Raw genomic sequence first — 72,089 nt, 5'->3', positions numbered from 1 at the left:
ATCTCCACATTTTGCTTAAAAATGTATGAAGCAGTAGGTCGCTGCAATTACTGTGAGTTTTCCAACTGAGAATAAGGAAATGTGTGAATCTACCTGGTGACAAGTGACAGGGTTAGAATGACAAAGCCACTATTTTTCAGAAGAAATCATACATATGTGGCATGCCATTGTATGGCTATTCTGACAGATTTTTCTAAATTGGCATGTCATTTGGGACCATCCCTCAAGGAGATTTATGCTCCTAAATCCAAACAGACATAATTTTGCATCCCACTTCTTTCCCACAAAAGTAAGTTTGGGTGAAGTGCCAACCTTTAGTGAAACAGCCATCTTTTCAAAAGTCATCACAGGAGTCAGTTAAATTTACAGCTGGCCCTGACTTACTCCTGACATTGTTAGCATGTCATTAAAATGGGGAGACATATACATATGGAGATTTACTCCAGCAGGTGAAAGCAAATTACACAATCGACTATGCATTTGACAACTGGCAGTGCCTTGGGATAAATGTCACAATGTCTATGGAGACAGCCAGTGGGACAACCATCTGTGATGGCTGAGTACGAGGGAGAGCACAGCAGCACCCAGTCCCCCAGGTTACCCCAGGCCAGCAGAGGGGAGCAGCACTGCACACCCAGTGGTGCTGGTGGGACACAGCATGGCCTCAGACCTCGTGCCTGCTCCAGAGGCAATGCTCACGTGCACTCCTGACTCTGCAGAGGGCAGAGACGCTGCCTGCTCATAGCTGCCTGGTTCCATGGGCTGTTGTCATGGTTTGAGCCTGGTGCAATGACAGTGCCCTCATGAAAATATGTTCTCCCTGGTGTCTGCTGTGAGATGTGACCAGAAATGCAGCAAAACAGGCCCCAGCTTAGGAATAAAGGAAAGAACTTTATTAACTTACAATATGAAATAAGGAACACACACAGAACTCAGAATGAAAACCTTCCAAAACTATTCCTCCTCCTCCCCCCAATTTCCACCACCACACGTAATAGGACCATAGACTCTCAATCCAGTTACTACCCCTCAGATAATAGACTCTCAGTTCATCAAGGAGAGAGTGTTATGAGTAAAATAAGAGTTACCCATTTTTTTTTAAAAGGGTTGCAGAGTTACAAGTTGAGTTGGGAGCTGATTGCTTGCCGAGGAGAGTTCTTTGTTAGCTGCATGTTGTAATCACCTGTTAAGAGTCGGTCGTTAACTCTCTATTGTTGAGAATTCCCCTCTTTGTCAGTACTACCTTGTCTGCGGCCAGGTGGGTGGATGGCTCTTCTCGGATGGCAAGGGGGGGGGGGGGGGGGGGGGAGACATCGGAGGACATGCAAAAGTAACCTTGGGCCTAGAATGCAACGAGACAGGACCCCCACCAAACCCAAGAAGGAACCCCTAAAACCACGAGGCAGTATGGAATTAAGAGATCAAAGTGGTCTCTGGACATCAGGGGCAGGTCTGGAGCTGGCAGAGACGCTGAAAACCTTTGTTGTCCCTCACCATAACCTGGAGGATGTCGGTCGAAGCCAGGAGCCTGGACGGCAAACCAAAAGAGTGGAAGCAGGGTATGTCCCCACTGCTCTCGTGAGGATGGGACCCTCAGCTCTGCCTACTAGGGGACAGAGCTGCACTTTCCTCGTCTTCCTTGTCACTCCTGGGAGTGGCGGCAGGGGGACTGCGGACCTGTCAGGCCTTCCCTTCCCACCTGAGCTGATCACTTTTAATAAAGGCATTAAAAAGGAGAAAGATCTCCTGCCCTGTTTATTTCAGCAGGAGCCCCTCTTGCACCATAGGCTTCTCCTGGAAACACAGTTGAAACCTCTTCTGTTTCCGTGTCGCACGTGGCACCACCAGGAGAACATTTGCCATCGTGCCCTCTTCCTTCCATGCCCAGTGCTCTCACCACGCACATAGACCAGAGGTGCTTCTAGGGTTCTCCTTTTTAAGGATGCTTTTCTGAGTTCCAAAAAAGCACAGTCTTTCATTTTTGGGATACCTGTCCCCCTCTAATGCACCCCCTGAGGCCGAAGGGTCTTGAGAACAGAGATCTTCTTCTTCCCTGAAGATGGAGGGCACCACCACCACCCTCCTTACCCATCGTCTCTGTTCCCGCCACTCCTTCACATCACTGCACTCTCTTGGCTCCAGGCCATTGCCTCCCCCTAAATGCAGTCTCGGTGTCACAGGAAAAATGGTTCTGTCCATGGCTATGACACAAGAAAAGTCCAGCCAAAGGCCACTCCATCATCTCCTCCCACCTAGGATTCTTCTCAACTCTTCTGACATCTTTCACTTGCTCAAACCTTCTGTAATATATGTTATAAAATAATTCACGCTTAAGAGAAGAATGTATAAAATAAAAATTGTAAAATCCAATGAGCCTCTCACCACAAGCAGCCTGGAGACAGATGACTACTTTGTAATTTTGAAATTCCTGAAGGCAGCAGGAGAACAATGCCTCGTTTAATGAATAAAAGATGTGGCCAGCGCAATGATGGGCTTCCTCCAGGGCCATCAGGAGATACCCAAGGGTGATCACCGCTTGGTAGATACCATCAATCAAGATAACCGAGTCACCAAGAAAGATACATCTGAATACCTGACTGCCCCTGACATGATCAGCACCTGCCACTACTCAGGAAACAGCGATTGTCCAGCCCTGCACAGTGAAAGGAGCCTTCAAACATATGCCAGGTTACAAAAGAAATTAGAGCACCTCTGCCTCAGGCATAAAAATCTGTATAAAACAGCCCCGCTGGAAACGGCATTTGTGAGCAGAGGGAGATCCAGTGCGATAGAGGTTGGATCTAGGTTCACCCAGTGCCGATCCCGGGCTCGACGCTGTCTCATTGACTGTGGGTTTTGAGGACTGTATTTTGGTTGCGGAAATAAAATATTTTGCATTTATTAATTTGGATTTCTGGCTGATCATTTATAACACATTCCATTGCCCATTTCCTTCCATTTTATGTTTGTCTCTCTACTAGGTGAGTTTAATGTCTCGCGAAGTTTTCATTGTACAAGAAAAGGGTTAAAATCTCAGGCTCTGCCTGCCCAGAACACTCCCAAGGCTGGGGGGGGGGGGGGTGGGGGGTGGCGCTGCCCAATGTCTCTCAGTGCTCCTCCACCCTTCCATCCTGCAGAGGCCTTCACCTCCCTTCTCTGTTCAAGGTCCGACTTACCTCCTCCGCATGGCTTCCCCTTTCCCGCCCAGCCCGGATCTGGGCAGGCGAGGTCTGACCTCTTTCATCCATCTGAGCCAAGAGAGCTTCCCCCTGGGAGTTCTCTGCTTTTAACCCCTTCTGATCTTAGAGGCATATCCATGTCTTCAGTGGTCACACCAGGTGCCAATATTCAAATCTGAGCACTGATTGGTTTGACCACAAACTCCCAAAAAACTCACTTTCTTATCAAACCACGACAGCTGTTGGGGCTCCCTTAGGGTGCTATGGACAGGCACAGCCCGACCAGCACAACCCAGCAGCTACAAAAATAGGGGGATAGGCAGAGCACAGTGCACCTGCTTGCCTGAGCTGGGAGTACCCTGAGAAATAAGCCCTTATATGACTAATGCTATAAGATTTAAAATCCTGTACTACTTTGGGTTGTTGCAGTTCATCAGAATGTGCACATCTTCCCACACTTACACCACAGAACACCTCCAAAACCCAGAGAAGAAGGTGACTGTGAAAAACACCAATCACTTGTTTTTTAAAATGTTAAAGGTTTAATAGTAATAAAATAGTTATAAAAATAGTAATACAATTAGAGTAATAATAATTTAGACAATTTGAATTAAGACAATATGAGACAATAAAAACAAAGAGTTGCGAACGTCCGGTCCGGGTACCTTTTTCTGGGCAGCACAAGCCCGAAAATTGACACCTGTTAACAAAGGATTAACCCTTAAAAACAACAGCTTGTTGCATATTCATACACTTCATACATGATGCATAAATTCTATTCAAACAAAGGATTTGGCCTGGTCATCGTCAACTACTTCCTCCTAATCCTAACAGCACCTTCGAGGCGGGAAGAATTTAGTTTCTTCTGATAAGAGGGCCATAAATGATTTTTTTCTTAAAGATTTAGGTGTCCTGTGGCTGCTATCTTGCTGCAAGTCCTTTCTTTCAAAAAAGTATACTACATAGCATAGTTTCTATTTTAACAATTTTTATAACCTAAAACAATATTTAACACACCACTGAAGAGAATTAATACAGAATTAACACAACACACATAATATTCATTTTATTATTTGCAAAAGCCAATCATAAAATATGCATTTTTCACAGTGATCTAGTCCTGGGGTAGGCACAGCTCTGCACAAATGCCTAATACGACATGAAACTAATGCCAAATTATGCCTAACAAATTCAGCTGATGTTCAGCTGATAGTGTAAACATATTAAATTTAGATAGTTTAGTTCTTTATGTTTCTACCACCTGGAGTATCACTAATGACACTGCCTAGGCCTGGTGAAAGTGGGTTTAATTCTGACAGACTTCTTGGGGCAGGCTGCAATCCATGCAGAAGTGCGTTAAACGCTTTGACTGTCCAAGAGCAGAGCGCAGCATTCCTGCTGCTTGGCTGCTGCGGAGCCTCAGAGTCACCGGGCCTGGCCCACCCCGCCCAGGACGGCACCGAGTCCCTCAGCTGCAGGAGGGGATCTGCACAGTCCACACAACCTGCTCATGGAGAACTACATGGTGAGTGCACTGCCCAGAAGTACAGAGTACTTCACCACAGGCAGCTCACAGAGACTTCAGTGCCGCCCCAGCTGAATGCTGACAAGAGAAGTCCTTGCTTTTCTGTCCTACAGCCTGGGAACAGATCCGCAATTGCGCAAGTGTAAGATCTGCTCCGCTCACAGTGTAACTTTCTTGTCACTCTTAAATACTGTGAGGGCATCACAAAGCTTCTGCACACACCATGCAGTACTGTGCTGAAGCTGCAGAAATGCTCGCTGGCAAATCAAATGATACACACCCTTAAACACTGTTGTGGTTTGTGATTTTGTCTTTTTTGCTTTGGCCACCTCCCTGCCCTTGCTCTTTCTGACCATACAATCGCAGACAGTGTCAATAACAGCAGTGAGTGTTTTACACTGGTTCCACCCATTCCACACTGACTGAGCTTCAGCATGTCCCAGGATAACAGTGCTACTATTATAAGGGTTTCTGTCTTCCTTCCTAACTCCAGAGAGTTAACTATGATTTTAGAGCAGGAAAGCTCCCTGTACAAAAGACTGTATTTAGGATTGGCACTGAAAACTGTAAATAGACATATTACAGAGGCTATTTATTAGGTAATAAATATTAGAAGTATAAAAAACCAATATAAAACCCTGAAGAAAAATCAGATTTTGACAGTTGTTTAACCTATAAAAGTGTTTTCATAGACAAGACTCTCACTGTCTACCCACTGAAACATAAATTACTCCTTTTTTTAATATCTTGACAAAAGTTGAATATAAAGATCATTATTTACATTAGGAGGCCTGATGCCTTATGCTTCATTAAATTTGAAGAACTGAATTGCCCACTTGAATGATCTCTAGTTAAAAAAATCACTGTAAAACCTTCTAGTAGATTAATAATGCTAAAAACTGTTAATTTTCCAGTATTATTCAAGAAAAATATATTGGGTTCAAATCAGAAATTGCAAAAGCAGATCCTGACACATGAAAGGGTGAGGGGAAGAAATGTAGGCCTGCAGAATTCAAATACACCATCACAAGACTCATTTTGCTCCTTTCAACAAAGGTGACAAGGACAGAGAAGTTTCAGAAATTTCCTATGCAAAAACAGGTGCCTTGAAAACCACAAGCTATCAATCCTTCAACTTGTGTGAGCTGCTGAAGATACAATCCATGTAATACTCCTACTCACTGTCATGTTTCTGCAAAGCCATGAAAAAAAATATTAAAGTCTAAACATCTTCAACAAACCACACAATAAAACCCAATAAAATTAATCTCAAGTTTAATGGTGGACTTTAAACATTATGTTAAGCCAAGAAGTTATCACCCTGTAGTACCACGCTAGCAGTCACAAGTCTCATGTATTTGGCAGACTCCATTAAACACAAGGAATTCATCTATAGAATACTGACCTTATATTATGCAAGTAAACCAAAAGATAACAACTATTTTAAATTTAAATAAATTTGAGCCAGGAAATACAGATTTGAAATATAGATATGACAAGCACTGGTCATATTCTAGAAACATACTTTTTTATTACTTGGAGGTTCCCACACACACTCATTCTTATTTTCCTGGATAATGGTTTTAAATTGGGTTACCTCCTCAAATAGCTGAGCTATAGTAACAGGTGGTGCCAACGCTACCACCTGTGTATGGAGAACAGGAAGGGCTCAGACACCAACACCTGAGAATGGTCCCCCCTGAGGACCCCAGGAATTTAGCCAGGTTCCTGCCTTGCTGCAGACAAGCACCAGCCTTACCCAGAGCAGAGGGGCTGTTCAGGTCCCAGGCATCAGCTTGGTGCTGGTCCAATGCAATGATCTGAGACCCCAGAGAGCCTAAGAAACAGATTAGAATGCAGCCATCCCAAGCATTCCCATTTCATTATTTTGTTTGGTTTCCTAAGGCCTGATACTGGCTTTATTCCAAAAAAGCCCAGTTGGAAGCATACGAGAAGCAGCACCTTAAAGCCAGCAAAAATAGCGTGATGGGCTGGAGAGCAATGACTTCTTTCCCCAGATGAGAACAGTTTATTGAAAAGACACTGCTGCATGTTCACAAACTTCCCTTTTCTAGACCATTTCCCTTCCCCCTGAAAGTCATATTTAAACAAAAGAAGATTTTACTGGGATTTTTATGGTCTATGTTCCCATTATCATCAAATTTATTAGATTTTCTAGAATACCTTTTATTGCCACTGTGAGAAGGCAACTCAGCTCACATTACTAGGCATCTTATAGTGGGAAATATACTGGGCATTTTATATTCTCTTTTGGGAAAACACAAGGTTTCAGACAAAACTACTGTACTTATTTATGCAGAAACTTGATATTTCAGGTGTGGCCCTTTTATCATGGTAACACATAGAAGCCTTGGAAAGTTAAATTTATATAAAAAGCTATTTTATAATTTTGAAAAAATCTGGCTTTGTTGATGCAGCTGTATATCACTGTTGTTCACAAACTAATGAAAATCACTAATTGCCCTTAATAATAGATTTCTATGAATCACCCTATTTAGATGATGTACTGAGACCATTTCTAAGTTGCTACTATTTTTAAACATTGATCTAAAAGTTTCAATAATAAGCTGAGAGATTGGTATAAACAAGCCAGAGAAAATGTACAACAGAACAAATATCAATCAGAATTCTAGAGTATTTTGAAACTTAAAAGAATTGAAAACACAAAGTATCCAGAAATTGGTTTTCTATGCTTTGATTCCTTTTAGATGGTTTTCTATAGTCTCTTAATTTTTTTTCTACTATTCTCTAAAAATGAAATCCATTCCAAAAATAATAGTTGTATTTAGCAGCTTCATTTTCTAGAAGAGCTACAAGTTAAGGACTAAAGTTCATTATGAATTGAATGCTAAGGTGTAATTGTCATCCTTTCATTCAAATATTCTACAGTTCTGTGAAATTATACAGCCAACTGCTGCAGCCCAAATCCGTGAGACATCCCCTTCCCTAGTTCACAGGAAATGCTGGCAGCAAGGCCAGAACTCTTGAAAGCAACACCCCAGCTGGATTTTTACTTCCTTTTCTTGGCTCTCAATTCCCCCAGGCTTCACGATCCTCTCCCTGATAACCCATGTGGGCAATTAGAACAATACTAATTCAACGTAGATAAAACATTTCCTGCCCTACCAGTCACTCAAGCATAAACGTTTAATATACTTTGGATATATGGAGAACAATTCCAATCCAGTACTATAACCTCTGAACAGAATCTCCAATGCGAAGTACCTCAGGATTCTAAAAAGGCCTGATCAGATTGGCTGACCTCCAGTCACCTCAATTAACTGTAAAAGTGAAGTATGCATAGTGCAATACTCAGGGAATAAATATACTGCAAGAAACCAGAGAGCAAGAGCTGTTTCAAGAAACCTGAAAGAATTGAAAAGGCCAAGTTCAGTTAACACCGGTCAAAAGCCAACATTGAGCAACCTGTTGTTTCCAAATATGGGTTTTTTTGGGTGCTGTCTACAGCACCTGGTCAAATGTTTTTATATAAAGACCAAACTTTAATCAGCAGCACACAGATAACTCAGATACAGTTATTATTAGTCAGCTTTATTGTAAATGCAAATGCTTGACACAAATCCTTGACACCTGCAAGGAAGTGCAGCCACGATCTGGGAGGATTTCTGCACCCCTTGCAGCAGGCTGTCAGTTACTGAGGTAACGTGCTTGTGCTTGCCATGTAAATTGGCATCACAGAGCTTGCAGTACCTCGGAATACATGTGGCAATCCCAGAACATCTCTGCTCATGAATGGAATGCTATTTGGGATTTTACACCTATTAAAGGTTGCAAGAGAAAATGTGAGCAGGGAGGAAATTATAGCTGATGATATGCCAAGGTACACTGTCTACATAAAGATTGTCGAGAGCCACAATAAATCACGAAAGCACAGTCACAAGAGAAAATCTCTTTCCAAGAGCTAAATGCTGTAAAATCCCATACCATGACCATACTCCTGTGATATTTGTGATGCAAGTGATGTCTTTGTTACATTAGCTACAGCATTTTCAAAGCCCACCCATGAGCAAGCTTTCAAATACAGGATGCCTAAAATGCCTAAGGAGGCAAGTTGGATGATTCTTAAAATCACAGAATGACCTCAAGTTTTCTACAGAGAAGCTATGAGGAAACCAGGAGACAGCACATAAACCTCACAGCCAGTGAAGGCTTCGCAAAGCTAAGTCCATTGTATCATAAAGGGGTCCTGTGCTCAATCAGATCATGCGCTTGGGGCATGGGGTGACAAATGTCGGTAGCTATTTTTTTACAGTTTTCAAGCATACTTGAAAGGCAGAAATAATGCTTTGGTCTTCCTCTAAGCACAGTGCAAGCCCATGGACAGAAAGGTACCACTGTGCCACTGTGGAAAACTCCCTGCCCTTCTGAGCTCAGGTCCCCATGCTCTGAATCACTTAAGATGATACTGAAGAGCTCTACTCAATCAAGGGTACAGGTCTGAGAGCCAGGAATTCTCATCTACTAATTTCTGAGTGATTGTCTCACAGAAATCCATTGGGCTAGATCTGCAGGAGGTACTCCATGAGCATTGCAAGCTCAGCACTTTCAACATCCAACAGTCTTGCTCTACAGAGTAGCCCAATACTTGTAGTGTAAGAGCTTCTAATTATGAAAAATGACAAAGCTGCCCAGCTCGAGGAGTTTGCCTTCTCTTTGTAACTGACCTGAGTTAAAAACATTCTGAGACACAAAAAAAGCTGTGGCACAGCTTCTGTCCCAGGGGACAAGGGAAAGCAGATGGCAGAATTCATCTCTATGGTGCACAATCCACAAGCAGGCTGGTACAGCTCTACAAATTCCAGGTGCTGTGTGCACTGCCTCCATACTGGCCTGCAGCCTGTTGCACTGATGAATTAGGCATATAATACTCAATATACTTACTATACCTGATATTTAACAGATACACATAGAAATCTATATAAAATATTAAAATCTTGTTGTGCTTTTATCAATTTTAAATTTCACAAATGATTGCTTTTTAAGAAATGTAGGGAGGATGAGATGATACCAAATGTGGAGAACAGTTCAATTACTGCGGTACTCATTGATGTGTTCACTTCAAAAAGAATAAACAGATGCCTAATTTCTTACCTCTAGCCTCAATGTAAATAAATATTACAACATACAATTTGAAATGTATTTTCAAAATGTATTTGGGGACACAGAAATGACCCACCTGTTGATGACATAGATTCAATCCATCTCATCAAGTAATCAAATAATAGTGTGGTGAACCAGTTCTGTACCAGAAAAGCTCTCACATTTTGATTTGTTAACATAAAATGATTTCATGATCAAGATTGCTCTCAATCAACAAAGAAGTAACTACTTGAATGATTATTCTACTAATTGCTCAGCTACTCAATAGAAAGGGAAGTAATTACTAAAGTAATTCAACCATCACCAAAGGACATGCAGAGGTTGGAAATACAAAGCATAATTTGTAGAATTATATGCTTAATTAAAGAATGAATATTTAAGATATGTTTCAAATTCCATGCTATTTAGTTCCATCTAGAATGACTGTTCTCAAAAATGCAACACTAACTCCATTAAAAAGGAAAATCCAATATGCACAATTTAGGAGTGGGCACTGATATTTATTTCCACTGTAGGAAGTACCAGCAAGAAACCAGAAGTACCACCTAGAAACCAGAATGAATTTTTATGATGGAAATTTAGACAGATAAAGCACACTGCTGAGGCCCTCTGCAGATCAGTCTGTAACAGTGAATCTAGAGAGATACACATAGCCAAGGAAAAAAGTAATACCAAGGTTAAAAAGAAATCAACAAACCCCCACATAAATAAAAGAAACCCTGGGTGTGATCAGTTCAATTTCTTTTTTCTTGATGAATACAAGACAGACTAAAAGAATGAAGAATAGAATTCACAGTGATGTTCCACAGGGAACTGCTGTAGCAACTGATTTGCAGTAGTTTAAGGACTGGTTTTGTTTGGGGTTTTTTTGGTCAAGTTTTTAAATTAGTGTGTCCTCAGCATTGAAACTACGGATTTTGGGTGAAGTAGACAAATTTCAGGACACCGTATCAAGTGTGAAAAGAATGTGCACAGTTTCTAAAGGCAATATGGTACAAAGCCCTAGGGCTGCAGAGCTGCCCGGCTGATTTCTTCCCTGAGGGGCAGAGGACAGCAGCGCTTAGGCAGAGGTCTCTGCAGGGCTGGGTGCCCTCTCTGTGTAGGCAATCCACCCATCCCCAGGGTCCAGGATTAGTGAAACGTGGCCATCACAGCCAAACCTCACCAAACTGGAGCTCTCTCCAAAAGCCCAGCTTGTACTGCAGACACTGCTAGAACTGCACCTGAAGAGGTCCCGCACAAGGAGACAGGGAGCTCTAACTTGGTAACGCCCCTAAGTAGGAATATCAGAACAATCAAAGAATGGCTTCAGTTTTGGTGAGCTGCAGAAGTCAGCAAACCAAGCTTCTCTGTTCTTCATCAACTCAAGCTACCACCAATCAAAAGAAGAGGCTAATGAGGCATTAAAATGCTCCCTAATTACTTACTGGACAAAGGATGATCCTTTACATCCTCAATTTCCCCTATTATCATTTAATATATTAAAATGGGGAATGTTTCCATTTTACATCATATTTAATGCCTTTTTTTTTTCACTAACTACATGCTAGGTTTCAGTTTGAGTGCAGACACTTTTTAAAGCAATTTTTTACTCTTTTTTCTAGGACTTCTACATACACATTAGAAAACAGGAAGAGATGAGTAGCTTTTCCTAAGGATCCCCTTGTTTACTTCAGCACAATGTTTGCATAAAAAATCTTCAAGGAAGGTAGAGAAAGAATATTTGGAGAGCTGGTCTGGGACAATGATTTTAAAGAGTTCCCTTCCTCCTCTTGACTTTTCACTCTCTCTAAGAAGTTAGGTCAGATGTAGAGTCCTCAGTCGGATTTGTACAGCTGCTCCCCACTGTTAGGCCTTCCATGGATTTCTCTGCTGTGGAACTGCCTGGTTTTGAAGGGGCAACCTGGTCATCAAGGGAAAGATTTCCTTCTAAGAGCTCCTCCAAACTCAGAGGCCAATTGATTTCTTCCTCTGTGATGTCCTGAAGGGCATCAGCAGAGAGTACTCACAAGGCATTAGTGTCTGAAGAAAGCATACTGACTAAAGGCTGAATTCTATTGTGCCATCAGCTGCAAATCCTTGGCCTCTCCCTCACATTTTCCTGAAAAAACAGAAAAGCCACTAAATCTAGAGTTACATCTAACCATGAATTGGTGAGATAAATCTTTGTTCACATGGGCAAATCAAGAAATTGAAATGAATTACATAAAATGAGCAACTCAAACCAGTTCTTCATCAATTATTTTTGGCAAGTTCTACCAGAACAAAATAAATTACAGCACTTCTCTACAGCTAACAGAGGCAGTCACACAACTATTATGCAGGAGATTTTATTTTCTAGTATGCAATTGTAAATGTAGATTTAAAGCAAGATCTGAAGGTTACATGAGATTCTCTTGATTTCCCATATTTGGGAAAAGATACTGTAAAAACTAGGATACTCTCAAGCTTCCACATTTTTCGCTCTTAAAATTTTTCTTTGATAATAATTTCTCATTCCAGACAGGTGCTGTCCTTTGTCCCTCCCTTCTTTCTCTCTTCAAACCCATCTCTAAAGCCTCATTTAGCTGCAGTACCTCTGGGAGCAATTAATGAACTTCCATCCACTGGCAGCTTCCCATCCTTCTGTCCATCCTTCTGCATCTCCTTGAGAACAACAAGATACACCCCCCTGTCAGAGTGGCAAATCCTCAGCTCCTGCCTTTCTGTGCCAGGCTGTCCTCCAGCTCCTTTACACATCTGACAACAGGACCAGCCTTCCTGTGATTACAGTGGCAAAACCCATGCTACAGGTAACCCCACATGGAAATACAGGAGTATGGAATGGCATCATAGTCTCCAACAAATAAAGGTTTTCAACACAAGCAAGGAGCCACTTTATTTATAGACACAGCTACTGCTCTGAAAACTGTAAACTTGTTTCCTAAGATGGCAAATTTGGACTACATGGCACTTCAGCAATCCTACACTTCACAGCAGCACATGATTCATTAATGGGCGCATCTCCATCTGTAAAATTCTAAGGCAACTAAATAGGAATTGGTGTTTCTCCAGAGAAGCTTCTCCAGCTAAAACTGAAATAGAAGTGCGACAGTGACTGGCATTATTTATACCAACAATTCCACTGCAATGATAATACAGCAGCTTTCACATGCAAATATGCCTACATTTAAATGATTTAGGGTGGATTAAAATAAGGAGCTTAATAGATTTCTTTGCTTGTGGTCAATCTTTTCATTTGATTAAGAATCTTACGAAAGCTGCCTCTCAAAGCAATTCTTTTGGACTGTGAAATGTCATTATACTACACTAAAAATATTCTTGCCACGTATGAAAGAAACTTCAAGTGGTTACAAAGACACATAAATAGCTTGTTATTAAAAAGTTTACTCAAATCAGCATTCAACAACACACTAAATCTAAAGGAATAACCAAGATGTTTGTTTGAATGTGTAAATGTCATGAAGATACTAAAACTTCCAAAAGATACATCATTTCCACAAGATGTATTCTTTAAATACTGACCTCATGAAAAAATAGGAATTTACAGTAATATGGTTCTTAGCACACTTCAAATAACAAAGCACCATCAAAATGGGCTGGGTCCCACTGCTGGTATCTCAACCCATGCAGTAGTGGTTCCTGTCCAGGGTTAGACAAACAAAAACAAGGTCATGTCTGGAAACTTCTATTTGTGTTTTCTGTGTAGCATTCATACATGGGAGGAATACTGAAAAAAAGTTCATTTACACTGAATTTTCATAAGCGTATTTTGTCCACCAATTTTAACCCCCTTTAGTAACTGTAACAGTGCTACAGAGAAACACTAAATCAGAGTTCAGATACCAATAGTTAATTACTTGAAGAACAATATCTTGTTTGCAAATTTCCACAATATAGAGATTTTCATATCATGAGATATGACAACAGAAATAGCACATATTTCTCTGAAGAGCCATGAAGAGCCTCTGAAACATGAGGTTTCCCTCCTAGTTTATGCTAAATTCTTTACCTTCACTTCCGTCAGCATTACCAGTAACTAAACAACTGCACACAGCTCAAATTTTTCTCTTAATATTTCTGATCCTCATATCCCTATGTTCAATACTGAATTAGCACAGACACGGAAAGGAGATTTCCATTCCAAAAGGCTAGAAAGGAAAACCAGAGCCAACTTTAATACGTCTACACAGACATGAAACACAAAGAGATGTTAGTTAATAAAAGAGAAAACCCTCATGCTTCCAGCCAGTAATAATTTTTAACACTTCAGACCAGCAAGTTTAATCCAAAGTATGATTTTTAGTTTTATCTGTAGAGTTAACACATTATTAATTAGCATTCTTTTTGAGGTCAAAATTTTGCCTGTTGTTACACAGTCTCCATATGTTTCAGGGGACTTATTTTTATGAAATCCAATGTTGCCTACAGTGTGCAGGGGACAGCATTTGTGTAATCAAATGTAGAAACATTTTTTTCTTCATTTTAAGATCCCAAATTTAATGACTTCCATTTTGAAGTTTATAGAAAAAAATTTTAACAAACAGTTTTCCAAGTAAATAGAATTTAAGTGTCCTGTGAGATTTCTTAGTTATATTTTAAAAGGCTTACACAGAAGCAGATTTCTTCACTGAGCAAAAATATCTTCAAAACTATGACTTCTTCCTGAGCTGTTTATCAGATTCTCCCTTTGTACTCATGAACAATGTCTCTCCCTATATTTAATCTCTAACCAGCATTACAAGAGCACTTCTGTAAAATCACTGGCAGTATTTTTCAGGCTTTCCTAGGAGGGTCAGTAGTTCCACCACTGACCCTGCTATTAAACAATGGCTGGCCAAAGTTTCCACCTGCTGGAGCACAGAGAGGCTGAAGCTTTGCAGTGGAGCCACTGAGGCACTGAAGGCTGACTGGCTCTTCAGGAAGCCCCAGAAGCCAAGGAGTGGTTCTCCAAAACTCACTGCTGGCTGCCACAGCACACTTCCTTCAGTACTCTGAGGCACATATGCCACCAATAAAAAAAGACAATTTTCAGAGCAGCAAGAAAAAGGGGCTCTTCTGATCCCTACAAAAGCTATGGAAGAGACAAAGAACGAGGGCTGGATCAAGTACTTCATGAGCAAAGATACTCTGCTTTTAACTCCAGCATATAATGACACAAGAATTGGCAAATAATGCCAAGCTATCCACTCTGCCTTGCTGGAATTGTCCCTCATTGTCCTAGGTTGACTATACGATGCTTTGATCCCCATTCGTCTTGTTCTGTTTATGCTGAATAATAAGTTTTGCACCTTTAAGACTTGTTCCAGGGAGTGAAGGGGGAGAGAAGAAGCGTGCAGTTTGTTTTCAGACACTGCACTCACTCCTCCACATTCCTGCTCCTGGACTGTGTGGTCTGCAGATGGACACACAGCGGGAATGAGCTCTCCTTTGCTTTTAGTTCGTTTTAGCTAGCTGAGGCAAAGAAGTTCTCTGGACTGTGGGGGTTTTTTTCCCTTTTTTCCCTTTTCTTTGGACCTCTTTAAACCTGCCCTAGACTGAACACCCATAAAAGCACCGTCAGCTAGCACCTGTAGCCACCAGGCCGGGCCTGGGCAGCGGCATTTCCAGCACCGGAGGGACTGATAAGGGACTGAGTGAGCTGAACTTCAACCCGGGGAGGGGACTTTCTGGGTTTGTCATCTCTTTTGGAGCAGCAAGGGGTTTTATTGTTTAAGTAACAGGTTTTTTCCACTTTTCTCCAAGGAGGTCTTTTCTCCCGGACTGGCTGGGGGGAGGGGCCGATTGAATCTGCTTTTCCTAAAGGAGCCCTTTTAGGGGGTTCTCTCCAAAATTTGCCCTGAACCAGGACACTCATACGTGAGGATAAAATGTGGGGACAAGAGTCAGAATCCACATCTGTTCTTTGTAAGGAAATGCAAACAGCTATGGAATTCAATTTGCATGTTACCATATCAAAAAGATAAGCAAGATGCATTAAAGACATGAACGTGACCCCTTATTGTATTTGTGGGGTGCCCTGATGAAGGAAGGAATGATGAATCTGACTCCATGTTCTCAGAAGGCTAATTTATTACTTTATGATACTACACTGTATTAAAGTATGCTATACTAAACTGTACTAAAGAATACAGAATAGATACTTACTGAATGCTAAGAAGATATGAATGAAAACTCGTGACTCTTTCCAGAGTCCAACACAGCATGGCACTGATTGGCCAAAGAGTGAAAACAACTCACAGCAGAATCCAATGAAACAATCACCTGTGGGTAAACAATCTCCAAACACATTCCACGTGAGCACAACACAGGAGAAGCAAATGAGATAATAATTGTTTCCCTTTTTATCTGAGGCTTCTCAGCTTCCCAGGAGACAAATCCTGGGTGAAGGAATTTTTCAGAAAATGTGAATGCCACAACCCCTCCTATTTTCTTTCTCAGTTCACTCCCACATACTCTGTATATAGATTAGAATTCCCTTTTTATGTCCAAATGCACCTGATGCCCCCAAACCTAGAAAAAAGTGCTGAATTGCATGGCAGCACAAAAAGAGGTAAACTTCAAGCAGGTTTTCAAAAAGCTCTCCAAATAGTTGATGGCATTTCCCTAATTTACAGACATTTTACACTGAAAGAGCACCAGGATTTTGCTTCACTGGCAATGAAGACATGTGACCTGGATTAGCTCTGAAGTGCTTATTGCCACCAATGATGGCAGCCCAAGGATATGACTGTGCCTCTAAACCCAAAGTCACAGACAACACTTTGCCCTGATCATTCCAGGTGTTTCATTTGAGATCTTTATTAAAAACCTGCTAAGTCCAATCAGATATGTTTTACTACTTTCCAAAAATACTACCATAGCAGATATTGAAAAATTGACAGAATTTCATAAATCACTATCTAAATGTGGATGTACTTTAACTAATTGATTTCATTTGCTTCAAGAGTACCTTATTACGTTTGCTTTACTTTAAGTAATAAATGCAATCTCAAGTGATAAATTGCAAGTGTTCCAGGGAGGCTAGTGTGAGTCTTTCTCACTTTTTCACCTATATTGAAATTGTTAATATTGTGCCCTTGGCCAGAAGAGTCTATGATGCTTCGTGGAATTTTTTCCCTTGTGGAAAGACAAGAGTAATGGTGTTGGTTCAGACCTATATTTTATTTGGTTTACTCACCCACCTCCTACCAGTGTTTTAATTTTTCGCATTCCCTCCACAGAGAGTGTGAACTTCACCCTATCTCAGATACTTTTACTTACTGAATTATTTCTTGCTGTATTATTACATAATAAGAAGTTATGCTCAGCTTGGTCATAAAACCTGAAAAACAACATTTGTCTTGGACATGGTACTGTCCAGGACTACTGCTTAATTTGTGTCAAAATAGATTTTTGACAAAATGTACTGGGTTTCTGTCTTCTGCATCTGTATACTTTTTTTCAAGATATATATTTTTTTAAATAAAAAATTAAAATCAGCTCTCTAATGAAATGGATCTTTTCCCTAGAAAGAGTGAAAAAAAATTTCAACTTCTCAATTATTTTTTATTTCATGCTTGAAATAACTTTAAAAATTGCACTCACACAGGGGTGTAAGGGGTGGAGGGGTCCCCATTTGGCTATAAATATGAGTTAAGAAAGAAACAAAACAAACCCATAGTTTGTTTTCCAAAAAAAGAGAACAGTGCAGAGCAACTCTGAAACCCAGATGTTCTGGGAGACAGATTAGCAGCCAAGGCAGCTCTATCAGCCACTGTCACTGAGAAAGGAGACAGTAGCTGCACACATGAAGGACAGGAAGGATGGTTTGGATATAAGAATAAATTGACTCTAGAAATTAGTAAATCTGTATAAGCTCTACAATAGTTTACATTTCATAAATGCAGAAACCCTGAGTGGTGAGCCAGACCAGATGCCATCCATAGGTCCTTCTCAAACGATGCTATTTTCTAAATTCTACAGAAGTTTCAGAACAGCCTATTACCCAGACATTCTCCTCCATACCTTCTAAAAGTTAGTCCATGTTTTGATTTCAAAATCTCATATACATTCTGATTTTAAACACTGGCAAGAAACAAACAAAAAACTTACCCCAACAGAAATGCTTTTACTTTAGGTCAAAAATATCCATATTGTTTTTTTTCTGCAGTTCTCCAAACTGATAGGTGCATTATCACACAACTATTAATAAAACTGGTTTACTGATCAGATTTCAAACTTCTGAATGAAAAGAGAAACCAAATTATTCTCATTACCAAAAATAAGATTTCTCCAAGGGAGCAAAGAGATAGTCAAGGGGCAACACATGCAACAGACTTTTTATTTTCACTTGGGTCAGTACAGCAATCTTTACAAGCACATGAAATAAATGGTATAGAACTTGGTATCTAATAAAAATACTTGCTAACAAAATTTTAAGAAGTCAGTGGAGGCATTTATGGGAATTTTTTGCTGGTAACAGATTCCGACAACTTGCAGGTGTATACTTCTCTCATTTCCTGCTCAGAGAAAAACCTGTTGGGCTTTCTAGGATGATGGAAGTGTTCATTGCTGTCTGCATCTAGTTTTAACTATTTCAGTTAACCCTCTTCCCAAACTTACAAGGCTTCCAGCAGACAGTTGCATTTTATGAAGAACTGAAACATCAGCTGTGAGTAACTTTGAATTCTGCTACTGCTCGGTGCCCTCAAGAAATTGCATCTACAAGACTCAGGTGGCCAGATTTGCAATATAAATGGACTAAGGTGTCAAGCCACTCTTTTCAGTAAAGAGGGATTCATTTCTCCTCAAAAGAACTGGAAAATTTGGATAGATACAAACCCAAATTCAGTGCCAAGATCACAGACTCCCAGCTGTTGGAGTTCAGGAGAGGGCTGGTATCTTCAAAACCTGTAACAGTGCATCTTGAGTTTGCTAGGGAGAGTTCATCTTTAAGACAGATATTTTAAATGGCAACAGACTGACCTCAGCTTACTGAAATAATCCTTAAATATAACCTTACAAAGCTCCTGCAGAACTTGTTACCTAATATGGATGACACACTTTGCACGGTTTAAACAGCACTCTATAGAAGGACAAAGTATAAAATGAGTTGTAAATTCTGCAGTACTGGAAAGTAGAGAATTGTAAATCACAACAAACAGGATATCAGCTCATTTTCTCTATGCACGTAAGGAAAAAGTCGACTACCTTATAATATGCATAGGGGATAAACAGTTACTCTTCATTACTGCTCTCAAAAAGATAAAAACCCATGGTTATTTTGGACACTTGGTACAATACACTGAAGGCCAAGAACTAACAGTCCAAGCTTCCTTTTCTAGAGCTGGGAATTTGACCACAAAGTAGCCCTGTGTTGCAAAAAAGTACTCCAAAAGCCTCTGAAAGCTCCCGATTAGTAAACAAAGCCCCAAGGCTCAGGGCACGGACAGAGCTGAACACAAGACCAAATTCAAAACCATGTCTCAATCCAGAAAGGCTCTTTCCAGCTTTCTTTCAAAACCCAGAACCTGGAGACCCTGATCTTGACTGTCCTCTTTCCAGGTGCACCTTCCTGCCACAACAGTTCTGATACCCAGAAAGGAACCCTTTCACTTCCCAAGGCTTAAAGTTTGGTCCAATTAAGTACACGCAGGCTCCTTTGCTTTGTTCAGGCATCTGACAGCCAAATTTCAAGTTTCTTTTCAACACTGCCACTCCCCAGACACACACAAATGCTTCAAAGCCCAGAACACAAGAGCCAAGATAAGGTGAAAAGGAGCCTTCCCTTCTGGGGCCTACCCAGTCAATCTCCTACTCAGAGTATCCAAAATACAGCTCTTGCACATTCAATTCAGTGAGCCTGAGCTATCTGTGGCACACATGCTTTGGGTGAGATGCTGAGGACTGAAGTCAAGAGCCAAAGGATGCCTCTTCTCATGATGAGCTGATCCAGCTCCATCTGCATGCTGAGCAGGGCAGTTCTCTGGCCCTACACAACCAAACCATGCTCACCTGAGGCTCTCCTGCTCCCTGCTGCCACCCAGTACAAACCTCAGAGGGCTGCAGGGCACCCCAAACTACTCAGATGATCTGTCAGAAACTTCTGGGCTTTTTGACCACTGAAATGATCTGACTGTGACACTGCTGAGTCCCTACACATTGCTGAAAGGCCAAGCACAAGGTTGGGACTCCACATTTCTTCTACAGCCCTAAGGCAGGCTAAATTTGATGCGGAAACATGCAGAGGTCCCCTATGTACTGAAGGGAAGTAAGGCCTCCAGAGACCCACTTAAAGCATTTCAGAAGCAGGATGACAACCCCTAACAAATTTTTTAGCTATTCAAAGTAATCTGACAGGAGGAAAACATTTCTCAGGGCTGTGATTTGTCTCATTTTGGTCAAATACACAGCCCTCAGGAAAGGCCTATTTCTATTTATTGCCCAGAAGTAGAAGATTATGAGCTTACCTCCTCATTTCCATATTCTGAATGTCTGAAGATAGGATGATTTCTCATTGAACATTTTTAACTGAATTCCAACAGGCTGATAAAAGATTATGACCTATCTAAAGGGGAAGATGGACAGAAGCAGAAGAGCATTTCCAGCTTTCTCTTCTTCTTCTTTCTTTCTAAACCGAAATCCTTGTTCTCAGCTATTTTCCTCTACTTGTGTACTGGGTTTATCAATCTTTCTATTTCACAGAAAGTGAACCACCATTATTACTGCACGGAAGACAAATACTGCTAGAGATCTGTAAAGTGTTTTTTAAAAAACTCTTACTAAAAGACTTTTAATTAAAGGGACAGTCTTAGATAGGTGTTGCTATCTATAAATACTACCAGGCTTCCATGAGCCAGTTGGGAGTAAAACTTTTTAAACTGGCTTAATCTAGAGATAGCAATCAATACTGGTTTATTCCAACATTCCGTACTGCTTATTCCAATAGCAATAGGCATGGAACCAAATCATTAAGATTTGGATTTCACAAACTTTATCAGCCCAATTGCAGCATTTTTTTGATTAGAAAAGTGCCAAACATTGATACCTGTGTGCAACCAGTGCAGGGTGAAGCCAAAGGCACTACTGTAAAGCACGTAAGGGAGTGTATGAGGATCTAGATGCTATGTGACACATGCTATGTGACACATCAATAATTTAAGAGCAACAGTCCATGAACTAATTTTTAACATTCCTCTATACTGCACAAGCACTTAGAGACGTTCACAGAATCACAGAATGGCCCTGGAAGACATTTCAAGATGGTCATCTAGTTTCACCCCCACTGCCATGAGCAGGGAACCTTACACTATCCCAGGCTACTCAGAGATCCAGCCTGGCCCTTAACGCTTCCAGGGATGGGGCAGCCACAGTTTCTCCGGGCACCTTGTGCCAGTGCCTCACCACTCTCACAGGGAAGAATTCCTTCCTAATCTAAACCTACTCTGTTTCACTCTGAATCCATTCCCCCTTGTCCTGTCACCACATACCCCTGTAAAAAAGTCTCTCTCCATCTCTTTGAAGGGCTTCCTTCAGGTACTGGAAGGCCACAGCTAGGGGACCCCTCAGCAATCCTTTCTCCAAGCTGAACAAATCCAATTCTCTTAGCATTTCCTCACAGGAGAGTTGTTACATCCCTCGCATCATCTTGGTGGCCTCCCCTGTACACGCTCAAACAGGCCAATATCCTTGCTATGCATTTTGCAGTTAAAATACAGTATTGTTAAAAGTACTGAGCTCATACACTGAGCAGGCCACCAGCTCTGTTACCTCGTAGTAATACATCACTTTGGGGAGTTTTTCTGGGTTTTGGATTAATTGCTTGGGGGTTTTTTAGTAGCATGACTAAACTACGTGGAAGCGTCAATGTACAAGAAATAATTGTCTACAACAGATAACTAACTCATTAGACAAGATAGAACATTGAAATGTAGGCAGGTAGGAACCTTTCCAACCACAAAACTGGGTTAATCAGATAGGGTTTTCTAATTGGAAACAAAAAACCAGTAACCTTTCTGCTGGGCTGTGAGTTCTTTTCACACACCAGCTCAACCACTCGTTTTCTACAAACTGTTATTTGAAAATTAAATTTCATTTCAATACTTTAAGAAACAGAAATGAAGATGCAGCAGAAACTTCAGCAAAGTAAAACAAAAATCACTTTGAAACAGGAATTATTTTTAAAAATGTAATGAATTAAAGTATATGTTGGTTCCACTGCAAATGCCAAACACTACCTTTTGGGAGCCTTTGACTGGAAGGAAAGCCAGCAGGCTAAATGTGTCACTTAAAGCCTGAAAGAGTCTAAACTAATGTGTACCAGCAATGCAAGGAAGTGAGCACTGCCCAACCAAGTGACCATTTTGCTGTGTTTGTTCACAGCCAGCAGCTATAGTGTCACCAACTAAAACCTGATCCACGGCGCTCTCCAGCGTTTTGGCAACTTTTGCCTTAAATCTTCTGAATTAGTTGTGCTCAGGAATCCTTGTTGTTTCCTCATAAAAACATTCTCCAGAGGATGCCATGTTAAACACTATTTGAAACACAGAAGGGTAGTTTTTAATTAATACTCAACAGATACGGAAACATTTCTTCACAGGAGAGCGTGAAAATTCAATCATATATAGCAACAAATCATCTTAGCATTTGAAAATTACACAGAATTCATGTGGAAGAGAAAAATGGCTTATTTCACCAGATGAATAATAATGAACTGTTCTATCTTGGATATGTAAACTGTAAGCACTGAGTCACCACCTAATTTTCTAACAAAAGCCGCAGTTTACAGCAGCTCTCTGATGGCACTAAGACACGAATTCAAACCACGAGGTTACATATTTAGTAACAAGCTTTCCTCTGACCACCTTCACTGCAGCTCAGCAGAGGACAGTCACAGAGGCAGAACTCGTGAATACAAATTCCTTCACTCTTCCACCAACAGAGCCCTCTTCCACTGTGTCACCTAAGAAACCTTCAAATAATTGCATTATAAATAAGTGAAGCAACTTCAGTGTGAAATCCAATAGCTGTTCTGTTTGCTGCTCCATTCTCTAAGGCTCAGCAAACTTTGATTATGTCAGCTCTGGAAACAAAATCCATCAAGAACAACAAAAAACTGTAAACACACAATCTCTTCTTAACCTCCCTTCTGCTGCTGAGTCTGACTGAGAGCTCTCACTGTATTCCCGTAAGCTTTGTCTTATCAATTTTGTTTTTCCATACCATTAGTATGTGAGTCATGGAGAGAAATGGAGTCTTACTAGACATGAAATCTGGATTCTGGAAATCAATGTAGTTTGACACAGTAAGTACTGCAGACAACTCCATATGTCTCTAAGGAGAATGATGGGCAGTACCAACTTCCCCTGGTTAGTTTTGGGTATCAAACCAGAATATCCAGTGAGGCATCCTTCTCTCCTTGACTTTTATGAAGGGATGAAGGTATGGAAGGCATGAAGCTATGGAAGATTTCTTTATCTTACAGAAAGATGGATGAATGGATTAAACATTCATTCCACAACTGTGCATAGCAAAAACTTACAAACAATAGATTGCTACCAAAGAGAGGAGTTTAAAATTAAGTTTTAAATTAAGACAAATTAAAAGATGACAGAAAATACTTTCCCCTAGTGATTATTATGCTATTAAATCTTCATAAAGGCTGTCCCATTCCCAGCCCCCAGAGCTTTTTTTCTCTCAATGTCACTCTGATTACAGAAAAATCTCTATTAAGACAGACTTCAAAATTCAGAATTCCTGCTTGTTCTCCATTCTTCAAAGACTGTTATCAATTAATTTCATATCTCTCTGATCAAAGAACCATACGTTTACTTCCAGCATTGTGAGAATATAGATGACTGCCTATCAACACTAAGATCTGAAGAACAGACACACTGTACTGAGGAAATTTCACTGCAGTAGTCAGCAACAAAACCAAAAATTATGGAATCACAGCAATGATAAACAAACTTGAAATTCTGAGCAACCACAGGGTTTAACATAATTGCAAGCAAGCAATTGTCAGATGCCACCAAGTCTGAGTTTAGGAATTAACAGTCTAATAGGGAATGCCAAGAGTAGGTATCATTTTTGACAATTATGAACATGAGTGCAAGTCTTTATTATTACGATTTGGTATCTCTTACAAAAACTGAAAAGCAGCACCAACACCTAGAAAAACCACAGCAAACTGCTGCCTGCAGAGTTCATGAGCTGATGTGCTCGTAACAAAGGAGCACTGACAACTCGGGGAAGTAAAGCAGTTCAAAGTGCTAGGTTTGTGACTTTATAGGCCACAGGACACACCTACCCTCTGCCTGAAAACCACAGAAATGAGTGTCTCATGAATTCTGTGGAAATGCAGCACGTGGTGATCTGGGGAGCAATGTCAAGGGAGATGCAAGTTTGGCTCTCCGAGCTGATACTGACACATCCAGTCTGCCTTTGCCCAAAACCAGCCCATAGCCTAGAGAAAGTACAGGATTAGGACACATTTTATTCTCATCCTCTTGCCTCAAGTCCAATTGTTCAAACACTGGAAATACACACAACCACTATGTACTTTGAACAAAATTAGATTGCTAGTACTTTTATTGATGCGTTTGGCAACTATCATCATACAAGACTCTAAGGCTATTCCTTTCACAGTACTGTTCTGCCAGTCCAAAGGAAAAGCCAACACTTCTGAAGGAGCAAAAAACAGCAGACATTACCAGAGAAAAACCACTGGTTCTCTGTTGCATCATGTGTGAAGTACACTCAGACCAAAACCTAAATGCTGTTCACAGAAAATTCATCAGCATTTTCAACTTGTGTCCTTTTTAGAAAGGCTTGTAACTACCCTGGGAGAAAGTATCAGCTCTGCAGTGGCACTCCAGAACTAGTAGCTTGGCTTCACAGAATAGAGGCTTAAGAGAAGAGCACTAAATCTCTCAAAATCCTCCAAAATTCAACAGCCTTTCATAATGACATTGTTTCTTATTTCTTGATAAGGATTTACATAAAGAGGTTTTAGTCTGAAAGCTGAAACACTCGTGTTTCCAATCAGCCTATTCAAGATGAATACCTAAGTACATTGGAATCCTCATACACAGTTTTCTTGTTAAGAGATTATTCAAACTTCCTTTCAGGCTGTACTCCCAAAACAGTCCTGTTTACTGATTCTATGCTACAGGATGAAATATTTTGACATAAAGAACATGTTAAAAACCACCAGCATCAGACAAGTTGCTCTAAGTATTTTTGTAGTGATCGATCAATTTTCATATACTGATTTTTTGAACATTTGCCATAAACTTCCTGCCACGTTCACAAAATTCTATGTTCAGATTTGAGAAACTACAGGGGAAAGAGAAATTGCATGTTTATATATAAAAAAAAAAGTAAGTACGTATCCATATATGCATATCCTCGTAGCTCTGAAGAATCCTTTTAGTGTCAAGCATTCCTTGCAGGTTCTATCAGACAAACACTCCCAGAAGGAAAAAAAAAAAATAATCCAGGTCGTTTTGTTTCATTTCTTTGGAAGCATACATTTATTCATTACACAATCAGTTTATTGAGTGCTTAGGGAGGTCCAAAATTCATAAACAAGCAGCTCCACAGTATGTTTGCTATTTGTCCTCTGTCTCTTCAGTGTGACTCAGTGATAAATTAAAAAAAAAAAATCATCCAAAGGAAAAACATAGTCTGTTTTTTCATTCAGCTTTTAGCTTTTCTGCTGAAACTGATGACAGTTGGGAAAATTGCTTCTCTTATGTGGATTTTTATCCACTGCATGCTTCACAGCTGAGAAATAAATCTCCACTGGTGTAGCAGCATGGGGTTTAGATGTTGGTTGTTGCTGCCTAATTCCCAATGAGCATCTCCTGAGGAAAAGCTGCTTGGGTGAGCATTTAGGCAAGTCCATGCACCACACTCACCACAGCTAGCTCAGTCAAGAGAGGCAGAGGGGCCTTTATATGGTCATTTCCAGCAAGGTTTAGTGCAGCACCCCAAAGGGAAACCAGGCAAGAGACCTGGCCATGGGCTGTGCACAAGGTTCAGTGTGGGGTCAGCAGCCCATGGCCTGAGGGCACGGGGTGCTGCAAAGGGCATTGCCCTACAGGGGAGATGGGGCCAGCCACCAGGGACACCACAGCCAGTGAGGAAACAGGGAAAGGAGAAGCCACAGGAATTGGGAACATATGGGGAAAGGGACTGGAGTGGTTCATTGTTAAGCAAGAGTCCATGAGGAAGACCTTTCTGTCCACCCAGGTGGGGAAAGACTCTATGATAAGTCTCTCCAAGGCAAGGCTCTGGGGATTTCCCTGAAGGGGAAGGAATCAGAGGATTCCACACACCGGCTCCTCTGATCTGTCCAACTCAACCTGAGTTGCTGAGGAAGTTCTCATACAACCAGAATCAAGAACCCTTAATTAACTGTCTCAGCCCTCCAAGACTTCATAGCTGCTAAAAATCTTGTTATTTGACTCTAGAACTACTTGGAGATATTAGGATTTCATATACATGAAAGATGATATTGGAAAAGGAAATCAGCTTAGTTATTAAAAGATGCAAATGAGAAGTCAGTGACAGCTTTTTCTGTTGATATCCCATGTGAATGATTTCTTTGTTTTAGTTTGCAGAAGTCGTCTGAGAGCCTGAGTGGAGGCAAGGAATCTTTTTATGGCAGAAGATTATAATGAAACATTTAACCATTAAATCATATCATTAGGGGAAATAATTAACACTTCACAGACATGACAAGATGCATATCAAGAGGCAGTTTATGAACTATTTTACAACATTTTGTTTGAATGAATGGGATGTACCAGAATAAAGACAGTAATCACATTTTATTTTCTTGCTTAGGAAAAGCTTAAAAGGACCATGAAATAAGGCTTCACTGAGGGTCTAACACAGGAGGATTTACCTCTGCTTTATCCAGCACAGTCTATTAAATGTCACTGATAAATGGTCTTCTGAAATGGTTTGAGGGTTCAACCAGTGGACAAAATATACCGTTTCACATGTGGATTATTTTTCAGTGATGTGAATACAGTTCTAAACAGTCAAGGAATGTTACCACATCAAAAACCCGAGCAGTGAGGAGAGGGAGGAGGGCAGAGCTCTGTGCTCATATGTCAAAGCCCTTCACAGAAAAGGTAACATTTATACAGATCATGGCAGCACTCAGAGACACAGCAGGAGCCCGAGGCAGTTCCTATTCTTGCCTGGCAAGCTGCCCCACCAGGCCCAATGCAGGGTCCTTTCCCCAGGTTACCACCTTTAAATACATTTGTTACTCAAGCCCTATATGCCACAGGAGGATCAAACGTCCTAAATGGGCCACCAGCTCCAGGAAAGCCAGGAAATACACTGTAGGACAGCCTGACAACGTTCTTCCACACGCACACCAAAATAGCTGGGCAATCCATAATTAAAATAACATCCAGATAGTGGGATTTTTCCAACTTACACTCTGTATAACCAATTTTAATTCTGCAACAACATACAAAATGAATAGGTCCCTCCCCACAAATTTAGGCCTTATCTACCTTCAAGTATTGAAGAATCTCCCCCAAAAAATTAACAGAGGCTTGCAATTTTCAAGCTCTTTTTTTCAGTATTTGGAAACAATTTGAAAAGATGTTTAACACAACTTTCCCCTCAGGCTTACATCCATTTGCCTTGGTTGCAATACCTTTCATTTATATTTTTGTTACTCTATTTTTACTGTATTTTGTTATTGTTGAGTTTTTACTATATTTTTTGTGCACTGCAGAATCTTTTCTCTTAGCTTCTTGCAATGTCTTTGTCAAAATTCTGTGTTGCCACTCACCCAGCATCATTATATCTACCTAAGTTTTAATGAAAAATCAGACCTTCTTGTAGGAAGTCATTCATCTTTATCCCTAAAACTGTATCTGGCTGTCATCTCCAAAAACTTCCGTGCAGCATTAAAAATAACGCAGTAGCACAGTAACAGGGAAATTACTTTTTTCCTAAATGCCTCATTACTGATATTGCTAGCATTGTATATCTGTATCTGATACAAAAGGTATCTCAAGGGCAGTTTCAGGAACACAAGTGATAAATAATTATGTCCTCATTTATCTAACAAGAAGCTCATACAGATTTCCATATTCATAAGCCATTAAAAGTATTATCAAATGCCATATTCTTTGATTGCCTCATGGTAAGATAGAAGTCATTACCAGAGAGGTCCAGAAACTTACATTATCAAAGGCAGTAAGCATGTTTCCCATCTCCTCAGCCACCTGAAGCATTGCAGCAGCAAGTTTACTTCCTGCAAGGCAGGGCCTGTGAAAGGGGGATGAAATCCCTCCAGTTTCATTAAATGCACCAAATGTCACCTTTATTTAATAATCACTAAAATAATAATAAGCTAAACAATGAAGTGCTGGCAACTATTTGTGTATCAGAAGTAACAATACTGTAAAGGGAAAGACTGCAGATTTAGTCTTGAATTTCACACCACCATTTCCTGCTTTCAAAAGGAGAACTGATCCTCCCAATCCACTGTTTATTATCTCAGCACATAAAGCTGAGCAGCGGAACAGATTCTTGACGTTTACTCTGCTGCACTCCTTTTACAACCTATTCCCCCACGTGCACAGATATGAAGACAGACAGACTTCAGCCTATGTTTGAACAGCACAGCTCTGACAGGGTGATTACCCTGCACAGCCACATGCAAGCAGATTTTTCTTTCATGACTCTGCCGAGCAGTGCTCTGGTAATAGAAGATGGCAATACCTGCATCCGTCCTCTGCACTCCAGCCTATGGCTCCTGATAGAACTCAGGCCTAACAGTCCAGTTTAAACTCCTGGAATACATTTAACAGCAGCAAAGAACACTCTCCTAGGAAAAGATCATTAAGCAAAGTTCGAAAGACTAAGATTGGAAATTAATACCACAAATTCTTTTAAATCAAGCAGTTAAAGAAATTTGGGCACATCTGAAGTTTCTTCCAAGAGAAACAGTTCTTTTTCACATATCACAGGCTTTTGCTTACATCAGATGTCCAAGACAATTGTTCCTTTCTTGAAATACACCAAAACAGAATAAAATAACTGCTTAAGATACTTCAAAATTATGTATCCTACTCATGTAATCTATTGCAGATATACTACAGTGCAGCATAACCTACTGGAAAGTCCTATGCTTTTTAGTTATTCCACAGTATAGTAAATTTGTGAAAATACAAAAGGTGCACAGGTACATACAAACACAAATAAATCTTCAGTAGTATATAACCATCATTTAAACACCATAGAGCAATCCCTTTCCCTTAAATAAAAACATGATTTTATTTCACCAAAACTATTTGAAGAAAATTTAGAAAATACTCCAAGTTAATGTACCCTAGCACAATATTTTTTTCAGAATTTTTATTGCACACTTAATAAACAGCACATAAATATCATCTGTATACAGCAAACAATATATTTCCATTACAGAAAAGAAGTAACAGAGAAAGGAAAGACTGAATGGTGTGCTAAAGCGTGTGACAATGGATTTTAAGATTATCTGGATAATTTAACTACTTATATCTCAAACTGCAAAAAGAGGCTTGTACTCTCTATGGGGAATAGACTTTTAACTATATAGTGTTAGGAAAAATGCATACTTTGTAAGTATTAGCTAAACCTGGTATGTATTCAGTCAATGGATCCATCGTTTTTCAGAGAAAACACCTTGACAATTACACAAAGTTAAAAAGCCTGACCAAACAGAAACTGGACTGGGCAATATGGTCTGTACCTCAGAATAGAGAGAACCTGTCAAAGACTTAAAACTATTTGAATCCCACAAAGAGACAAATTTTTGAGAGTCCTCATATGAGGCAACATAGGAAAACAATCACCAAAGCCTTGAATTGCCAGAAAAGGCAGAGCAAGGCTAAGGGAAGAACAGAGCTCACGAGAATGTCTCAGTATCTCATATGATGGCTGTTTCCTCCACATCACTGCTACTGCTATATGCTATGGGCCACAACAGCAACATAAAAATAAACCTTTTAACTGCCAATTCATTTCACACTTGGCAGCTTGCACACTGTCAATAGATGTCCTTAAAATTCTAAATTCAGACAGTAGAACTCTTAGTTTAATATAGCCTGTTAAAAAATAAGTTACAACTAAAATTAGGCTGGTAAATCTACATATGGCTCTCAGAGCGTGACACTCCCTAATTAACTAATTTGGAATGAGGTGGCACCATGGGGTGCTGTCAGTGGCAATTGCCAAGTGCTCATTATTTCTCAAAATACATGTCTGAGGTATCTCAAGAGGCTCTTAGGGATAGGCCTTTCAGGTGCATTTCAAATTCTGTGCCTTTTCTCACCTCCATCTTAGTTGCTTTACAGTATAACCACAGGACAGGTTCTGTAAGTGCTTTCTTTACTCCCTCCTTTGGGTAATTTTCTCCAACCCCAGTCTAAGAAGTTGACCCTGTAAAACTTAAGATCTCCCCTCCTAAATCCTAATGCACTGGTATAAACTGATCCAAATTGTGATTAGAATCCAAGCTCTGGAAACAGCTTAAACTTCCAAGTTCAAGTTACAATGCCTTGAATTCTGCTTCTTTATTCCATCAGGTAACAGAAGTCATTAGCTATGGTCACAAGAAGGCCCCTAAATATTTTTCCATGCTGGGCTTCAAGTACAAAAGAAGCAAAGAAAATGTAAGGTCAGATTCAAAACATCTGTGATGAGAAGGTTTTAAGAACACAAGTTATTTTGTTATTTCATTTAGAACCATTATTCTGCCCTTATTGCTAAGAAAAGGCAGAGTATATTTGAAACTCCCTAAAAAGCTGTATTATCCTTTAAATAAGTATTTTATCATTATTGATTCATCAGCTCTCAGGAGCACTATATCACTGATGTACTGGTGCTTTTCAGACATTCACTCAGTAAGGCTGACTTTGATATCCAGAAACATTTTCACATTTATGCTTGGCGTGGGGGAGAGAAAGCCAAATGATGGGGAGGCACAGTGATTATCTGAGCAGTACCACAGGCAGGGGGCAACCCCAGAACTCGCACCCTTTTCATCTGTTTGCCTTTGGTACCACATCAGCAAGGCCACAGCCTAAGTTAGGGATGGTTTTTTGTTAAGCTTACAGTTAAGGACCACACAATAACAAAACACCTTTCCACAGACTTCACAAAAAAATACATTGGATAATTTTCCTAAATAATCTTTCTTACTTTTTTGGATGTATCTTGTCATTTTCTTAGCACATGGATTCACAGGAATGCCAGCTTTTTAAAGGGAAGGGGGAGGGGAAAGAAAATGCTGATTAAGAAAAGTTTTAACATTGTACCTCACAAACAGTATTTCAGGACTCCATGTTCCCAATATGCCCTTGAAGCTGAGTACCTGAAAAAATCCCATCTCCCTTTATGAATAACATTGTATAAGCTTGCCGTGTAACCCTCTGAGCAGCCACTGACTCAGCCATTCTGAGCACCCTTTCCCATGGTCCCTGCAGTAAGACCATTGACTCGGAGCCCTTCCCCAGAGCTCCCAGTACTCATCCCTCCAAACACTCCTGTGTGTCTATCACTCCAACACATGGGGAAAACAGAGCATAAGAACCATCACAGCTAAACTCCTGGCAGAATAAGGGACTTTTGGAGCAGGATTTCTGTTAAGAAAGGTTACTGAATGTCTTCTCATAAAAAAAAAAAAAAAAAAAAAAAAAAAAAAAAAGAAAGAAAGAAAGAAGAGGAAAACAGCCTTATAGCCTTATGATTTAATGTCTATCCAAGAAGAAAGCTGGAACTATCTTCATGGAGCACATTCTGTCAATTCTGTCAAAGTGTTTTGCTCTGAAGTTATAATGGCTGTTGTGAAAGCCTGGCTCTGGAAGGGGCCAGTACAGAGCTGTAGAGCACTACAGAAGTAAGTTTTATGCCCGAATATTGATGCACATTATGGAGTCATCTGGCTGTCTGGAGTGTGTGGAAGAAGCAGGTTAAGCTATTGGACACAAACATCTATGCAGTGCTGGAATGCTCTACACAGAAAAGCAGCTGGGAACATAAGCACTTGATATTCAAGAGACTGAGCTCACATACAGGAGGAACAGGGAAGAACAAGTATGAGTCAACCTGTTGAGCTTTGAATTTGCTCCCCTTAAGGTAAAACAGCACCAAAACTATAATATAATCAATTACATAATAAATATAAATATCTACCCTGAAATAGACTATTTAATATTTCAATCATCTATTTTTAAAGCATTTTGACAACTAAAGATTCCTGCTATTCTGGTTTACTTTAGCAAAAATTAGATGATGCAGCCAGCACTATCACAGGCACACACAATCCAGAGGACAAGATCTGAGGATGCCTAGTGCTACTATGTTTTCCCAAAGATGATTCATACCTAATATGGCCAGAGATTTCACACCATTTGAGCAGATATTCTGGCATTCATCCTTATGATACACATTGCTGTAGCAGCACAACCCAGGCTTTAAACATTTCTTTTTGCAACTACTGCACTTGTCTGGTTTTCCACCAGGAGGTCTCTGTGCTGGACTTTGGAAAAAACCCATTTACAATAAAAGAAATGGATGAACTTTTTGATGATGATGCAACAGGAATCTTCAGACACAAAACCCCCCCCAAAACCAACCCAAACAAAAACCTAAAAAAATCACCCAAAACCAAACCAAACCAAACCAAAAACAAAACAAAAAAACCACAAAACCACCAGACTCTCAGTTGTCCTTCAAACCATGTCTTAGAAAACAGCATCATGGACAAGAACAGGGAAAAACAAGATTAACAGCTCTGTTTTAAGATGATATTCATATACTTTCTGAGTAAGTGTCACTCATTTATTGCAGAGAATGCTCAGATTTTCTGGACTGTTAGCAACCAAACAGAATGAAATCTCTTGAATTTTTTTGTAAGCCCACTGTTTACTTCATTTTTTGTTAATCTGTAACCCCATTTTGACTACAATACGGGCTGTTAATGCAAATACTGGGTTTTGGTCACCCAAGGCATGACAAGAAAAAAGCAAGCTGTTTCTCAGGGTCATGCATAAGAAAGGGGAAGATCGAATCTTGTCCAGCACATGTGAAAACTGTTTCCTGAATGCACCAATATATCCAATTATGCACACATAACAATTATACAGATTTTTACTCTGCCCCAATGACAGTTCTAACCTGTAAGAAACCAAGCAACAGTCCTGAGAGAAAAAAAAAAAAAAAATACAAACAAGGGGTGAGGGAGGAGATTAATTGTTTCATCTAAAAGAAAATTTTGGTACAGCTGGATGTTGCTGAGAAATCCTAAGACCATTAAGAACATGGTTTTTTCCACTGAGATTTTGTGATCTTACAATTAACATTATGAAACTAAAGTAACACTAACAGCATAAAGCTCTGGCTGCACCAATTACTAAAATTAATGACAGCATAATTACTCAAATAAATCACAACATAAATGAGAACAGAACACAATTTTAACAAAAACCCCACAGCTGACTCTCCACATCCTCGGCGAGACAGAATCACTCACCAAATGTCAAACACATGTAGATCTTAGGAAAGTGGAGATCTACATCCAAGTTTTCTGATTAGTAATTTAGCCTAAGGAGAAATTTCATATAAATCTGTATTTATTCCAAAGATACAGTTCCAGAACTTCAACCTGCACCTTTAGCCTTCATATGCTGACATGATGAATAAAAACTACCCAGCTATATAGAAGAAAAATAGAAGCACCTTCACATGCATTTTGGTTTTCCTCTATACTAGCAGGTTTCTCTGCTGCTCAATGAACTGCATTCCAAGCTGTAAACTGAGATCCTCTACTTATTCTGCTATGCAAAGAGACATCTTTGCATATCTCTTTGCAAGAGATATGTTGGGAGAAGTGTATCAAATGCTTTTCTGACCCCCATTCAATTGCCCCAAAGTAGAGAACGCGTGCAGTCATATGTCATGTAATGCGTTAAAAGATAATTGGCAGTCAGTTCCATTTTAAAAAACAGCACAGGAAAGCAAAGAGAATGTAATTTTAAAGGTTCCATGCTAATCACAACTGAATCAATAAAGGATTTGTGTACCAAGACACCAGTGTCTGATTTGGGAGAGTGCCAGTCTAGTTCTTCCTAGGGTCATCCTTAACAACCAACATTTGGCTACCATAGCTCAAGCCAATTCCGCAGATTTTCTTTAAATATCAGACAGACAGAAACAGAAACTGCAGTCACCCCTCATCTTAAACAGGTTTGAGAAGGAGCAAACATGCAAGTTTTACATAGTTCCTCCCAGTACCCTCCTGAACAACTTACGCAGCAACTGTTCTTGTACCCACCAGGTGAGATGGGTGGGAGAAAGCATCACCTATTTGGGTGGGGACACAAATCCCAGTTAGCTTCTTTCCAGACTCCTTGGAAGTAGCTACTTTATGCCTCTTGTCTCTGCAAGCTCAACCATGCAACTTTCTAGAACGCAGGGCCAGCAGATTCAGTTAAATATTTCCCCATAGCCCTGCAACAGAAAAACCTTCTCATAACCCACAAAACTTTAATTATGTAGTTGAAGCAAAGCCTTCTCACATAACTACAGACTATTTTCTTTGAGGTGAAAGATTGACTGCTGGTGTTTTTTTTCCTCAGGATAAGTCAGGCAAGTCAGAAAATGCCTGTAGTCTACAGCAACTCAGAGAAACTCTCCAAAGCATTTGGGGTTTTGGGTGAATTTTTGGGCATTTTCTTGTATTGGCATTATCTATTAAAGATACTCAAGTACTTACTAGACTGCAGTTTACATTACACGTTATTTCCTCCCACCTTACTTTGTACTTAACTGCCAACTAGTAACACAAACTCATGAAGTAAGCTAGGACAGTACAAAATTTTCTTGAATTATAGAATAGTTCCCAGTACTTCCGTGAATTTTGAGATTTTCTGCTGAGCAGAGCATAGAGTAAAGAACATATGCACACACAGAAGAGGTTGCAAGAAGAGTGGTGTATCATACAAATCCCAGCAAATGAACATGCATGCTGTTAAAGAGAAGTTTAACACTACATTATTACTCTGGATAGCTATTGTATTAGAGCAATCAGAGTCTTAAAAGCATTCACATGACAAATACACTCAGAGGCCTCTGATACCCTAGACAATGACAAATTTTTTAAATGTTCAGTATAGCAAGGATTACAATCATCTGTACTTGTGCTCAAAGGTAATTCTCTGTGCAAGCTGGAGTCTGAGGGGAAAGGAGAAGCTAATTAATATAAACTACAGAAGCAAGTGACAAGAGTGTTCAGTTCTTTCCCCTGCAAGGGGACACACATCCTGGGCCAAAGAAAGTCAATTAAACACAAAAGACAATCTGAATTAATGGCTACTAGCCCTGATGCATATGCTTAATGAGTCAAAAAAAAAAAAAAAAAAAAAGGACAAACGAATAGACTGGTGTATCCAGGGATGACTTTGTTTTGTGCTTTGTAAGCAATTACAAGCTAAGCTTGTCAATGCTCCACATCGGGAGAAAGCCATATGTGACCAAGGTAGGGTCAGTCTCCCCCAGGAGGAATGGACCATGTCTCTCACTCAGTCCTGCACTGGGGGCATTTGTTCAGTTACAGAAACAATCATTTTTCCACTTGGACCAGGTGGGGAATGAACTCTTGATTGTCTGTGGTGCACATCCTACACCTGTACACATGGCAGAACTGTGCAGGGAGTGGGGATCCACCACCACAGCAGAGCTGCTTACTGGCTCAACACTCATCAGCTCCACACACTGCTGGCTGCTGTAAATAAAGACCACATCTTGGGAAAGGCGGTTCATTAACTCTGTCATTATCCCCAACTTGTTCCAGAACTCGAGATACTGATTACAGCGGTACCAAAGCTGTTACTTGACTGTAAAGGGGCGCAAGGTGACAGTCACAGTGGGAAAGGAGTGATAAAGGCTATTGCCCCAAAAGGAGGAAATTCCCTAACTCCCAGCCATCTCCTAGACATGACACCATCACACAATGCTTTCACAGTAAAAGAGACCAGCCACATTCTTGTGGAATTCCACTGATTAATTTAAACAATGTTGACATTTGTAAAGTAAAGGAGTCGTTTCCTGTAGCAAGATCACTTTTCTTGAACTACCTAGGTCTCAAGACAGTAGTTCTGCACTCTTTCCTAGGTATTTGTAACATATGCCACTAGAGAAAGCAAGTATTCTCTTTTTCATTACTTAAATCAGAAAGTAAAAGAGTATCTCAAAAGAGGAGGAAAATTTCTATAAAATAGTAATCAGAATGGTAAAGCTGGAGATTTTTTTTTTAAAAATGATTCTTCCTGTTCTGGTTTTGAACCTTTTAGATAATAAAATTAAAAAATATCACAGATTTTTTTTCATGCTTATTGAACGTTCTGCAATCATACTTGAATTTCCATTGGCAATCAAATTATTCCTATTAAATATGGAAGCCACACACTGACATTATTATCCCCAATGTTATTTTTACACATTCACCAGAGAGTTCTATTTGCTAAGATATTGATAGCATCGTCCACACATGAGGATGCACCCAAATGCAGGACCAGTAAGCCAAGAAGATGATCCCTGGAGGCCCCAAGTCCTGGTTCAGAGCAGCAGAATGCAGATTCCTGATGCCAGCTGGTCTCATCTGCTGGGCACAGTGCTGCACTGCTCCAACTCACACTCCTGTTGGCAGGTTTGGCTGTGCCTTGCTACAAAACACAAGAAATATGGACCTAGAAAGCCTCCAGAGCAGTGGTGGGTAGCTCAGAAATATTTTGCCAAGTCCCCTCCTTGAAGCATGAGGGAGGCTTTGAGCACAGCCTGAATTAACCCTATCAGCCTTCCAGCCCTTGCCCTGCTGCAGCCCCACTCCAGCCTGGCCACAGCACACACCTGCGGCTTGAACATCGTGGCTTTGCCTCAGCAGAAAAGGAGAGACAAAGGAGTGAGAACCCCCTCAAAGGGAGCGCAGGGACAGGCAGCTGCAGAGGAACACGTCTTTCTCAGCAGAGCTACAGGATGTTGAAATAAACAGGGCAGGAGATATCTCTCCTTTTTTGATGCTTTTATGAGAACTGACCAGCTCAATGTTGGGAGGCCCGACAGTTCCGCTGGGAGGCCCGACAGTTCCGCTGGTTCACCGTCGCAGCTCCCTGGAGTGACTCGGAGGAGGAGGCAAATGCAGCTTTGCCCATCAGGGAACAGAGCTGGGGGTCCAGCCCCACGAGAGCAGGTGAGGTATACACTCCCTGGATCCCGACTTTGTGTTGGCAGCCTCGGGTCCTGGCTCTAACCAACATCTTCCGAAGTTGTGGTGAGGGGCAATTAAGGTTGTCAGAGTATCTGCTGGCTTCTCACCTCAACCCTGATGTCTAGAGACCACTGAATTCCATATTGGCTCGCTGATTTAGGGGTTTACTAATAGCGTTTGGAATGGGGGCTTGCCCCATTGCATTTTGGCTCTAAACTTATCTGCATATCAACTCCTGATCCCCTCCCCTCTGCCATCTGGGGGGGATGCCATCCTCCCACCGGGCTGCAAGGAGGGTGATGCTGATACAACAGAGTGAATTCTCAACCATAGATGGCTAGCGACCTGATACTTAACAGGTGATTACAACAAGCAGCTAACAAAAGCACTCCTCTGCCAGAACTGGTTAAACTTGTAATTCTACAACTTTTGGAAAAAAAATGGGTAACCCTTTTTTTGTTCATAACAGATGTTTTTCTTCCTCTTGTTGCTGTGCTGACTAAGCATGTTGATCTAACTGCACTTCAATTCATGCAATGGTTGACAGGCAAATTATTTTAAAGACAGCACAGGTGAGCTTTGCTTCTTTCAAGCAAAAAGAACCTGTGGGAACCCTACAGACTGCAAGCAAGAAAATCAATACCTCTCAAAAAAACCCTCCGAAAATAAACCAAAAAACCACCAAACCCCAGAAAAACAAAATAAAGCCTCTCACATACAACCAAAGGAAAAAAAACCCCAAGTGAGTCAGGTAAAAATGCAGATGAACCATTCACTGGTTCAGTGTCAGTCACACCTGCTGTAAGTTCAGAACGGTAAATCCCAAGGTCCCGTTACTGCGCTGCATTAGAGTGGTACAAAGTCTCGTGTATCAGGGGATGCTGTATTAATCCAGAACTGTAACAACATTATTGTAAAAACTCTCTGTATTTCCAGCTGATAGTGGTCAATACATTTCCAATTCACAATGCCACATTTTAATTAAGTTATCTTACAGCAAATACACTAAAACCTCCATTACTTGACGGCATTTCAATTTCAGCTTTAAATTCTCAGACTTGCTTGTGAAAGGTAAGCTTGGAAAACAGTGCCACCTAATGCTAAGGAGCATAAAAAATAGCATAAAAGTAAAAACCAATAAATGTAAAAAATAATGTTGCAAATTTGCTTTACACTGATTTTCCTCACTATTCTGTAATACTCAGTAACAGCTTAAAAAGAAGTTTAAAATGCATCTGGCAAATGACATAACAGATCTGGCAAACAGCATTGCTAGTTCAAAAATATCTTTTATGGTAGCAGGAACACCTAATTCAGGTAAGGGAGAAGTACTTGTACTTGAAAAGCAAATTCCCAAACTACTGCATTCACTTCACATTGCTTGAGAACACCGAGGACTCTGAGAATGTATTCCAAACTAGATCTATTTCTATCAGCAAAAAAGAAATTATGACAAATAAGATTACTTGCAAATCATGATACTGAACAGCTCCAAAGAAGATGCAAAACAGTGCTGTCATTAGCCACAACTCATAAAAAAGAAAATTTACAGTGAAAGAGTAAACACTGTTCTGGGGTGTTCTTGGTCAGCTTAGTACTATATGTGTTTTTAAATGTTCTTTTGCCAAACTTTTATGCAGGGGAAGCAAAATTAGCAGGATCCTAATGTACAGAGAAAGAAACAAAATGAACATGCCTCTTCTAGGACAAATCTCCAGACATCCATCAGCTTCAAGTGGACTGGAGTGAGAGCTTTCCTCAAAGCATTCTGGCAAGCAGCTTCCTGAGGTTGGTTTGTACACAGTAATGAGGTCTGTGCACAACTGACAACACTAGATTTGTTTTCCAGAATCTGAACTATGTATTTAAAAGGTGACAGGCACACAAACATTACCCTGAATGAATCAAGGACAGCGCAGCAAGACATAACTACAAAGGTCATGGCAAGTTTAATGAACATGGGAAACCAAGGAAAAACTGCTTCTTTATAGTTCAAGTAATTTACATACTAAAATCCAGCTCTGACCATTAGAGAAATTCACAATGAACTGAACTCATGTATTAATGCTGCAATGTATTCATTCAAATTACATGAACAGAGACCATCTGCAAGAATTTTCAGCTACTGGACTTTAAACTCATCCCATTACAGATTGTGAGGAAAATCCCATTTTCACTTAAATATACAAGTACTTTTCAAAACTGCCTTCAAATAAAGCAAGTGTAGTAGATGACTCTCCTGCCAAGTTATTAAAAAAATTTCATGTTCTCTCCAAAGATATCATAATTTTTGATTTTAATCCTTCAATTCCTTATTGTATACAATAATATTCTTCTGCAAGCTGATCTGCTGAGGGGCTACATCCAGGATTTTTCCCAGCCATCCTTCCACTATAATCCCAGAACCATAATTTCTGGTTTTTTTTCAGTACTGGTTACTCAGGACTAACCAAACATTTAAAAAAATGAAGGTATCTTGCCATGACCGCAGCCACTGTATCCTAGCCTGTTATGTTCAATTCTTTCACACCAAAAGGCCAATAGCTCCACACAACATTAATTTTTTTGTCAGTTGAGAATTAGTCCTGTAATCTTCAGCAGGCCTGCTAGGGAGATCGGGAATGGACGCATGTCAAGTTGTTTGTGCGTCTTGGGTCTTCAAAAAGACAAGGGCATTGTTGGTTGCTGTAAAGTTGTTTATTGCATGAATGCATCAGTCTCAAAGGCAAAGAGTTCAGAGTATTAAAGTCTGTGCTAAGAGCTTTCTGGCACAGAGTCCCGACGTTCAGAGCAGAAACAGCAGCAGCAGCTCCCACACCTTTTTTCTTCTTCCTCCTTCTTTCATCCCAGAACAGGTGGATTTTATTAATTCATTAAATCATCCAATCAGCTAAACAATTCTAAAGCATTATTCCTGCACCTATCTGAGCTTGATTCTAATGTGCAAAAGCAATGTCAGTTCTTACACAAAATCTACACATATATTTCTATCTGTTCATGCAAATTGTTCTATCTGTCCCATCTAGAAATGTAAGCAATGTTCTGCAATGTTTTCATCATGTCTGGAGCTAAGTTAATTTTGTGAAAGGTAACACTACTGAACTTTATACTGGGCTTTAGGGCTTTTACTGGTTAACACAGTCTTTTAAGGCACTTAAAATATATTTCTACTTACTTAAAACTAAAACTGAAAGTCCATTTCATGTCTGTATGGTTAAATGTATTTTAGTTTCTCTAAAGGTTCCAGTTCAATTACTGAATTCCTTCTCTCTCTGAGGGACTAAGAGAGGCAGCTATTTCATGCATTCCAACAGTTGTGGATCAAGAAGTTTCGTTCTTCATTTCTTTTAACTATCATGGAATGCAGCGGTACATTAATTGTGTGGGGCTTGAATGATGTAGATTTTCTTTATTGAGGCAAATACCAGTCTGGATTTAATCCTCTTTATTTATTTTCTTTTGTTCTGTTAGAATATATAAATATCCTGTTGCACTATACTCTTATTATCACAACATCAAAGCTTTTTGCTTTGGTTCTAACACACTTCCATTAAATTCTCACACATGCACACAAAACCAGAAATTACTTTTCAGTAATAGAGGGTGGTGAGGGACATTTCACAAGGGCTGGTAGTGACAGGACAAGGGGGAAGGGCATTTAACTGAAGGAGGGATGATCTAGATTAGCTATTAACAAAAAATTCTTCCCTTTGAGGGTGGTGAGACACTAGAACAGGCTGTCCAGAGAAGTTGCCCCATCCCTGGAAGTGTCCAAGGCCAGGCTGGATGAGGCTTGGAGCAACCTGGTGTGGTGGAAGGTGTCCCTGCCCATGGCAGCAGGAGTGGAACTGGATGATCTTTAAAGTCCCTTCCAATCCAAACCATTTTATGAATAAAGACAGGCACTACTTTGGAAGCTCAAGGTAAGTACTTGTCTTCTAAACCAAACCAGCATTATAAAAATCAAACAAAAAACAGGCGTGGCTAAACAGTGGCTAAAATATCGAGAAGTCATCTCTAGTAAAACTGAAGGTTTGTCTAAAGGAAATACAAAGGATCACAAGTACTGGCAGACTAGATGTCAGAACATGGTCAAAGATAAAGAACACAGAGTGGTTTAACATCAGCATATAAGACTCATAGAACCTAGTAATACATCCTTCTTCAAAAGGAACAGAATACCTGTCCAGGAATCTGCAGAAACAGTTGCTGCTCAAGAGAGACTACAGAAGCAGTGTGTGGGAATCCATGAAATCAGAGGGTTTTGGGAAAGCTGCAAAAGGCAGGCCTCAGAGACAGCAGAACTGTGATTAGAGCTAAGCAGTAGCCATGAGATAGGTCAGCAAAAATATTATTTTAAAAGTAGAAAAGCAAGGACGAATAGAACAATGGTCTGTGTATTAACGCTTGTCTAGGATAACTTCCTAAGCTGTAGAAAAGTTTATCTAGCAAGATATTAGGAAGTTTGAAGTTTAATAATGGAGCTCTGTGCATTGTGTTTTAAGGCATACAAGCAGGCATTGTATTCAAAATAAGCAAGCATTGTTTTAACTGAAGGTATGTGTGCTTATAGTGGTTGGATGGAACCACTGTCAATATGCTTGTGTTTTGTGTGATTGGTCAAAAAAGTTATAAACTAAGTTGTAACATTAAGTTCTTTGTCTGCTGCTTGGGATGTGAGCTGCTGGCATCTTCCCATTGTCATAACCATGTCATGAGACTGATGCTGGAAAATAAAACAGCTCAAGGCACGTTACACAGCAGTCCCATTCCGTTCATGATTTGTACATAGCCCCCGGCTGGCGATAGACTGCTCAGGGAACACAATGTTATTGCATTAAAAGAAAGGTTTTGGTTAATTTTGAACTAATTATTACAATAAGACAGCTTAAAGATATTTCCTTACAGGATTCTGTTACAGTGTAAAGCATATGATAGCATTTTTCTACTACCTTCTAATCAAAGGGAAGACACTGTAGTAAGAGATGAGAACTATTACTTTCAACACTGAAAAATAACAAGCCACTGGCACAGATGGTACTTATCTGTGACCTTCTGGGCAAATCCATGGGGAAAGAACTGCACTGTCAACCATGCTGGGAAAGCTCCCGCTTAAAAGTGCCCAAATACAAGAAGTCTGGTTACACGTAAGGTTCCCATTTTGAAAACCAGTTTCAGGACAGAGAGGCAAGAACACACCAACAGATCTGACACCTGCAGGTGGAGAACTTCCAGAAACTGCCCATTCTAAGGGTAATCTGTGAGCTTATAGATAGGTGTGATATACTGGGAAAAGGTCAGCATGGATTGTGTAAAAGTCATCACACGGCACCAATCCATGGGAATTCTCTAGTAGCCATACAGTTAAGGACTACTCTGCTGACATACCATTTCAAAGAAGCTATAAATTGGCATAATTGGAAGGAAGAACTTGCATGACTAAATAGCTTGTTTTCATTTATAAGTAGCTGTAAGGCAAAAACCCAGAGTAAATAAGTAAAAAGAATCTCAGATTCCTTTTTTTTCTTACACAGTTTAGCAATTTACAAGTGATTCTACATAGAATTCTTATCTTTCCAATTCCATTGCTGTAGCTATGTGGATTTCCTTTCCTAAAGCCTCAGATTCCTTCAGAGTAAACTTCCTTTACCTTCTTTCAACCATTATGAAATCTGTCTTGGTTTAGAAAGACAGGAGTCTGCTAAGGAAGGCAGGAGCCTCCCCAGAAATGGAGAATGTAAACCCTCCCCACCCCTCTGAATTTTAAATTAAGGGGCTTTCAGGCAAAAAAATATGGGAGCAGGAAATAACAGTTCTTTAATAGGGAAGGGAAATAAAAGGATAAAATAAAACAATGCGGTACACTAGAAGAACAGTGACAGAGTCAGAACTCAACCTGACAACCTCTTAGTCAGGGTGTTGGTAGCAGTCCAGTTGAAAAAGTGTCTGCAGTCCTCCGGAAGTGTAAGATGTGGTTCTGTTGGAGTGGGGGGATCCTGTAGAGAAAGGGTGTGTTCTTCCTCCGCAGATCCGTGCAAGAAGAAGCAGCTGCTGTTCCTTTGGGGAATCCAGTGGAGAGAAGCTGTGCTGGTGTGTCAGAATCTCCAGATTATATCTGGGTAGCAATGCTTGGCTCCTCCCTCTGGGTGGAGCATCTCACAATGGGATGTTATAGCTCTTATCAGCCATGCAGTGACATTCAATAGTCTGTTATCAGCAGATATCCCCTGCTGAGGGAGGAGTGATTTTGATCACTCAGAGAGAGAGATAAGAATTGCCCTCTTGACACCAGACAACTGCCATACAGATGGTAATAGAATCAATCTTGCCTTGCAATTTGGAACGATATCCAAAGATTTAATCCTCAAACCTACATGCCTGATGCTCAGATAGGTTTCCAAGTTACTGCACCAAAGATGGTGTTTGCAAAAGAACTTGCTTTGTTTGTGGGGAAAATCTACCTTTCCCCACAGTTCTGAACAAAGCTGTCTACATTCCCATGCTATTTCTCCAGAACATGACTTAAATATAAGATACAATTCTGCTCTAAGCTCCCTCAGTAGCCTGTTTACCTGGGTAGACACAGAAAGGTCTCTCTGCAAGTCAGCAGAATTCACCCAGCTTTCTCCTCGCAAGATAATGAACTGGTCACAGGGATTTTCAGCAAACAATGTGACCACAGTGAAACACAAGATAAAAGAGGGAAGAGGGAAACCTATTTGGTCCCTCTTTCAAGTGTTCTGTGATGGCATGGCTGCACAAATTAGTAATAGTGTTAATTAAAGCATGTTTATTTTCCTCTCTATCATAATACAAAGTGGGTAACCGTAGGTATAATGTCTGGTTTCATTTCCATGCCATAGCTGCCAAAAAGAATATGATGAAACAGTTTTAACAATTCTGCAGCAAAGGCAGCTTTACACTACTCATCTCTGGTACAATGTGTACTTAACACATGAATAGATTTTGCAATATAAATATACACATTTATCATTGTGAACTTTGGTGTAAGTACTATATACTAGAGAATGTATGCAGGTTTGCTCTTCTTTCTACAGAAAAAAAAAGTAGTATAAATTATTCTGGTGGTTCATAGCCATTTTAAAATGTATTACCTCTAATACACAGTGTGCCATTATGAATCATCACAGGAAGAATGTTTTGATGATGTATGTCATAATTTACAGGCTCTCCTGATGAGGCAGATAATACACTAATGTAATGCATTCCAGGGATTTAGCAGGGAAAAAAATCACTTTTGTTCTCTTTGGATGATTATACAAAGACATATGCTATGCTCAATCACCCCCACTGACATAAGAATTTATAAAAGCAGATAACCATAACACCCAACAATGTCATGGTGTCAGGAAAGGATAAGGCCCATGCCTAGCAAACACATAAACAGCATGTTTAGTTGCCTTGCATCTTTCTGTGATCTGTGAATGATGAGCCTTGATTCCCTCCATTTAGCAGCAGTACGATTGTTACAGCTCAACATACACATGACACCAAACCGATTCCCATATTCCATGTTATAGTCACTTGAGGAGAGAGCCAAGCAAATACAGCATTATGATACTGCAACCTGAATGATAGGAAATCATAACTGTTCTATCGACCTGCCTCTCTAACACTTCCTGTAAGATCTGTTCTGAAGGGGGGGGGGGGGGGGTGGGCGCAGCAGAAGATGGAATTTTAGACTTTGCTCTGTTGCCTTCCCAGCTAAAAGGAAAAGAGACTCAAATTTTACTGCATTTCAATTTCCTGTTGCAAATCTCTTACAACCTGGCAAATATTAGAATAAATATTGTTCCAGATAAGTGTAATTGACATTACTCTGCAGTCAAAAGTGAGGCTATAGCTCCTTCAGAACACAAAAGTTCTCTGTAAAGGATTTGAACATTCCAATTTAGTTTGGTCTGATTAACAGCATGGTGTGACACAGTCACATGATATTAAGGATATCCACACATCTGCATTCCATTCTTTGTAGTATTATTCCTTTGCGGCATCTTCATGCCCAACTCCAGAGACTTCTCTGGGAAGCCACACTGCTTGTGCCACCCAGGGATGGCTGTCCCACATCTGCTGAAGGTACACAGTGGGCTCAGAACACTGATGGCCTAAAAGCATTGAGGAAGATGCATCTCATTTGTAAAACAGAAGCTTCTAGCTATCGTGCCAGTGCTGCTGGCATGACCAGGCAAAATCAGACACACATTGAACATGGGAGGCACAGGGGATGAGGATCGTTAGACTGCATCTCCCACTATGCCTCAGCACTACCACACGTTGCCAAAGGCAGCTTTCCTCCAATTCCCCAACACAGTATATGGGATGCAGATGTTAGTCCTGCATACCAGGTCCCGCAGCAGATGGAAGCTGAAGCAGAGCTTGGGGCTGGGAAATGTGCTGTGTCCTCAGTGCACCACTGAGCTGTGGATGTGCCACAAGAGTCCAACATGCCCCATCATGCCATGCATACAGGCAGTGTCCCTTCATTTGTGCCATGGCAGCCTCTGTCTTCAATTCTCTCCCAAGGCCATCAGAGTAATTTTTGGAATTATATGAACATTACCAGAAGCATAACCCTACAGAAGTTACATTTTGGTTCACAGTACATTGGATCATTCTGTTTGCAAGTCCCTTTGTCTGGTATGGCCAGCTAAAGCATAAACACTGGCACATTTCGACAGCATGTGGCATTAAAAACAGATTCTTCTTTTTGACCATAACATTTAATCTTTCAAATTTGCATTATTAAGCAACAATAATACGATGGGCTTCTAAATACCCATCTAGTACATTGTTCTCACTATCTAATGCAATTATAAGTATAAACTAAAAAGGGCCATTTTAAATTTGTCATGGAGCAATTAACATGCTGCACTGATTTCCTACACAGAGCACATGGCTTTTTGAAAAGATAATTCTATAAGTCTTGACAAGACTGCAATGCCTTCGAGAACTGTAATGAAAAGCAGTTCCTGTGCTGTGCTCCTTTGCACACAAAACTAACAAGAGAACTGCACAGCTGCTGTTGATAACTAAGGAGAATTTTGACTCCAAAGCTGAATGGGAAAGTGTTTATTACTACTTTGGGTTTCAGACACTTACAGAGGAAAAACAAAATAAAAGCAAAATGCAACAGGGAGATGATCCCATAGTGTTCTGCTAAAACAATGCTAGGATTATACATTTGTTATTCCAGTAAAACTACTTCCACACCATTCTTTGTCTACCCTTTCAGCTGAACAGAGATCCTACTGTAGAAATGCACAAAGACCCTCAGAATGACCCTACGGCAGCACATACCCATACTAAATTAAAACCCAGACAATTGTCTTCCTCATATTAAGTATTCCCAGTATCCAGACTGTACTGTGAGTTTCTGTTCAGCACCTCCACTGTCCTAACTTTGACCAGTTTCTTAGGGTGTCTTTCATTTTTGGGGAAAGAAATCCCTATTCTTTTTAATGAGCTACATATCCAACCACAACAATCAAGTGTGCTCTGTGCACACTTTCATAGGATCAACATGTCATCTTAGGTCTACCTAGCAGAGAGAAAAACATACTCTTGACCATTTTACATACTGATTAGGTTTTATCTCAAATAATTTTATCACTAATGATTCACTTCTAGTCAGAAAGGCAGGAACTTCTACAGGAACTCAGCTCAGTGTTAACAGAAGAAAGCTGCTTTGAAATTTTTCACTCCTCGTTTCTACAAACCCATTGATTAAAACCTTGATGGGTCTCATAGAAGTACTGAGAAGGGACAGACAGAAATAACCAGCTCAGCTTCACAGAACTACCTCCAGCTCACCTGCTCTTCTTTCTCATCAGAATTCTCATCAGAATCCATAACTGGAAGTTCATCTGTGAATTAAATTAGTTCCACGGTAACAGGTATCCACAAACAAAACTGAGTTTTGTGTTAGTGTTGTCTCTACCACAGTCTTGGAAAATAAACTGCTTAGTATAGTCATGAACACTCCAGTGGAGTCAGTTCCTCTTTCAAAGGATGCATTTATGCCTAAAACACGTGTCAATCAAAACTGGCCAGCCTGCCAGTCTGAGCTATTCTCTGCACTCAGCCAGTTTTATCTTGCACATTACACTCCTCTCAAAAGCTGTTTTATCTGTAGTCTTTACACATCTCCACTCTGTAGTTAGAGTTCCTTCCAACCCTACACTGATAGCAAAACCAATTTAGAGGAGCTCTTTTTCCCCTGCATCCTCATGTTGATAGCCACAGAACAAAATGATCAGTAGTAAAATATTTCCCTATCTCTAAACTGGGTCCTTTCACTGATATAATTTCTAAGACACACTCATAAATTTATGTGAACTTTCCAGAAGCAAAGCAGGACAACAACTCCTAACCACAACACCAGATGGGTTTTACCAGTCACCTGTTTTGTGGCAGTGAGAACCAACTGTAAACACTGAGCAAGCCCATCCTCTACTGCTGGCATCCCCAGTCCCCCAAAGTCAGAACAAACATGGCATTATATTTCCAGGACATGTCCCCAGGATTACTTGCAAAAACAAGCAACAAGTTTAAGAGAGAGGTAATTTACTATATCACACAGTACACTGGAGATGGAAAAGAGAGCTTAAGCCTTCCCACACACCCGGCCAGGTACAGCAACAAGTTACCCAGGGAGGTTCTGCAGTCTCCACACCACTTTCAGCAGAAGATTGGACTAGAGCCCTCCAGAAATCCCTTCCAAAATGACTTATACGATGACCTTATGATGCAACAAAACAATTTTCTTCTTTTTTTATTTTGTGAAAAGTTTTTTCTCCACTCTTTAAATGTACAACAAAACTTTTTTTGGCATTAGTCATTGAAGCTTTGATTCTGTTGCCATAAATAAAACCAGCATTCATCAAAAACAAATGGAATCACAGAAGGTTGAAACACAGCTTTTAGGGACATATATGTCACCTACAATAACAGGAAGAAACCAAGAAACAGTCTGCACTAGCAATGTATTCAGAGAAATATATTTGAAATCTAAATATCTATGCCCAGTTGTTACACAGCATTTACAGATTGGCAGAAAGAACAGCAGTCTTGATTTTCCACCAAAGTAACATTGCCAGCTGAGGGGAGAATCTCAGATAAATCTGATGGAAATATATGTGCAGGCGTCATACTGAACTGAGTCTTCTTTTTTTTTTTTTTTTTTCTCTGTAAACAACAGTATAAGTGAAAAAGAAAGCAAAAGAATAGTTGTTTTTTCATTATTTGGACAGAAGCAGTTAAGGGAGGGAAGAAAGGAAGACAGGTCTTTACTCAATGTTTCCTCTCTCTCAATTGCAAGTAGAATTAATGAAGGACAATCCTGCCAGCAAACTTCTATTTTCCTTCCCCAATACCCTAGTCTTTTGCCAGACTGGTATGCTGCTCTTGCCATTTTCATGGCATGTTGTGCAAGAAGCTATTACTTACTCAGAATAAAAGGCTCTCCGCATTCCCCGAAAGGACATGGACAAACCTCAAACTACAGAACAAGCTGTGCTGAAGAAGCACCCTGGGAACATTTCAGCAAAGCCAGGAATGGGGCTGTGACAAGCAGTAAACAACCTAACATCCTCCTTCAGATGCCAAGAAGAAAATGAGTAAGTAGTAAGTCTTACATTAGAAGCACCCCTCTACTCCTGCAAAGACAGCTGCTTCTACTGCCTCCAGACGGAAGGGGGCAAGAAAGAATCTGCATTTCAGGCAAACAGAAGCGTTACATCCTTGACATTGAAAGTCAGGAGTTTACCTACTTGCTTTTGGCACAGAAGGACATGCAGGATTCACCTATGGTGGTTAGCCTAGAGTTAACCCGGAGTACGAAGGCTGTCTTGTTCCCTGATACTTCTCCTTCAATTCTATGATTAGGGTGAGGTATTCCACTTATCCAGACTTCTGGATGGGGTGAAAATAGAAAAAAACTATTCCCATCTCAGAATTGGATTAGTCAAACAGTTTTATGGCTAATTCACAGATCCTGGAAAAGAACAGTCTGAGGCTGTGACAGCTCAAAAGAAACATCCTCTATACAGCAGTTAGTGGAGATTCACTAATCTCTCTTTTCACTGGTATCACCACCTAAAGTGACCGAGCATGCCCTCAGATCCTTTGGACAAGACTGCTTGCCTCAGGCAAAATCCCATTTACTATTTCTTCTGCTTTTGCTGCACTCAACCCTACAGAGCTACGTAGCACCAAGGTCTGCAAGGTCAAGAAAAGAAAAATACTCAACTCTGCTGTTATTTTGGAAACACATATTTCAAAAGTTGTTTCTTAAGTCTCTTTGAAGCAGTCTACTTTGCTCCAGATCTTCAAGCAGTCTCAGTCTCTGGCAGATACTTACAAAGAAAGACAGACCTGAAGGATGATGTCAGGAAAAACTAATCACCAAACCAAAAGGATGCTCACTGCAATGAACATGGCTTAAAACACCTTTCAGGTGACTCACTGCTTTTTCAGGAAGCTCACTGAAACTGATAGAGATTTACCTTTTAGAATCTTCATATAGGATTCAGGTTTATAGTATGTCAGATTATTTCTGAAAAATATATTAATTGAAAAAACAATGGAAATTTATGTGGCTTTGTACACTAATTCTAGTAGCAATAACACCAAAATATTTTGCTGCAGCATATTTTGTAACAGCTATAATAAACAGGGTCAAAGTGTCTTACCTAGAAGCAACATCTTTCACCAGCCCAACAGCACTCCCGTAAAAGAAGCAGTTTCCAAGGTACACAAGATGAGCAGCACTGATCAAAGTTCAATTATCAACTGAGTAAACTATTTTTTTAAAGAAAGGAGAATTTAAAACAAAACAAAAAAAAATCCTACCACAAATATAACTTAAGACCACTGAGAACATAAATACAACCCTCTTACAGGAGTATTTCTTGAAGAGAAATATAATGCAGACAAACATAAGGAAGCACAGACTCAAGCATGTACCAGGTTATCTTGCTTTTCAGCACAGGACAGACAAAGGTGAATGTGTTCTGAGTAGGGAGCACATAAGATTTTCCTTTAGGAAGGAACAACGTTTCCCAAACCCTTCCAAAACTCTATATAAACAGTTTACCTTTGTACAACCTTTGCAGCCATGGGTAAACAGAGAACTCATTCTAATTTGAGAAAGACAATTTTACATTTTTGCCTACTCCAAACAGGTCAATCCACTCACTTTTTAGTTTGCCATTAAAACATTACTGGTTTTTAAGCTCTGCTCAAGAGCCAATGCTTTTCTCCTTATCTATGTAAACTGCACTTAACATCTTGTTCACATGAGTGAGTTTGATACCAATAGAAACCCAGTACTGCAGTGTAAAATAATCTCTGATTTATTTAAGAGCATACATTTACAAAATAGAAAGTAAGGTATATATAGAATTTTAGCTTCATTATATAAGAATTAGTATGACACCATTTACAAACTCTTGGCTGCATTAGGGAAATATCAATACCTTTCTGTAATTTTAATGATGTCACAGGGTCAGCTGAAGCTAAGGGAGCTGCATTGTGGATTAATTCAGACCAATTCAGATGGTAAATTAATTGATGGTTTGCCAGTCTTTCACAACAACAAGACAGCCAAACCCTTGTGGAAATTTTAACTGCTGCTGCTCTACCTCTCTGCTCAAACTGGAGGCCCATGGAATTGCTAGTTAAAGAAAACATGTGAGTGTGTCTGAGCTACTGCTGAAGGCCCTGAGAGTTCACAGGATCCCGAGGGAATCCAGGCTGGAATGCAACTCCCACCTCCAGTCACTACAGGGGTGCAGCACCACTGTGCACAAGGGTGCAGTAGCACAGCTGGTACCCAAGGCAGCAATTTAAGCTGTAACCACATCAGGGCTGCCTGTGGACACCTCCCAAGGGTCACAAAGCCATGCAGGTGGATCCTGCCCTCCATCCTCTGTGACACAGAGAGTGCTGCTGTGTAACAGCATCCATTCCTCTCTGATCCCTTGACATCAGCTTTTACCCAGCTGAGCTAACTCATTCACATCAAGGAGACTTTGACACTGTAAATGCTGATGGACTTGTACCCCTTAACCTGTAACAGTATTTGATTTTATGTAACTGGTTAGAGTTACTACCCGAGTGCCTGGAACATGGAGTACTGCAGGGTGTATCCTCTACAGTCTTTGCTTCTCCCTGCACTTCATGTTTCTGACCAGGTGTGCAACACAAAGTCCCCGGCCCTGCCCTGCCTGCTCTACTTCAGACACTCTTCACCCCCCAGCATGAAGCATGGCTGCCTCTGCATAAGCAGAACCCCCCCCCCCCCCACCCAACACACACCGTGGGTTGCAGAACCTTGTCTTAATTCATGTAAGTTTTGGCTGATTTATATTTTTATGTTAGCAAGAGAGAGTTGAAGCTGTTCACAGAGACAAAGAAGACACAAAGTGTCCTAGGTTGACTATATGATGCTTTTATCCCCAATCGTCTCGTTCCGTTTATGCTGAATAGTAAGTTTTGCACCTTTAAGACTTGCTTCAAAGATTGAGAGGGGGAGAGGAGGCGTGCAGTTTGTTTTCATACACTGAACTCACTCCTACACATTCCTGCTCCTGGACTGCGTTGTCTGCGGATGAACAGACGGCGGGACAGGGCTCTCTTTTTTTTCTTGCTTTTTAGTTAGTTTAGCTAGCTGAGGCAAAGAAGTTCCCTGGACTGTGCTTTTTTTTTTCCTTTTTCCCCTTTCTCTGGACCTGTTCACACCTGCTCTGGACTGAACACCAGCAGCTCGCATCGGTGGCCACCGGGCCGGGCCTGGGCCACGGCATTTCCAGCGCCGGAGGGACTGATAAGGGACTGAGTGAGCTGAACTGGAAGCTGGGGAGGGGACTTTCTGGGTTTGTCATCTCCTTTGGAGCAGCAAGGGGTTTTATTGTTTAATATTAAGTTTTCTTGTTTAATAAACAGTTTTTTTCCACTTTTCTCCAAGGAAGTATTTTCTCCTGGACCGGCTGGGGGAGGGGTGGTAGAATCCGATTTCCTAGGGGGGCCCTTTGGGGGTTCTCTCCCAAATTTGCCCTGAACCAGGACACAAAGTCAGATTAGAATGTCAAAACAGGCAGGATTTTAAAAGACTAATTTTGAAAAGCTGCACCACACACTCACCCTTCATAATGACTGCATTTAGTTTAATCATTTCAAGTGAATTTTCACCGAATTCTGGTTTTCATTGCCAAATGTTTGTGGCCCAGGATATTCTAGGATTGGATAAGACTTTTCTTTTTTTTCTTTCTTGCATGAGAACTACAGTGAAATGCATCCCTCCTACTCTGGTAATAAGGTATACATTCAACTTTAAATTATAGAAGACAATTGTTTTTTGGTGTTGTTACTTTCAGTAACACAAATCAGGCTGGCTGGAGATGTTATTTCTACCCTGGAGAGTCTTATGCAATGTTTTAAATTGTAAAGGGAAAAAAGTGATTCTGGCTTTTATGGCAACAGAATTCTCAGTGACTTCTCCTGGTATTATTTTTCGGGGAATTGCTGCACAATGCAGACTAACAAAAACTTCTATGAGCATCTTGAGAGAAACATGCATTTAAAAGTTTATTTAGGCAAGGTAAAAGATTACACTGAGAAGACTACGTTACCACACTAAGCAGAATAGGGCCTGATCTCCGCTCTGCCTACATTTTCCTCAGACGTAAGTGGACAGTTTTGTTTCAAATTCCTACTTCCACTTGGATGCAAAATCCTAATCTTCACATTCCAGTCAAGGCAAACAGACAGATTATTTTGTGAGAATACCTGGAAACAGTTCTTCCTAGGCAACAAACAGTGACAATCTAAATGATGTAACTGAATTGTATAATATGTTTCCATATTAATGTAAGAATAATTGATACTGAAAAATTAATTTCTCAAGCCAAAAGAGAGTAAACATCGTAAGGAGTTCTGTGGTTTTATTCAGCATTCGCTCAGTTTAGATCCTGGGGTGGATGTCACAAACTGAAAACAAGCAACTACAATGCAGGCTGGTAAGCCTGAAGGAACAGTGCTGACACCTAGCAGAACTCTTGTGTCCTATGGACAGCATTTTCCACTCTAAATGCCTTCAGTAATGCCACTCCGCCCACCTTCCACATCACATGAAAACGTAGCTATCTCCTGAACAGCTATTTGCAGACAATTATAGTGATTGCCAAACCCACGTGGAAATCAAATTGTCCCACCCCCCACACTCCGATGCAGCAAACAATTTTGAAAGGAAAACCACCAATTTCCCTTTCTACTAATAAGCTTTAAAAACCTATCTGTAGATACTAGTAGAAAGGGACAAGAAGAACAATTTAGAAACAGCAGTCCATAGTACCAGGTGGCTGAAAACAGAAATATATTCTGGTTTAGATTTTTAGCAGATTCTAGTTCTTTCCTCACCCAATACATCCATCTTTTTAAAGTACCAAGATTAACTCAAATAAACACCCTTAAACAAATTAAATTTGAAGTCAGTAACATCTTATAAGGACATAAAGTGACCTCTTTCTACCTGTTTCACTTCTCTGGCCGTATTTTCCAAACACTGAAAATAACATTAACTGTATGGACAAACAGCTATGATAAAGTTATCTTCTGGCACAGCTCGCAAGAAGCAATGCACAAAAAGAATGAACTAAGACTTCACTCTGTAATAGGAATTGGTGTTTTGGTATTAAGTGTATATGAAAAAATTCCTCCAATAAATTTTCTTCACTCGGGAGACATATCAGCCTATTAGATCTATAGAAATGGCAGGAAAGTGCTGCAAAAGGAACTTATTTCTGTGGGGAATATGGAAGGGATTGGACTAGTGCACTGTAGACACTTGAATTTATCCCTGTTTCTGACTTGAATGACATATATTTATATATAAGATTTGTAGATAAAAGTAGTCAGCCTTCTCCCCAGTGTGTTCCCAACTCCACAGAAACATACACAGCTACTCCATTAAGAGCTAAGCTAACTGCTTTGACTGAAAATGAGGTTTTTAGCCTTCTCACAAAATTACAGGGATTCCTCAGAAAAACATATGAATTGGATTTCCAGTTTGTTGGTTTTGTTACCAAGTCCAGTTCTCGGAAAATGTGTTTTCGTGCACAGTGTTCTCTATCCTAAAATGATGAATAATTATTCTGTCTTTTCCCTTGAGTGAAGTTCAGAATAAGCAGTTCTAAAGAGTTCATGTGTATAAACATTTGCACAAACAAAAACGACAACAGAAACATGGTGGGAGTGAAAGAGTTTGGGTCACAATATGGTTGGTGTGCTCTGCTACCCTCCTAAAAGGAGGGGAAAAGAGATCTACACCCCAACTTGCTTACAGCTTATATACAAAGAGCCAAATTAAAGCATCAGCTAAAAGGTAGCTTTCCACACAGGAGATAGAGATATTCAGAGGTGTCTTGGTTTGGATAAGACAGGTGCCTGCTAAAGAAGGCAGGAGCTTCCCCTGAAATGGAGAATGCAAACCCTCCCCACCCCTCCAAATTGCTATGAATTTTAAATTAAGAGGCTCTCAGGCAACAAAAAAAATATGGGAGCAGGAAATAACAGTTCTTTAATAGGGAAGGGGGGAAAAAACATAAAATGATAAAATAAAAACAATGCAGTACACTAAAATAACAGAGTCAGAACTCAACCTGACACCCTGTTGGTCAGGGTGCTGGCAGTAGTCCAATTGGAAAAGTGGCTGCAGTCCTCCAGAGGTGTCAGGTGTGGTTCTGTTGGAGCAGGGGGTCCTGTAGAAAAAAAGGGTGATTCTTCCTCCACAGATCTGTGGAAGTAGAAGCAGCTGCTGTTCCTCTGGTGAATCCAGTAGAGAAGCTGTGCTGGTGTGTCAGAATCTCCTGATTATATCTGGATAGCAATGCTTGGCTCCTCCCTCTGGGCGGAGCATCTCACAATGGGATGTTACAGTTCTTATCAGCCATGCAGTGACATTCAATAGCCTCTTATCACGGGATGCCCCCTGCTGAGGGAGGAGTGATTGTGATCTCTCAGGGAGAGAGATAAGGGGAAATTGCCCACTTAACACCTAGACAACTGCCATACAAATGGTAATAGAATACATCCTGCCTTGCAATCCAGAACAAGAGGAGTTACATCTGCTTAGTTTTGTTGGGTTTTGTTTGGTCAGGATTTGACACGGATTTTAATACCCTTTAGTTGATTGCTTCTGAAGGGCTCTTGCTGGAACCAATCCCTGTTTTGTATAGATGTAACATGCATAAGATTTTCAGTTGTTTTTCTGAATGAAACCCTAAATTTGTGAATATGAAACAGTTTATTCCCAATATGTATTTAACAGCTGCATTCTTCTGAGACACTGGAATGTGGAGAATACTGACAGAACTTAGTATGGGAGAGTTGTGCTGTGCAAAGGATTCAATAGGAAAGGTGCACAAGTAGCTCAAAGTTTTAATAGGACAACAGAGATGATGTGCAAAAAGAAGGTATGAAAAAAAACTCTACATGGCAGAAAGAGAATGGTGCAAATCTCCAAAATCTGCAAGGAGCTTGGAAAAAGTGACCTCTCAGCACCATGTTCTGTCCCCCTGCACTTTTATTCCCTAATTTATTCTAGTCTAACACAACTGCAACTTCAGTCTTCTTGAAGCAATCACAAGTGTGCTGCTCAGAACAAACATCAAACTAATCATTAGAGCTAAATGGTGCTTTGTCAGGCTGCCAGAATGAGTCTTTAAAAGAAATACATTATTACAATTTTAGGAAGTGCATTAATGTCACAACTGGCCTTCATTTTCCCATGTCAATGTTAGCATATGTACTGCTGCCAGGATAAAGGGCAAACTACTGCTGCAGCTATTCTATTTATTTCTCTCAGCTTCCAAACTCTTGTAGTTCTTCCCTGCTTTGCAGTCATATGCCAAAGCCTCAACTAGGATCAGGGCTCCTGTGGCAAGATACAATTCTTGCCTCAGAGAGATTACAGGTTAATTTGCCAAGACTAGCAAATGGTAGGAGAAATAATGGACAAAGCTGGAAACAAAGTTACTTACCCAAGGTCACAGAGCAGGACACAAACACAACTCCTATCTAGACTTCCCTCTCTAAAAGGTTGCTGAACTTTGGCTGAACTTTCCTGTTAGCTGCTTCTCCTCAGTGATGAATAATTCATTCTCCAGCTCTTAGGTCAAGATTTCTGTTCACATGATAATGTTAACCAGGGAAGAAGTCTTATGCTGCTATATTAAAAGCACCAGCAAGATCAACACTTTTAGCCAAGAATTTTCCTGCTGGCTTCTTTATCCATATACATTTAAAGTTGTTTCTTCATTACTTATACTGGTGTAACTAATTGTGTCTCTGTCTGCCCATGGCAAGGACTTCATTTCTGCAATTCATAGCTCAAGACATGAAGAAAGTCTGCATTCAGGTTAGCTGCAACATTTCTTCTGCCCCGTAAGTATTTTCATTTTGTAGAGTTTACTGCAAATATGGCAACAAAACATAGTAGCATAAAGGCAAACTGAGTTCTGCTACTAATAAAAATTCATTACTTTTACATGCGAGACTGGATCATGCCTCCAAATGACTTGGAGCCAGAAAAAAATTCTAACTAGCAACTTGTTCTAGATAAACAAAATTGTTGCCTTGACATTAGCCAGACAAAGTTACGGCATTGAATAAAGTTGACAAACGTGGTTTCTGGAAGTGCTAAATACAGCTCCTATTGATCCTAACTGCGGTAATAAACTGACATTTTTAAAACTGAGATTGTCCACTGTTCAATTACCCTGAATCAGTTTGTCTAAAAGAGTGTCCCTTGGCTACCTTCCATTAATTACAGCATAGCAACCAAAGCAGTTTTAAGTGCCTCAAGCCTTTAAACAGAACGTTGGTCACATCACCTTCTGTCATTCTCCTTGAACTCCACACCTAGATTCTGTACCTCTCTGGTTACATTTTCTTTGAGGGGTAAGATACAAAATACCGTGTAATTCCAAACTACCCAGAAAAAAAAAAAAAGAAACTATGTGATGATTACTAGGGAAACTGGAAGTGTACAGTAGACAGTGAGGACGAGTCGTAGCAACAGTGGATTTCTTTCTGTTGTCCAAACTGATGGTGCGCATCTCCCACAGTGGCTCTTCTTAACCAGCCATCAGCTTCCAGTAAAAACTGCAGGATACTGGGAGTCCTTTATCTAAATGTCATGAAGCATTGCTTGAACAGAGGACAGTGTGAGAAATATCATCTAGAATTATTCTCTAACACTTACATAAATTACATCACCTAACTTTAGATCCTGAAATACACCATTATCAAGTATTTAATAGTACACTTTATATAATAAAAATTCAATGGAGCAGAAGGTGGTTGCTATAGAGACTGGACGAAATAGCTCCATGTGAACTAGATGGGAGTGAGAAAAATGCGTGAGATGTCATGGTAAGAAATCTGGATGCTGATGTCTGATTAAAATGCACCAACTTAGAGATTGCTCAGTACTCTTCAGACTCTATGGGTGATGAAAGAGGAGGCAAACTCCAAATAAAGGGCTGGCTGTCCCTTGGTGAGGATAGCAAATGGGATAGCACAACTCTCTCAGGCTGTAGTTGAGTATTGTGACCAAAGCTGGGTGATAAATTCTTTGGTTCCAAAAAATGGGTAGGTTTCCCTGAGTAAAGTGTAATTTTTGTCTCCAAACAATTTTATTTATAACATATTCCATGTCAAAAAGTGAAGAGAAACACAGAAACAACAAAGCCACAAAACCAAAGAAATATAAATCTTCAAGCTGAACAGTGACTTTACCGAGCAATGTTGTAAACTGGCTTGCATGTGAGTACAGAATTAGACATAATGACTTCTGGAGATGCTTTAGAGCCTACACACCATTCTGTGGCTCTATTTAAGCTTCATGTTTGGCCTCTCATTTCAAAGCTTGTCCTGCCCTTAATTCAGGCCCACATACTATTTCTCTTGAACAGAAAAGGAATGGAAAAGGGTTTTGAAGGCAAAAAACTCTCACTACTTACTCTTGTTTAAATTAAGTGAATTTTCAAATAGGATGAGTAAATAGAATAGAATTAATATTTTAGAACCATTTCTAAAACACCTCCTGTCATTTAAAAAAAAAAAAAAATTCAGAACTAGTAGGGGCTGCTTCAGTTCCAATCAAATAAATGCCTGAGACCTCAGGATTAGAAGCACTGAAGAGAGGGTGCTCCTATGAGGGGAGAGGGGGGAGAGGATATGTGGTCAACTTGGTCACTTCACACATACTGGACACAGAACTGAAATGAATACAAAAAAAACCCATGCAACCTTAATTATGTATCTTTAATCTAAAAGCCTTACATTTCCTACCATTTTCATTTAATTCAAAACACAAATGTGTTATTTTCACAGTAGTTTTCCCTGCTGTGGTGTCTTTTGAAATCCAATAGCAGTGCGAGCAAATAGTAAATCAGTCTGCAGTCATTCAAAAGAGAGGCTGAAAGATGGACTAGGAATAAAACCAAAACACAGAACCACGTTACTGTGGTAAGTATTTGAGCTAATACTATATATAATTTCACTGCTAATTCCAGCTTCGGCTTATAGAATCTCAGGTGCCCACGTTAACATTATAACACAAGAAATATCAGAAAGTAGATAATAAAGAACTGGTGCCAAAGTTGACTTTAACCCCCTGGTAAGATAAAAGTTCTGAAAAAAATCTTCTCAGATTTTTTTTTTTTTTTGCCATACACTGTGAACCACGTGGTACACAGTGTATGGCAACTTGTTCCTCACCATTTCCAGCACTGTGTGCTACCACAGGATGCATGGCAGGATGTACAGCAACCCTTTACTGTGAGCTGACCCTTAGCTGTAAATACAGTTTAACAAAGGCATCCTAAGCAAAACAGATCTCCTCCAGCTGGTGGGGGAAGAGGAGAGATCTCAATATCTCAATGTTCCCTTCCACTGTTGGACATTAGCCTAAGGGGCCACAGTTACAATCAACTCTGCTGGGAAATTAACATCTTGGAAACACACCACAGTGAAGAGGAACAACCATTACACACAGTAAAGACTTTCTGAGTATGAGCTGATACTGAATTTCATACTGAAAGCTCTGTGTTCACATCACTCTCTGGCAAAGTACTATTCACATATCCAAAACAAAGAGGAGTCACCTTCCCTTTCAACTAACACAAAAGCACAGTGGCATCACACCTTTAGGTTCCTTAAAAATGTTAGAAGGAAACCAATGTGAAATGGTTCAAATGTGAAGCTGACCCATGAGCCTGCAAGAGACAGGTTTTCCTGAAAGCATTTTAAGGAGCATCCAGGCTCTCTTTCCACTGACTTAATTTATGCCTGCCAAGCAGATTCAAATCTTCCACTGGCTGAAGTGCCTTCAAAATCTGGCCACCGCTTTACACAGTTTACCACTTTTCACTATGGTTCTCTACCTAATTTTGGATCCAAGTAGTGCTTTACACTAAAAAATTCAGAACAGTTTTAATGCACTGATTAATCTAAAAAGTCATGTCATATCAGAGAGTCTCAATTTTGAAACAAGTTAGGAGGAAACATTCTGAAAAGAGGGCCTCCTCTGAAAGAAAGAGGTATTCTTTGTTGAATACCACAGTCTACAATCACAGCTGGGTTTCAAACACAGGGCTGAAAAAGAATTCCACTGCCCTCCTTCCCTTTTGAGCTCAGAGGTACAGGACTCATGTCTGGGCACAAAGATGATAGGGGATGCAGCACCATAACATCACCCCAGGACACAGAGACATAAAACCATTTCTTACTAGTTTTAGAGCAGGTAAGCAAAAACTCACAAACATACATTTTTGGAGTGGGGAGGGGACCTCAGGGGGACATGGGGACAGAAGTATTTTGGATAACCAGAAGCAATATGCAAATTTTTAGTTCAGTTTATTCAGTGCTATAAGACGGGATAAATATCTGGGAATGTAGTTTATCTTTTTCAAACCTGCTGTCACAGAACTTGGGGGAAAAAAGTAAACATCTCTCACTTTAGTACTACCACAAGTAAACTATCCATACGTTTTTGTCTAAACACACATATCACATCTACAGTGCCAAAAAGGAAGGTGAGACAAGGCTCTTACCTCAGTCATAAGTGTTCCAACAGCGGCCTGCAACTCCTGTGAACAATTTTCCACCACCTGTAAAAAACCAAATTTTTAATATTCACAAAAAAGTCCCATTTATGCCCTTTGCTAATCCCAATCCCACATAAAAAAAAGTATTCAATTCCTAGTGTGACGGTGCTAGCACCTTTAGCAGTAGGACATTTGATTCAGTGACAGAAGATGCAATAAAAAGAGAGAAAAACCAAAACCAAAACAAACAAGTGAACAAAACCAAAAAAACACCAAAAAAAACCAAAGAAAAAAGAAACCCACAAAATATCCATACCCTCAAACTGAATCAGTTTGAAAACAAACTGAAAAAGGAATTATTTCAGAAATCTTAACTTTATTATTTTCCACTCTACAAAATAGCTTACACGAATAAACTGCAATCTAGTTACATCTTCATAAACAAAGAATTAAAGTATGGTAACATAATTAATGCCAACCAGGATGTATCTAAGGGAAAAGCATCTCAACTAACTTGATTAAATTAAAAGTTCATATTAAAAAGAAAATTGCTTGATGTAGTTTGGATTTTATGTGGATAAATTAGACCTTGTACTTACTGAAATGTTGACTGAGATCTTGAAATGAAAAAACCACATATCACACGCTAATCGAATTAAAAACTGATTAAGTGACAAATCTCAGTTGAAAGTTGTAGCAGAAAATCCCCATCAGGGGAGCAAGGCTTTTAATGGGTTCCTGGAGGCTCTACAGGCTTTTAATAATTTGCTTTTTACAATTAGCTACCCAATGGGGAAAAATAACAATAAAATCTGGAGATGAGACAGAGGAAAAAGCAAGAAATAGAGTGTGCCATAAATGTACAATGACAAATACCAGCCAGAGCAGCTTGCACTTTAATACTTCTAACCATGAACAAAAGCAAAACATTTTGGCACACAACACTGGGAGAAAGAGTCTCTCTGTATCCCTGTGTCACAGGATACCAGTAGGAGCTCTGAAGTGTTTCAATCTTGCTTGTTCTTACAGGGGAACTTCAGCTCTTTAACATTTTTGATTTCCAAGGGCTACTCTGTATGTGTATGTGCATGTGTGCACTCATCTCAATGCACATGCACATCTACAGAACAGCACCTTCTTTCTTGGTGTAACAAAGGGGAACACATGCTATTTACACAAAAGGATTAACATGCTGCCATGGAGATATGATACATTTTTTGATGGATTCAAGTTCCTCACTGAGGTGAGGAATGAAATCAAACATCCCCATGTCATTACACTCCAAACAGTGTGCCAGAATCAGTGACAATTAGCAACTCCTCCTCTCCAACATGCTCTTGAGGAATGGGAAATTTATTTGCAAAATAGATATAACAAAAACTCAGCTGAAGATAACTAAAACTTCCCATAAGTCAAAATTCTGTTATTTCTCAAGTTATTACTGTAACTCTAATATCACTTTTCTCTTTTACTATAAAATTTTCTTTAAAATCTCTAGTTTGAAGGCGGCCCTGGTCAGCATTTTAAGCATCTCCAAAACAACCATTTGCAAAAACAAAATCTATGTGCAATCTTGAGACCAAGGGCCATGTCTTGGTTTGGAAAAGACAGGTGTCTGCTAAGGAATGCAGGAGCCTCCCTTAAAATGGAAAATGCAACCCCCCTCCCTCAGAATTATTGTAATTTTGAAATTAAGGAGATCTCAGGAAAAGATATGGGAATAGGAGTAACAGCTCTTTACTAGGAAAATTAAAACACAAATGCAATAGTACAAAAAAAAACCAAACTACTGACAGAGTCAGAATACGACCTGACACGCTGTTGGTCAGGGTGTTGGTAGCAGTCCCATTAAATGGTGGCTGCAGCCCTCCTGGAGTGGTTCTGCTGCAGCAGTGACCCTGTAGAAGGGTAGAGTTTTCCTGTGAAGGTCCAGTGGTGGTATAGATGGGCCTGGTTTTCCTCTGGGAATCCAGTGGAAAAGAAAGCTGCTCCCCTGGGAATCCAGTGGGAAAAGGCTGCTGTGGTGTTCCAGATCTCAGATTATATCCAGGTAGAAATTCCTGGCTCCTCCCCCTGGGCAGAGCATCTCCCAATAGGATGATGGAATTTTATCAGTCCTGCAGTGACACTCAATGGCCCATGAACAGAAGAGATCTCCCTGGAGGGAAGATTGATCATGGAAGAGAGAAAGAAAACTGCCCCACCTAAATTTGTAGGACTAAAAAATTTTTCTTATCATGATTGAAACTCTGGAATAAAAACTGTTCTGAAAGGGAATGACTGTCCATTATTCAAACAGGACAGTTTCATAAATAATAAGTTCTATCATATTCATTGCCACAGGTTGCCCAGAGAAGTTGAGGCTGCCCTATCTCTGGAAGTGTCCAAGGCCAAGTTGGATGGGGCTTGGAGCAACCTGGAACAGCAGAAGGTGTCCCTGGCTATAGTAGTGGCTTGGAATGGGATGATCTTGTAGGGCCCTTCCAACCCAAACCATTCTGTGATTCTATTAGTTTCAGAGCATAATCCAGCATTTGTTTCACAGGCACAGTTTCAAGGAATCAGTTTGTTCAGCTACAGAGGTTAAATAAATGAAAGTGAGGCATGCATCTCAAAAGTTAGTTACAGCTGTAAGCCACTTTTCAGAACTGAAATGTGGTGCAGTTTCATGTTTGCTATAATGCTGTGCCCTTGCTAATTGCTCTCATAAAAGCAAACTATCACTCTCATCTTCCGCTCTCAAGCACTTATTCACAATCCCCCCCTGCCCACTGCACATGCCGATCAGTCAAGAAAAGCCCACTCAAACATCAGAACAACCCATATCATCCTGCTATTCAATGACACAAAAATTTTATATTTCTCAAGTTTTTAAGGGACCCAAAGACCCATACATATGTGTAACTACCTTTTCAAATACAGGCCTTGCTTGTCAAAAAGCTACAATGTTCAAATGAATGATGGGATTCAAACTTGCTATTAAATGGCACATACGCCTCAGATGTGACTACAGCTATTAGTGTTCATATATTGTTTTTCAGCATCTCCTGTGGTAAATTATTCCCTGTAACTGAAAAGTAATTATCACAAAGTTATTGGTTTATCAGACTTCTAATGATGTTATAATTGCTTTCATTATACAATTGATTTGTCACAAATGTTCATATTACAAATATTATTGACCTCCTGCCACTCCTATAACATAATAAAGTTTCAGTTCAGTTTAACATGTTGCCCTCCCATGCTGCTGAAGACACATTACAGAAGCCACAAGATACCTGCAGTCACTCTGCAGTTCTGCAGCTGTTTGAGAACCTGGTTATGTTATTTTGCCATCTATTCTCCAAATTCTTACTTTCTTCATACTTCACCTTGGTGTTTCAACACCTTAACTTCACTTCCTTATTTCACTGTGCTTCATTTATCCCCACTGCATCATATTTCTCTCCATGTACAGAACTTATTTCCTGTTCTGGGCTTTTCCTTTGGACACTTGCTACATTTGCGCCAAAACCAAATTAGTTTCTGCTTCCCTTTTCCTGGTATTTTTCTTTTTGATAAAATAATAGTCCAATAATTAGCTTTCTATTTTTTTCAGAGTGCTCAACTTCCACCTCTTTGTACAATTATTTTTTTTATTCATTTATTTCTGGAGATTTTCTGAATCTCTCTGAAAATTAAGAACAGATCAAAGGATTTGGAAATACACCAGTTTCGTATCGTCTTGTTTTAGCAGCCTCTTCAATCATGCCTGTTTAGATAGATTTGCTATGGAACTCTTACTTTCCACAAGCTATTGTTCTGAAATAACATTAGAACTCTGTGAGTAACCTTTTGAAAATGAGAGCCCTAAAACCAAACATAGTTGACACCTTTATTCAACATTACTACCTTCACACAAACCTAAGCAAGACCCATCTTTCCCTTGTTTTTCTTGCCTGGCAATTAAAGTTCAGCTGATGGAGGCTCACCAGCCTGCCAGCACCTGGGAGTTCATATACTTTGCACAGTGACTTCTGCAAGTCTATGAGGTCATTAAGCCATGCATCTGCCTACACATTTTTTCGTGCATCTCAGAGACGTCCACACTTTCAAAGCCATAGAGGATTAAAAACTTAATGGGAGGGGAAAAAAACTCACAGTATTATTCTGTCCTCTAGAATCAAGCCAACATGACTAGGAATTAGGGAACTACGTAAGCATAGTACTATAAAAAACCTGATGTCTGTTAACAGTAGAAATTCTGCAGTGTGAGAATTAAAGTATATCCTTTAGGTAGTAAAAAGGGAAGCTAATACCAAGAACAAATAATACTGAAAAAAATCTAAAATACATGAACCGTTAAAAACTCTAGAGAAAAATCTTCATCAAATAAAGTAAAAAAAAAAAAATTAGGTTTCTTGGCATTGTTGGCATTCAAATTTCTGCATTACTAAATGAAAAGGAAGACAAATACCCCCAAAAGTTACATAACACGTATATGAATCATTGTTGTCTACAGTGAGAAACAAATATCCAGTATAGACAGAATACTATCCTATATGCAGACAGAATTCTTGCCTGTGTAGGAATCTCAAATGCTGTGATAGAAGTAGGTTACAACTGACTCCAGGAGTAGAATAACTACCTGATTTGTACTGAAGACACACCAGTGTAGATCAGGAGCAACTTCACTGAAGTCAAGGAATTGAGAACAAACCTGGCCCTTCATTCAGTAGCCATATATCCATCCTCCAATAGGCAAGAAGAACATTCAGCAGTAAACATGTAGATGAATTTTAAAGGGTAAATTTCATAATCCATAATGTTGCTCTATAATGTACTTCACATTACGTCCCCATTTAAATGCTTGTGAAAATCTCCACAAATTCTGAATACTACACTCTAAGAACCTATGGCCAGCCGTGCGATTGTTTGTATCAGGAGAGGAGCTCTGTCAAGAGGTGGGAATCACCTGTCTCATTTAGATCACAAAAATGCTAGAAACAATAGGAGAAGCACCCTTCTGAAGCCAGAGTTACAATCTCTACCTTAAAACTGGCTTAATTGGTATGGACATTTGCATCTCCCAAAATAGCATTAATCTGCTTATGAGAACTACCAATGCCAGAATATATGTATTAGCCCTATGGACTTGGAAACAACAGGAGGTATCTTACATCACACAAGGCTTTTGCAGAAAAACTTCCAAACAGACCTGACCACCAGGCAGCTTCAGTTAAGGAATTCAGAACAACACAGATTTGGGGGTAGGAGAGGCTGGCTAAAAAATACAAAACTCTCACACAAAAAATAAAGCTTACATCACATAAATATTTCAAACTGCTACTGTACCACCAGTTGCTTAGCAATATTCTCTCCTCTAACAAAAAGCTGTCTTTTGCTCCTAACAAGTTCTAACACTAGAGAGAGCAATCCTGGTACTCAGGCTTTAAAAACACTTCAGAGGACAGCGAAGCTGATCCTGAGAAATCACTGCACACCAAGTGTCTGCTTGCACTGCTTGTCTCCCTCCAGCTTGCTCAGTGCCTGGCTCTGCAGCACTGTCTCTTTCCATGCCCCCCATGCAGCAGCTGTATTGACTACTTCGACCCAGTGACATAGCAGCAAACTGCTCACACTTTCCACTTGTGTCACCTCCCTGCAGCTGAGGGAGATGCAGCAGTTCCCTGAAGGGTCAGAGGGCAACACAGGCAGAAGTGTCGAAGGAGTGAGATATCATCTCTTACTTGGCACAAGCGGTTCCACCAATTTAGACCATCTCCTCCAGCTTCCACTGTAAGGAAGGATGACTGGAGACTTGATTCAACTTTCTATTTAAAGCCAAAAATGTTTTCCTGTTACAATGGTGTAGGAGAAAGACAATACTGCCAGTCTACCAGTGCTTAATAGCTCTTTACAGGAATTACACTCTTCTCAACAATATCTCTTTTCAGAAGAACTAATCTCTAGCATGCTGATGATGCTCCATGCAGAGAGGTGGAAGAGATCAGACAGAGCCAAAGAAATTCATCAGGCATATTTTTGCCAGTCTGGAGGCAGACTCTAAATAAAATAACTTATTTTTCACATATTCCCTGCTCTATTGTGTTCTGCCCATGAGAGCACAAATAAATTTGAACCTCATTTCTGAGACATTAAATCTCTCAAGCATGCTCCATTTGGACTTCAGGGAATACGAGGCTAAAATAAGACGCAAAAGTTACAGCAGCAGGACCAAAATTAGAGACCTAGTTAAAAAATATCCAGTGCAAATTTCTTTCAGAGCATTCATCATCCACATAGCAAGGCATGATCTGATAGTGCAAATGTCCATTTGTGGTTTGTGGGATTTTAATGCAGAGCACACGACTTAAAATGATTAATTTACTTTTTTTTCTAGAATCCTGAAATACTGAAACATTTTCCCCCCAGAATCTTACCAAAATAACGGAAACAATTTTATATGATGTAACAGTAATTGTGAAATATTGATGCCAAGATTTGAAACTAGTTATCATTATGTATACCCTCCTCTGTTTTAATCAGTTATCTGTCAGTTAAAGCATTTGATTCTATTTTAATTAATCATGCTACTTTCAAAAAAAAAAAAAAAAAAAGAGCAAGAGCACAGGTGATTATTGCAGTTATTTTCTAGCTACTCTGAGCTTAAACTTAAAGAATGTCTTTTGGGAACACAGTCCCTTATTTTCTGGCAAGTGATGCAATTAACATTCACTAGCATGATTAAGTAATTGTTAATTACACAATCAACTGTTTCAGGACTTTTTTCACACAAAATTCACATACATGTACCTCTTTCCACTTCTACACATAATCTAATGACCACTGAAGAATACTGCGGATACTATAGATAAATAATTTCAAAGAGAATGTACAGAGAAACATCTCATTATTGTATCTTATTAGATGTAATTAATCACTCTGTCAAGTATGATGCCTTATTCCTGTGCTAAACTCAGGCACAACTGGCAATACCACTCATGACCAGACTCCCATCAAACTCTCTATGTGTTCCTGAGGCATCCATCAATATATTCCATATATAATGTAAAGGCGTTTAAGAACATTCATGTTGGAATTCATGCTTCATTTAAAGCAATCCTCTAAAATATCTAAAGAACAATGCAGCAAACTGCAATGATGACTCCAGACCTTGTAATCCACCGAGTTTTTGTGTTCTTTCCCATGGCAACCTAAAACAGATTCTGTCATGTTCACTGGGGAATTGCCATCATTATCAGCAGCCTAATGACTCTATAGGGGAAGGTGCCATCAGTGGAGCTCAGGATCCAAAGGCAATCCTAAGATTTTCATAAAGCTTGCAGAGGTGAATATCCAGCTGCAGCCCCCGAGCTATTTGCTGCAAGCAGCATCCAGCCAGCCCTCAGAACACCAAACCTGGCCGTGTCACAGTCATGTGGAGAGTGCCCTTTACAACATGCTCTAACTTCTGAATAGCCCCAAAGTGCTCCAGCAGTTGGATTGAGGGATCATTGTAGGGCTACCAGAGAAAATCAGTCCAACCAGAGTCACCAGCAGCCCCTTAGAGAGGTCACAATATTCTGGCAGAGCAGGCAAAATCTCAGAGGTTTATGACAGCAAATATTATTAGTGCTGCCCAGTCAGTTGGCAGGTCTATTCCTGACATAGGAAGCCATTTAATTTGAAATGGAAAAGTCCCTCCTAGATAACCAGGAATGCATGACAGGTATTAGCAGCCTGGTACTGCAAAATGAAGAGGCAAATTGGGAAGTTTCCTGACACAGGACAGAGTTGGGACTGTGCATTTAAAAGGTAAAACATGAAAGAAGGGAACAACATTTAAACAACTTACCTAGCCATTGAACCAGACAGAAATGGGAAAAATATTGAGAATTGAAATCTGAGTTTCTCTCGGAAGCTCATAAGCACAAACCATCCATGCACTTTAAACTTCTACAATGAGCTCCAGGAAAATCCTCAAGGCACTCTCTGGGCTTTACTGACTTTGAAATCCCCAGGAACCTGCTAAAATAAGGTGGGTGTTTTGTTTTACAGGATTTTGTACGCTGGTTTCTTGGTTTATATGACAGTCAAAATATTTCACAAAACAGCAGATTTTTAAGACAACTTTCTACACTTCAAAACAAGTTTAAAAGGACTGAAGTGCTGGTAAGGAACAGGAAGATATCAGACCTGGATTTCAAATGCTAGTTTCAACTGGACTGGAAATTATTTAGGAAAAAATTCCTTTTTAAAAAAAAAAATTCAGAAAGCTAAAATACTTGGCAAAAGACTACTGTCAAATAGGTACTTCATCCTCCATCCCTACCAATGGGCTTATCTTTGTGCAAGATCTGTTTTAATGGATTTCCCCCAGTCCCCACAGTAATATACATGAAAGACCATCTCCAGGACATCACCAGTATCAAGTAAGAAACCCCCACTAATGCAGCAAAAGGACAGGAGGAAATGAAAACTACCTTAAGTGAAGTCATGCACTGAACAGATTCTCATTGTGAAATATTTTGATTTTATTTCAAATACGAAGATTGGTTTTTGTTTTGTTTTTTTTTTTTGCAGCCAGATTTTCTTTATAAGAAAAAGATCTTTTAATGGAACAATTTTCCTTTGAAAAGATGTTTCAAAAGTAATCTTCTATCCCAGACTGTAATTTACAAACTATTAGGTTTGTTCATGACAGACAAGAACACTTGTGGTGATGAATTCTATCAAAGCACATTGGCCAAATGTTGTCCAGATGATTTCAGAGGTGAAGGCATGAGGAAAGTTATCATCACTCTGCAGAAGGAATGAATTTCCAAGCAGTTTTTACTTTCCTACTTTTCTTTTCACGTGTAGTTACTCTGCATGAGCCCATGTGGGAAGGTCCCTCCCAATGAGCACTACCATGAATTCAGAGGAGCTTTCACTCAATGCAGGACTGAGCAGCTGAGGGTCCCTACACAGAAACATGCAGGGCTGTATTTGCACTGCACAGCACTGCCTTCACCCAGACAAATGTGTCACTTAGATCACTAAGCAGAAACCCAACTATTTAAAATTATTGGTTTAAGCTCATTAAAAAAGCCAAAAAACAAAAGCCTTTAAAATTTTTCCCCCATACAATAGCTTGGTGTTGGTAACTTCCTTCCTGGAAAATCTAAAATGCCAAACCTAGATGAAAGGCTTGAGAGCCAGGGCACAGCCACAAGGGCCAGGCCCCCTTAGCCTGTGGCACTCAGCCCTTGATAGAGACTCACAAGAGCCACAAGTGTCATTGCTCACTAAACACAGTGCTTATTATTACATCACACTTTGTGAATTCTGCAGCTGCATGAAGAAGAAACAGTAAGTTCCAGGGAAAAAAAATGCTACAACTATCTCAGGAAAGAAAATAAAGCAAACCAGTGGAAATGCCTTCACATTTTGACATAATTACTTTCAAAGTAACTAACTCTTCCTAATTTTTGTACTTTGTCTTTGAACTTTCAAAAGCACAAACAGGAATTACTCCAGTTCTAATTGCTACTCAGAATACTTTTTTATCAGATTTCATATTATCATGTCATTTAAAGCTTTACAAGTATTACATAGCTGTGCTCTCTTCCATTAAAAGGGATGAGTGACACTATCTGTCCCTAAACATCACCTGCATTTGTTAAAGTCCTTCTTTTGTTCTTTTCAATTTAGTAACTACCATCACTGCAGGAGGCTGCCATTTTTATTCCTTCATACTTTGAAAATAAATCCTGCACATTTTAAGGCCATATTGAACTTCTATTTTCTTATTAATTAGCAGAGTTATGATGCTGACAACCACAACACAGACACAGGATCTGTGCTTTGCAGCTCCCAGTAACTGTTCTAGCAGAAAAAAGCAAGTCACCTCTTAGCTCCTTTCACCTTGCAGCTCACTCTCCAAGATGCAAATTGTATACATAGGGAGGGGTTGACAGTCTAGCATCACACAATGAAGAGACTTTTGAGGATCTTCCCACTCCAACTAACAAACATGCATGGTAGTTATACCTCATAGTACACACACGGGAGTATCTGTATAGCTCTAAAATTGGTATTTTTCATATAGATCTAAAGGAATAATCTCAAGTGACTGCTCTATATGCTTTAAAATTGTAAGTATGAACCATTAACTGAAAGATATAAATCTTCCACTACTGAAAAATGAGTAATATATCTTCTAACTAATGGCCTGTGAATGCTACAAAAACCTCAGGTTTATAGAAGTGTTCTTCTCCCCAGCCCCTAGTGCTTTCCAGATAAATATCTAATTATTTTAAAATATAATATCAATACATGAATAATCTCAGCAGAATACTGAAAGTAGATATTGATGTGTTCCTACAAATATGTCTTCACTGGCTATAGAGCCCATTTAGACTTGTTATGCTTTTTGTGTATTTTAAAATGTTGGGGTTTTTTAATCTGCAATAGAAGATTAAATAGATTATTAGATAATAGATTAAATTAGTAATTATTATATAACTAAGAGATTAAATTAGATATATTTTTAATAAACAATTTTAAATTATTTAGAAATCAGTCTGGAACTGACATAAGGTCAGTAGAAGCTATGGGAACCTGAAAGATACAACAAATCCATCATAAATCTCATCTGAAAGCCTAAGAAAATACTTTCAGATTGAGCAGCATTTTAACTATTTTATTAAATATGAGATATTGCTTGGAAAAACAATTTATACTTAGTAATATCATTAAGAAAAACTCCTAGCAATTGAAGATGCAAGAGCATTAAAAAATCCTAAAATAAATGGTTAGTAACTTCTGTAATTTCCATCACCCTAGCATCTACTTCTTATATACCCCTGCATAAGAAAGGTTCATCAGTTCTGTAAATTACAAAAAAAAGTAAGCCTAAAAGAAGTCTATTGACATACTGAATCCATTGTGTCAAAAAGGTTACAGTAACCTTTTTGGTTCAGAGTGAAAAGTCAATTCTCTCTGTTCTAAGTGGTCTCTCCAAGGAAGCCCACTCGGATTGTTAAGAGCATGTTTTGGTTAACAATGAGCTACGCAACAGAAGTCTGGGTAGAACGTACTCCGGCAAATGTCTCATGGTAAAAGCATTCCAAGCAAAAGGGAAATTTCTACATGAAACGAAAATATATCTATTTAGAGATAAGAAGTACAAAAAAAAAAAGGTGCTTCAAGAATGCTTAAAGAAAGGAGAGACCTCTTTGTTTGTCCCTTCGGCCCCATGGACTGTGCCAGGCTCCTGTTATAACCAGAAGGTACGGCTGCATTTCTGCTGAAATGAACCTGTGCTTTTCTCTTACAATTTTACAATGACATGTCAGAAGAAAACTCAGCAAAAACGCAAAGAAAATTGGGCAGTCTGGTTTTAGTCTAATCTGACCAACAACCAAAAGTGATCTATTTTTATATACAGTACACTGTCCATTTCTAAAATCAACATTTGCTTGACTGCTTCTTTTGATGCTGGAGTTGTGCCCCATCTCTCCAGATTGATTGTTAAGACCTTCCAAGAGGATCCAAGAGGAAGCACCTCTGAAATAATTTTATTAATGAAGACGCTGCTGATCTGAATATCATGAAGAAGGTAAAATAAAATACAGCAGAAAGTGGTTCTAAAAGAAGGACTCAATACTTTAGAAATTACACCAACACTGGAATTAAAAACTGGTAGCAACATGAAGCTTAATTGCTGAGCAAAATCAGAATTTAGAGCTGGTCAGTACGTAATTGAACGCAATACACTGTGATACAAGAAAGACATAGCAATAAAGACAGCTATTCAGTCCCTGGAACAGTTTTGCAAGAGATTTATCACCCTAAACACATGGCTAGAACTCTGTATGTATTTC

The sequence above is a fragment of the Haemorhous mexicanus genome, chromosome 7 (genome assembly GCF_027477595.1).
Source record: "Haemorhous mexicanus isolate bHaeMex1 chromosome 7, bHaeMex1.pri, whole genome shotgun sequence".
NCBI classification, from domain to species: Eukaryota; Metazoa; Chordata; class Aves; order Passeriformes; family Fringillidae; genus Haemorhous; species Haemorhous mexicanus.
Note: the sequence above shows the minus strand (reverse complement) of the source record.